This window comes from Vigna angularis, chromosome 8, assembly GCF_016808095.1.
Source record: "Vigna angularis cultivar LongXiaoDou No.4 chromosome 8, ASM1680809v1, whole genome shotgun sequence".
Classification (NCBI taxonomy): domain Eukaryota; kingdom Viridiplantae; phylum Streptophyta; class Magnoliopsida; order Fabales; family Fabaceae; genus Vigna; species Vigna angularis.
In genome coordinates, this window is record NC_068977.1 from 33,486,616 (window position 1) to 33,546,158 (window position 59,543).

At 29.4% G+C, this 59,543-nt stretch overlaps 6 protein-coding genes, 1 long non-coding RNA gene and 2 other non-coding genes across 15 annotated transcripts in view; 5 read left to right on the plus strand and 4 right to left on the minus strand.

Moving 5' to 3' along the window:
• The first annotated feature begins 13,145 nt into the window (after nt 1–13,145).
• LOC128193500 (uncharacterized) lies at nt 13,146–14,701 on the plus strand. Of its 2 annotated transcripts, none has more exons than XR_008244781.1 (2): nt 13,146–13,812; nt 13,916–14,701. It is a non-coding gene; the product is annotated as an uncharacterized LOC128193500 (long non-coding RNA). The 2 variants fall into 2 exon arrangements; XR_008244782.1 differs by having other exon boundaries at nt 13,928–14,701.
• A 2,471-nt stretch (nt 14,702–17,172) lies between these two features.
• On the minus strand, nt 17,173–18,117 carry LOC108344010 (receptor for activated C kinase 1C). Its single transcript, XM_017582472.1, has one exon. It carries the CDS (start codon nt 18,115–18,117, stop codon nt 17,173–17,175), a length of 945 nt encoding a protein of 314 aa, XP_017437961.1.
• A 1,640-nt stretch (nt 18,118–19,757) lies between these two features.
• Nucleotides 19,758–27,805, minus strand: LOC108345707 (uncharacterized). 2 transcript variants are annotated; one of them, XM_017584405.2, is made up of 9 exons: nt 27,378–27,805; nt 26,324–26,823; nt 23,952–24,154; nt 23,664–23,831; nt 22,810–23,124; nt 21,910–22,059; nt 21,668–21,817; nt 21,383–21,583; nt 19,758–20,899 (listed from the first exon to the last, which is right to left on the minus strand). In XM_017584405.2, exons 1-9 carry the CDS (start codon nt 27,766–27,768, stop codon nt 20,053–20,055), a joined length of 2,925 nt encoding a protein of 974 aa, XP_017439894.2. In that variant the 5' UTR covers nt 27,769–27,805; the 3' UTR covers nt 19,758–20,052. The 2 variants fall into 2 exon arrangements, with proteins under 2 accessions (XP_017439894.2, XP_017439895.2); XM_017584406.2 differs by having other exon boundaries at nt 26,324–26,811; nt 27,378–27,799.
• Nucleotides 27,806–28,404: 599 nt separating this feature from the next.
• On the plus strand, nt 28,405–33,301 carry LOC108344945 (exonuclease 1). 4 transcript variants are annotated; one of them, XM_017583484.2, is made up of 13 exons: nt 28,884–28,914; nt 29,007–29,043; nt 29,133–29,173; nt 29,286–29,307; nt 29,436–29,514; nt 29,982–30,063; nt 30,162–30,311; nt 30,443–30,557; nt 30,926–31,026; nt 31,815–31,912; nt 32,002–32,094; nt 32,222–32,439; nt 32,564–33,301. In XM_017583484.2, exons 5-13 carry the CDS (start codon nt 29,486–29,488, stop codon nt 33,106–33,108), a joined length of 1,431 nt encoding a protein of 476 aa, XP_017438973.1. In that variant the 5' UTR covers nt 28,884–28,914; nt 29,007–29,043; nt 29,133–29,173; nt 29,286–29,307; nt 29,436–29,485; the 3' UTR covers nt 33,109–33,301. The 4 variants fall into 4 exon arrangements, with proteins under 4 accessions (XP_017438972.1, XP_017438973.1, XP_017438974.1 ...); XM_017583485.2 differs by having other exon boundaries at nt 28,885–28,914; nt 30,019–30,063; XM_017583483.2 differs by having other exon boundaries at nt 28,405–28,914; nt 29,133–29,307; nt 30,019–30,063.
• A 375-nt stretch (nt 33,302–33,676) lies between these two features.
• On the minus strand, nt 33,677–37,628 carry LOC108346114 (beta-glucosidase 44). Its single transcript, XM_017585098.2, has 11 exons — nt 37,302–37,628; nt 36,778–36,836; nt 36,159–36,234; nt 35,987–36,058; nt 35,805–35,892; nt 35,380–35,632; nt 35,002–35,117; nt 34,653–34,870; nt 34,533–34,564; nt 34,336–34,438; nt 33,677–34,100 (listed from the first exon to the last, which is right to left on the minus strand). The coding sequence occupies exons 1-11, from the start codon at nt 37,561–37,563 to the stop codon at nt 33,823–33,825; spliced, it is 1,557 nt and encodes a 518-aa protein (XP_017440587.1). The 5' UTR covers nt 37,564–37,628; the 3' UTR covers nt 33,677–33,822.
• An 11,299-nt stretch (nt 37,629–48,927) lies between these two features.
• TRNAK-CUU (transfer RNA lysine (anticodon CUU)) lies at nt 48,928–49,000 on the plus strand. The gene has a single exon. It is a non-coding gene; the product is annotated as a tRNA-Lys (tRNA).
• Nucleotides 49,001–49,433: 433 nt separating this feature from the next.
• Nucleotides 49,434–52,524, minus strand: LOC108343892 (uncharacterized GPI-anchored protein At4g28100). The gene is made up of 2 exons (XM_017582322.2): nt 51,515–52,524; nt 49,434–50,258 (listed from the first exon to the last, which is right to left on the minus strand). The coding sequence occupies exons 1-2, from the start codon at nt 52,181–52,183 to the stop codon at nt 49,920–49,922; spliced, it is 1,008 nt and encodes a 335-aa protein (XP_017437811.1). The 5' UTR covers nt 52,184–52,524; the 3' UTR covers nt 49,434–49,919.
• Nucleotides 52,525–54,493: 1,969 nt separating this feature from the next.
• On the plus strand, nt 54,494–54,566 carry TRNAK-CUU (transfer RNA lysine (anticodon CUU)). Its single transcript has one exon. It is a non-coding gene; the product is annotated as a tRNA-Lys (tRNA).
• Nucleotides 54,567–57,963: 3,397 nt separating this feature from the next.
• The window catches only part of LOC108346090 (cyclin-dependent kinase D-3), a 4,608-nt gene continuing 3,028 nt past the window's right edge, over nt 57,964–59,543 (plus strand). For both annotated transcript variants that reach the window (XM_017585061.2, XM_052867526.1), the window contains exons 1-4: nt 57,964–58,167; nt 58,266–58,408; nt 58,945–59,243; nt 59,327–59,435. In XM_017585061.2, the coding sequence (XP_017440550.1) occupies nt 58,304–58,408; nt 58,945–59,243; nt 59,327–59,435 (513 nt within the window). In that variant the 5' untranslated portion in view covers nt 57,964–58,167; nt 58,266–58,303. The remainder of the gene's footprint in view (nt 58,168–58,265; nt 58,409–58,944; nt 59,244–59,326; nt 59,436–59,543) is intronic.

Here is a 59,543-nt window from a genome sequence, read left to right on the forward strand (position 1 = left end):
AAAATTCTTTAGTATTTCAAGAATCTATTTTTTAATATTATTTAGTCTAATAAAGAAAAAAATATATAAACTTTTCGGAACTACCTCATGCCTTTTATTCTTCAAAAGCATAAGATTCATCTAAATTGCTCATCATATATAAAAAATTACTATTCCAAATCTTTGCAAAGTGAAAAAAAAAGAGTGGTAAAAGAAAAAAAAAAATAGAAGAATGAAGCGACACCAACACGTGATTCTGTAGTACCAACATGTGATTCTGGAGTGATTGAATGAAACAACATACAAATATAAAAACACCTAGAATGATGTCTTTGGCAAGTGAAAATATTTACAATTGTACCCAAATGAAAATTATATAATAGATTTGTTTCAATCTTACTTTTTGAAAAGATTGTGAACTTCCTTGAAAACCAGACAACCTAATTCATTGAAAACCTACATATAATTCCAGGAACCTAATTTTCATGGTCCAGACCTATAAGGGCTTGTTGGTGTCCTGATTGTGCAGCTGGGTTTGCATATCCCTATTTCCTTGCTTCTGCTTCTGTCTCTGTACATGATCTCTCTCACACAATGGTCCTTCTGTCATTAAAGAAACTGTATTCAATTATTCATACAGAAATTTTACTCAAAAAAAAGTTATACTACAGAGAGATAGACAGATAGAAAACAGAAGAAAGAAAGATATAACTTTTTCTCATCAGAGACATTGAATTGATACAAAAATTTGTGTAATTAAAAAATATTACTATAAGAAATATTGTATGAATAAGTGGCTTCTCTTGTCGTCATCATCATCGTTATGAAAAGACTCAGTTGTGTTGTTAAGGTGGAATATTTGGAAAAGGAAAAAGGAGTTATACAGTGCAATTATTGGTTAATTATTTGGTAGGTTTTCTGATGTGCTGAGGGCCTACCATACTGCAAAATTCAGCAGGTTCTGCGATTTTGTGTGTTATTTGCGAGATGTGAGTGCAGAAATTTTGAAGTGGTTTTTCATGCAAAACAAAAGAGAATGCCTCCACCAAGAATCTGTTATCTAGTAGTACTGTGATCATCATAGCTGTAGTAGTGAGATTTTCCTCCTTCTTCTGCAGCTGCAGTACCAATAAAAGCTCTAATCAGTTGCCATTTCTGACTAGAAGAAAACAATTACTTGATGGAAGGCTTATTCTTTAGTAACACCTTTATTATCATTGTCAAAATTTTGGAGATTTTCCTGCTATATTCAAAGACAGAACTGAACTGTTGGATAACTGAGTTTAAGTTTTACTTTCAGTTAAAATAAACCTTCTTTTTTATGAACTTAACAAGTGAATATTATTTTACATTAAACCTTCAAAATTTAGCTTATACTATCCAAAACAAACAAGAGCAAACATCACTGGCATACCAAAATGGCACATATCACCAATTTTTTTTCTATCTAACATTTGAACTGTATACATTATTGACTTAATACTGGTATTTATTAAGACGATGAAGATGTCTTGGATAAAAAATAAAATGTGTTATACTTTGCAACTGACCGGCTGACAGATAAACTAATCAGGAAAGGTAAATATCATCAAATGATCAATTAATACGTTTAATAGTCATATTAAAAATGAATATATGGTATTTATGAGTGATTGGCCCGTTATATTGTCCAAAAATATACTGTAATAATGGTTAATCAATAGACTTGGTTGCCACAAGTCCTATAAATATACAATTGGTATCCAGGTAAACAAATACAGACCTCTTTATGAAACATGTGTGACTTGAGCGTCAGAGTGTCTTCTGCATGTGAATAACCCATTGGAGTGGATCGTGTTTTCGAAGAGGATGAAAGATCAAAAAGAGTAGAACAAGAAAAAACGATTGACCCTCATACTAATCCAACCAAAACTTAAAATTAATTTAAAATATATAAATGGACGTGAATTTTATTGTTTAAATTGATTTTAAAAGATTGAATTATATAGTAAAGAAATTTTGTAACCTTAATTAAATTCATTTATATATTATTGTTTGGTTCTTGTTCAATTAAAAGTTGTCACTAGTGTGATTCATCTATTAAGGTTGTCTTATAAGGTGGATGAAAGTTAGTTAACGAACTTAATTTTTTTGGTGTCATATTAAATGATAACTCATCTTTTATATAAATTCCTAAGTAGATGTTAGTTCATAACAGAGCAATATAAAGGGTTAATTCTTTAAGGTATATATATATATATATATATATATATATATATATATATATATATTGTTTCATGTTATTTCCTCTTCTGTTTCTTTTTCATATTCTGTTTCTTTTTTATTCATCCTCCATTATGTTAATTTTATTGGAGAAAAGTGAACTTTTTTTTTGTTAATTTGAGTTTAGTTTTCATGTGTACTCATTGTAATGCAACTTAATTCTTCAAGTTTCTCCATACTTTTAATCGAAGTAATAAATGTAATGAAGAAGAAAATGGAAAGAAAGTGAAAGAAGAATAAGGAAGAATAGAGAAGAACTGGAAGAAAAAGATATGGGGTATCAAGAAGAAGATGAAAAAAAAAACACAAAAATAGAAAAAAAAAATGGAAAAGAAAAATAAATTATACAAAACAGTTTGCATTTTTCCATTTGCAAAGTAACAACTTAGAATGAATGGCTAGAACAGAACATGTGGTCGGCTATTACTCCACACAATACTACCAGGGGTAGAACAGTCATTTTGTTTTTATTTTATTTTATTATATGTATATATTATCATTTGTTGCCCTATAAATTTTTCTACTTATTTTTTATATTTAATATTTCTCTCATTTAGCAATTTTGTTATTACTTATTAACTATTTTATCATGATTTTGCAACACGATTTTGCAGGGAATTATATCTTATTATCGTATATTTACAATTTAAATTTAAAAAGTTTCATAATTATGACGATTTCCGTACTAATCAACGACAATAGATCATTCAACAAACCCAGTAATTACAACGGGATAGCATTGGCTAGAAGCAGTATTCACGAGTACAAAAACAAATAAATAACTACATAAAATTTACTGTAGCTTTTTTCTTTATAAAAAAGTTTTGACTTAAATCTAAAAAATTTCACGTTATTGCACTCTATTTTTATTGTTTATATCTCACTTTTTGACATTCTTTAGTTGACGTACTCTTCACCAAATAATTATGATTTGACAGTTAATCACAAATTTGATATAGTTTGTCATATTCTACAATGAGTTTGATGTCACATTACTTTGATTAAGAATGATGGAATATTGTTATTAGTATTGATATGGTGTTGTTGTTGGAAGTCTAATGAAAAATATACTTGTGAATTGGTTTAATGGTTAGTCTAATAAAAATAAATTATATCTAAATCTTTGTATTTAAATTTAAATCTTTGTATTTAAATTTAAAATTTATTTCATAATTTGCACGATGAAATGAATCTCATTCAAATACAACTTATTAATGTCAATATAGAAAGGTTCAATATATACATATCTTTACGCTAATAAAATATTGTCCCTTTTGGATCAAACTTTTCTGAATTTATTTTTGATATCATTTCAAAAGGTCTTTTATCAATAAAGGAATTTATGTGTATATAAATTCATATTCAACTTTTCTTTTATCCGATATCAAATTTTGTTTGTACCCAACAAATAAGTCAATAATCATGATCATAAGTGTCAATTCTGTTGTTGTTGATTCTAACATAACTTTGCAAGGATATGTGCTTTTTTTCTTACTTGCCCAATTCTGTCTGCCAGATTTGTACTGCAAAATCAATTTGGTTTTTTGAAAGCCCAGAATCATGATTTGAGAAAGTTATAAAACAAGTTTAAAAAACACTTTGGTAGTTCACTTATCTGAAAGTGTTTTTTTTTTTCACTTCTTGTATTTTTTTTACATTTATTTGTAAATATATATCCAGTTAAAACAAGTCATCAGTATTATTAACTGATAATGATCAATAATATAAACAATTTAATTTATAAAAACGAAAAAAGGCTTTTGTTGATATGATTTTTCAGAAAATTTGTACATTCACTCGTTTAATAATGAAAACATTTATTATCAAATATATTATCCTGAAAATTTTCAACCAATTTTTTATAAAATATTAGTTTAGTACTAATTTAATAAAATAAAAAAAACCTACGTTCGATATTTTAAAAGTTGAAAAATAAATTTAATTTATAAAATAATGTTTGAATAATAGTTTAAAAATGTATTATTATTATATAAAAGAAAAATGATATATTTTTTTAACTAAATTTACATTTAAATTTAGAGTTTTAAATAATCGATTTGTATCAAATTTTGGGTTTTACAAAATATGTTATAAGTATAGAAATTGAATTTGTATAAAAAAAATATAATATTACCAGTGATTTTTCTTTCTCGCATATCAAGTAGTTTTGTTTTAAAAAAAAAATTAAATAATAAACGTTAAATTTTAATTTTTAACTTATTTTTTTATGACGAAAATAGTTTTATATGCCTAAACGAAATGAAAATGTTAACCATTGATTTGTTGGAAATAGCAACATGTGAATACTAACATTATTGATGAAAGGATACCTTTGGAATCATTGCAGCAAAATCTACCTATCAAACCCTTAAGTAGAGTAAATTTCCCTTCATCCCCGATCTAAAGAAATCCAATCTTTTAGGATGTGTTTGTTTGAATATAATTTACTATTTAAAAGAAACGAAGGAGACAGATTACAGATTAAAACCATGTTTGTTTGTGTGAGATGAAAAGAGTGGAAAGTGTTGAATTACGGAATTCATTGTTTTAAACAATATTATTACTATAAAAAAATTTCTCATATATTTATTTTAAACACAATAATTTGACTTTATTTAAATAAAATTTTGTTTTTATTTTTTAATTAATTTTATTTTTATTTTATTATTTAACAATTTTTTACTAATAAACATGTTACAAATAAATATAATTTTATATTACATTTATTACTAAGAGTATTTTGGTAATCTTTAATTTTTATTATTTAAAATATTTTTTTATTTATTATATCGATCAAATTTTACACAAACTTTTACAAATTTTATTTTCAAATTCATTCTCAATCACCATCAAATCTTTAAAAAATAACATATAATTTACTCTTAAATTCATCATTTCAAATTTATTCAATCTCTCTCGAATCTTTTCCCTTAAGTGAACATTGTGAATACTGTCATGTCTTTAGATTTTATGTGATGGGTGGAGGGTTGTAGAATTGTTGAGAATATATATATATATATATATCGTTTGAAATAAGGGAAACTAGTCTATTTTTTTAAAATTATATTGATTTTATTCTATTTGATTTGAACAATGTGTGTTAATAGTATGATAATTTTTGGATGTTATAATATGTTGATAAATTAGTGTTCACAAATAACAAAAGTCATATAATCATAGTTAAAAATCACAATCACAAACATACAAAGAAAAGATATATGTAGAGTCCTCGTAGTCAACCCATAACCCCTCAAATTCAATTTCCAGAATCCTCTCACCTTTTGTAACATATTTCTCACCTCATCATCAAAAATAATAAAAAACGAAAAACAAACAGAATTACCAAACCAAAGCAAAGTGTTCTAACTTTTACATGTATTATTTTATTTTTAAATAAAACACTATTCACCAACATGTATTATTATTCCATACGCATAAAAAATGTTCGGTTATCATACTTAATATATATAACATACATACTATAATATATATTATATACAGATCCATATTAACATTGTACTTTGTATTATATTAATAATTATGTACCATAAGTCGTATAATATTATGATATTATAATAAAATATTATTATCTACCATGTTTATAATATTTTAACAAGATATTTTTGTGTCATTTCATATAATTGTTGGAAATCCAAGTGTGAGTCTAAGTCTCACATTAGATAGAAATGAAAAAGTAGAACATTATATAAAGATGAAAGATTCATTAATCTATTGCTTTAAGATTTTAGATAGATGTCAATCTTTTATATGGTTGGATTTATATCTCATTGGTATTGTCTCTTAGGTGAACCTCCTCCTTAGTAGACCCAACAATAATAACAAAAATCAAAACATAAATTTCAAAATCACCCCTAATTTGTTAATAAAAATCTAAAGTCACTAAATTACTAAAACATAATACCTTTAAAACTAACCATACAAAATAAAATATTACAATTTTGTTTTACTACATAAAAATACCAAACTCGGAAATTTTGTTTCTATTGTAAAAAAATACTAAATAATCAAATTTCATTCTTGTCAACTTTTTTTAAACGAAGCTTAAGCTTTATACTTCATCACTTTAACAAAAAGGTTAAATTTATACCTAAATCAACAATCTAAACATACCATCTATTATGAACTAACAATTATTCATTTAAAAAAAAAATACATGCAAAGCCCTGTCACTGAGTATACAACCATTTTCATCCAATCAACCTAAGAAAAAGAGACACATAAAAATTTACTAAGAATGATTTCTTATCATTTAGAAATATTCTAATCTAAGGTGAACTTGGATCTAAAAAATAACAACTAATTCAAAATTTTGAAAAAAATAAATAAAGAACAGATGTTTGGTCCCAAGAGTCATGAGGATTGAACTTATGAAATTGTGTTTATATGTGGTGTCACGAAAATATGTTTTGTTTATATATTTGATTCTTGTTAAATATGAGTTGATAAATTGTTTTAATGAATGTGATTGAATCATACATGTTGATAAATTATTTGAGTTGTGTATTGTTAAGTCAAGTTATTAACTTGTTATTAATGTACTAAATGAGTTATGATGATATATGAATAAGAGAAGTTGAATAAATAAATTAGAAGAAAAAGTTATGTTGAGTTTAACATTTTTATATATCTAACTTATTATAAAGGCACTAGCTTTATTAATCTATAAAATAAAATTTAGATAATCATCCTTTATTATTTATAATTTTATTAGTTTAAATAATAAAATAATCCTACTTTGTCTCGTTTAACTTACTTATACTCTTAAACAAATTAATTAAACCCTTACATGAATTTTCAATCAAATATCATATTATTCATAATAATTTAATTAATATGTGTAAATGATGAAAGGAGTTGTTTGGAAGTGGAGACTATTTACTAGTTTAATCATAAAATCGACGAGCCGATTTTTTAAATATAATTTAGCGATATCGAAAGGTGAAGATGTCTTTAATTTTCCTTTTGGTATTTCTTTTACTTTAAATTTTTTTTTCCAGCTTTTGATATTATAAAGAGTCTTATGTTTTCCATTATTTTTTCTTAAAAGCCTTTGGATATTTTTAATTTATCAAATTAAAAAAATTTTAAAAATTATGAATACGGATAAGTGGTGATAAGGTATACGATTTCATTACGAAAAATATTTAATTTAGAGTGTTTTTTAAATTAAAGTTATCTTATTTTAACACGATTTTGGTTTAAAATTATTTTGTATTAAAGTTTCGTTACTTTAACATAATTTTTAACAATATATTTGTGTAACACAGTGACACAAGTTTTTTGTAATTTTTTTTAAATTACTTATTTTAGTAAATAAAAAAACATTATTTTGATTAAGAATAAAAGACTGATTAAGAAAAAGCAACAAAAAGTGAAGTTCAATTAATAAAAGTGATGACACAAAAAGCATAGTTAGATAGATTTAATTAATTTTATAAGCTAGTCAAATTTCTTATTCAATCCAAATTCGTTTTTATCTTTTTTAAGACCGAAAGTCAGAGTTGGTTCTTTTATTATTTCTTTAACTACTACAAAGGGAAAAATTATCTGTGAATCACATTGCATCATGTTTTATATACTGTTTCTAACAATCCATTCTCAAGTATTTCACGCATCAAGCTTAATAATTTTACCAATACTTCTTGAATAAAATATTTTATATTAAACTATTTATTATTTTTATTTATTTCTAAAAATTTATATGTTTTTTTATTTAAACATGTAATTTTATTTAAATTAATGAATACTATTTAAATTTAAGTATTTTTATTTACTTTATGAAATTTAAATCAGTTGTCTTTGAAAAGTTAAAAATAAATACTTTTAGTAGTTATTAGCTTATAAATTAAAAATTATTTGAGCTGATTTTTCACTTGTAACCTACTAAATTTTTTTACTAATAATATGTATATTTAATAAATTTTCTTATTACCTTTAAATTTTCTTTCTTTATTTTTATCAGTTTTCAATTTTCTATAGATAAAAGATATAATGAAATAAATAAATAAATAAATAAATAAAAGACTTATCCAAATAAAATAATATAAAAATTTAAAAACTAAATATAAACATTATACGTAAAACCTAATATTTTAGAAGTGATAATAATTTAAAAAATACTGAGATTTGGTTATTTTAATATTAAATGGTTTATTTATAAATAATTTTGTTATAAACGAATTTCATTATTTTAAAACGTATAATCTCTCTATAAACCACTTTTCTAAAGTTTCCTATCTTTTCTCTAAGAGTTCTGATTCCTGATTCATCTCTTTGATGATTGGGAGGTACCTAATCGACCACGATAATGAAATCTATGTTTCTACCCAATCAATTTTTTCAATAGAGCAAGTAAATTTCAAACCTTTTTTCTCTTATCGTTCTTAATTGTGATCATGCTTAATGATCTCTTGTTGCATGTGCGTTGTAATGTCCTTTCCTAGTTTGATGAGAGGTCTTAAGGACTTTCGATGATCTTTATTTGGTGTTTTTAGGTGTTTATAGAGTTCCTTGAGCTCTAAGCAAGAGTTAAGTGTTTATAGAGTTCTGTTGCTTCGGTGTAAGGTAAGGAAAGTTAGTGTTTTTCTTTTAATTTGAGTTACAAAGTATGTTTTGGTATTTAATAGTATGGAAGCCCAATGTATGTTAATTTTGATGTTTGACTCATGTGTTTTGTTTTAATGTGCATGTGTGATTGAATGAAAATGGTTGTATGAATTGGATTAAATGTGATTATTGTCTTGTGTTTGGTTGGTGTTGTGAAGGTTGATGGTATGAAATTAATATAGCATGGAGGAAACAACATATATGTTGAGATGTTAGTCATTTTGACCTTAAAAAGGGGGTTTCGGTGTGTGAGTTTTTGAGCTAAGGGTTACATAGAGTAAACTCAGTTTTAGAGTTTGTTTATATGTGAATTATGATTGGCTAAAGTTGTTAATTAGTTGAAATTTATTTTGGAAAGAAGTATTAGTTTTTTGGTGATGTTTTTTTTATGGTTTTTAGGTGTAAATTGGGGGTCTTGAGTAGTGAGATTTTGATATGCATGTTTTAAGACAATTTGGAGTAGTTTGGGTTTGTCTTTGAGTCGTTTGTGACTTGTTCAAATCCCGAAGTTGCTCAAATATGAGCTAGAACTTGTGGAATTAAAGTTTAGTCTCTAAAGTGAGGTTTTGATAATTTTTGGATTGGAATATTATGGTAAAATAGTTTAAAATGAGTTTAGGTTAGTTTATATACTTTTGGTTAGGTCAATTTTAGTTTAAAAGACAATATAGGAGTGTTAGAAGTTTGGAAAGATGCATAAGATAGGTCATGAATGGTTGAAGGGTGCAAATTCTACAATTTTAGTGTTGTAGAATTATACAATCTAGCTGAGTGAGTAGAACACTTCTAGTTGAGCGGGTGTAGTTGCTCAACGAGCAAAACTCACTTTTTTTGTATCGCAAAGTGAGTCATGGTGGCTGAGTGAGTGGGCTGACATACACCTTTGACTAAGCAAGCAAACTTGGTGGATGAGCGAAAATATCAGATTTTCAAAGTTTTTATATACTTCTTAAGGTGTATTCAATGTATGTGATTGTTTGAATGATTGATTTGTAATATGAATTAGAAACAATAATGTATGTGTGTGTGATTTAAAAGTTGTGAAAGTGAGTTTCAAGGTTGAACTTCTTGGTATAGGTTTCAAGTATTATTAGTGTGAATGTAAGAAGCTCAATTCTGATAGGTTATCTTAACACTCTAATGACCATTCATGTTCAAGCAGAGAATGATGAGTCATGTGGTGAGAGTAACATGAGGTTTTAGTCTAGGTGCTTTCAATATGACCTAAGACGTGATACAAACTAAGCTTGTGTGGTAGCTTTGATGGTTATGAGTTGTTTCACCACACAAATGCATAACCTAATATGGTCCTAGCTTGGAGGCCTTTCTCCATCTATCAAATGGCATGTTAAAGGATTAACCTTGTGTGGTTGCTTTGATGGTTGTTAGTTGTTCCACCACACAAAAAGCATAACATGTTATAACTCAACATTCATTGTGTATCCAGATGGTCAAGTTTAAGTCCGTTGCATGTTTATGATGAATGTTTATACTATTTGAAGTGTCAAACATGTTGTAAACTATTTTATTATGATACATTGTTTTACCAATAACTTATCCTTGCTTTTTGTGTTGTTTTATCTTTTGCGATGATCACTTAAATGGTATGAGCTTAGAAAAACATTATTTTCAACCACTTCAACAAAAGATGGGGTGAAGCAAACAAATTATTATATGGATCTATAAAGATAAATTTATTGTATTTTTGTAAGTTTATTCCAAATGACTCTATTATATATATATATATATATATTTAACATAATATTTTAGTAATTTTATATTATTAAAAATGAAATGTTACTATTCTCACCTAAGTTAAAATTGAAGTTGTATAATAATGTATTTATATTTAAAATACGAATTGTATGTATATAATAACTATATATATATATATATTATGTTTATGAACTAAGTTATCAAATTATTATATTACATATTTATAATTTAATAAATTTATTTATAAGCTCACAATTTATAACCTAAAAAATAATCAACCAGCAATTTATAAATTAAAAAAACTATGTTATCGAATAATTTTTATTCAGCAATATTTTTTTAAAATAATGAGAAGTGGGAGACCACTAACACAGACAAAAAGTCACGGCAAAGTACACAGGTAGAGCACGCGCTAGCGACTAAGGCTTATGATATCATCACCTGCGGTATCGCCACCAACACACAAAAGGCTCTCAGCATTTCAAAATTAACTCTTTGCCCATGGGGTAATTCTATCACTCTCTCCCGCTGTTTCAGATCTAGCGTTAGATTTTGGGAGACGTTATTATGACCAGCGAAAAGACGGAGAGCTTGTTTTTTCAGATTTCTTAATTTTTTATATTTTAAAAACTATTTATTTAAAATAAATATGTGAAAGTTTAAGTATAAGCATATATGAGAAAAAGAAGAATGTGAAAGTATAATCAAATTAATTATTTTCTATGAATCACGATTTATAATATATATATATATAATATACGGTATTAAAAAGCATTTATATGGAGATTTAGATTGTGAGTTTTAATTTGTGCTCATTTTCAACCCATGTTTAAGCTAACTTTTATTCTCTTTGATATTAATTTTTAGTTTTCTTTGTGAAGTAATTATGTCAATAAGAGAAAAGAAATGGTTCCATTAATAGTGATACTTATAAAATGATGATGATTGTCATCAGAAATATAAGAATGAAGTTAATCGCAATGGTAGTAATTATTTTATTTGTTGTTTTCTAATGAAATATTTTTCTCAAAATGCATAAAAGGATGGTTTAGTGGACATATCATTATAAAGATATAGCTTTTGATCATCTTACTAATTTGAATATTTTTAATTATTTTTTATTAAAATAAAAGGTTTTGTTAAGTATTCAAATTCTTTATACTTTTAGCCGATGGAATTTCTTTATATTCAAACCCTTTACATAGAAATAAAAAAAATACTTTAATTAAAATTTGACTTTCTTATAAATTTAGATGCTTTCATATAAATTTTTATTTTATTGAGTAATTTATCTTTTTTACATTTTTTTAATTAAGTTTTTATTATATAATTATATTTTAAATTTGATCAATTTGATGTGACTTAATTTTGTAATCTAAAACATAAGAATACAAATTTGGATAATTATATAAATGAAGCTTTACAATCCTAATTATTTAAAAAGAACATTATTTTGTGTCTTTACATAATTAATTTAATTCATTAAAAAAACTTAATTACAAAATATTAAGATTTAAAACATTTGAAATCAAATATTTTTTAATAAAAAATTAATTAAAATACTTATATGTATTAAAGACTACAATTTTACGTAAGTTATTGTTTTATGTAAATATAAGGTAAAAACCATTTAATTAAGAAAATAAAGATTTTAAATACTCTATAAAATGTTTTGTAATAAGATTAATTAAAAAGTTTAAATTAATGACAAATTTAGCATTTAAATATATCAAAATAAAGTACAATATCATTAATATTCATTATATATAACATAAGAAATTAAATGAAAATAAATAATTTGTATAATGTTTTATTGTTAAATAATTTTTTCTTGTAAATAATTATTTAAATTTAAGAAAAAATAGTTATTAAAAAGATAAAACGACAAATTTCAACCTATAAAATAATTAAATTTAGATTAACAGTCATTTAAAGAATAAAATTGAAAATATAATTAATTTAGTTAAAAATAACTGTTACTTAAATGGTAAATTTGAATTTATATAATAATAATAATAGTAATAATAATAATTCTTTTTATATATAGCTATAGATTACATATAATCTAATACAAGATTAGATGAAAAATCAGAATGTAAAAAAACAAAATTGCAACTTTATTTTTATAAAACTTAAAACTACACAAAGAAAGTAAGTCGCATTCTCTTAATATGACAAATAATTAATCATGACAAAAGATAGCTATTTCATCTAAATAATAAAAAGAATGTTTGAAAAACAAATGCAAAAGAAAAGGAATATCATTTGACAAAATTAATAATATATTAATTATCTTCTTGAATTGCCCTTTACCAACACTGTAAACATTAATAATAAATAAATTAATAATAAACTAAAACCTACAGGAATAATAAGTGAATAATTGATTAAAACACACATCGGTAATAAGTGAATAATTAATTAAAAGGATCATTGAAATTTCTTGAAAACGTTATCTTCATGAACACATTAATTACATATATGAACATTTCACGAAAACATTGAGTATATATATATATATATATATATATATGATGCTAGAAAGAAAGCAATATGAGAAAGAGTGAGAGAGGAAAAGCAGGAAGAGTGAAAAAGTGTAATAAATTAGGGTAGAAATCGAGGGTTTTGCAGAAGGGCACGTGATGAGTTTGCAGAGGGAATCTAAGGAAGGTGATTCCCGAGACATATGGCGTTAAAGCATCCAACAAAAGCAAAAGAAAGAAAACAGCTAGCACCTCTGCATCTGGTCCACCACGTTACCATCATATCTTCATTTACCACACATTTTTTTATGATTTTCAAGATAAAAAAGCTGAGCTGTGGTGGTGAAATTTGCATGCGTTCCCTTTCATCTGCCTTATTTATGGAAGTGAATGAGAGTAGCTTCCAGTAGGGTTCAGTAGGTAGGGTTTTCATTATGGTCAAGGGTTCTCTATTGACCCTTTACCCTTAACCTTTTTCAATACCATTAGGGTTGTTGAGCCTAGATTTATCACTGCCTTTTCCATTTCGAGTACCTCTCCCATGCCCACTCACTTCATCTATATAAATATTGAGTCTTTTCTCACAAACAATCTTGTGGAGATCCTAGATCTCAGATCTAAGCCTATTGTTTTGCTGTTCTTTCTCAGAAATCTTGAAAGAAAGAAAGGGTCCTGCTGTGTTTTTCCTTCAGGTCTCAGGTCTCTGGTCTTGAAAGAAAGATAGGGTTCTGCCTTCAGGTCTCAGGTCTTTATCCATCTGAGTTTCAGATCCGGTTTATGTTTATGTTTATGGTTCTTTGCGCATCTTGTTGTTCTTGATCTTGGTTTTTGGTGGTTTAATGAAGCAGGAAAGTTTTCAGGTTATGGTTGAAGGACGAACAGAAAAGGGGTTATGGAGTGGAGCTCCTTGAAGTCCAATCGAGGATGTTACTGGGTGGGTTGAGCTGCTTAGCTATGGATCCCACAGTTCTACCCATCAACGGCTTTTGTGGTAGTCTTGTGGCTTCCATATCTGGGGAGCTTAATCTGCCTCTGTCGTTTTATCCTTCTTTGGATTGAAGGGAGCTCTACACCTTTCTCTCCTTCCATCTGTCATAGTGTCTTTTTGCTGTTGAACAACCTTGCTCCAGTGATGAACAGGTGTTTGGAATAGTTCTGGTTAATTTTCAATTCATTGAGATTCTGCTATGATTTACTGATATTTTTTAACTGGTTTTTTTGGATCTGGTTTTGTGTGCTTCGAAAAGCATGGTTAGACATTTGATTTATACATGTTTTTGGATTTTTTTTTCTGCCTAACTCTTTCTGCAGATTCGTGTACTCGACCTTCATTTAGGGTCGAGTTTTCTGGATCATCGTTGTCTACTGAATGATGATACGTATCACAAGATTTTGGATAAGTAGAGATCTGGATCTGTGTTGAAGATAATTGGACGGTGATGTGACATAAGCAGCATGAAACACTTCCATTGGTGTTCGATTCCTTCTTTGTTCAAGATTGTTTTATTTTCGAATGTAACACTGAAATGCTTTAGGGTAAGAAACTAATGTGTACTAAATAATCAAGTATATAAATTAACATCAAAGGTTTATGTTATATATAAAAAAAATGAAAAAAAATATTGTTTCTGAAACCTGTTTCTCCTCTCTAAACTCTACTTTTTTTCAATCTTTAAATTATGTTCTTTCATATTTGTTTATTTTTCTCATCGTTTTACATTGAATTAAACCTTCTTGAAAGTAAAATAAGAATGAGATACTTTCTTTGAATATCTTAAATTTGTTTATTCCTAATTGCCCGAAATCTTGGTTTTGATATTTGAGATAAATTATTATTATTCGAAGTATATGAGATTTTTAAAAAACCGGAGTTCACCTTTCTGTGAGTTTCTTAAATAAAGTTTTCACTTACAAGAAATTTATTTTTAATGAATTCTGTTAGTGAAATTAAATTAGAGATTTGGTTTAGTTAGACCGATTTAGGGAGGATAATATGAATTTTAAGTAAATTTGTATATATAAGAAATTTTAGTATTGAGAGGATAATTGAAATTTTAGTAAGAGGATTATAAACCCGTTTTTAACTCTACGATGTTTTTTTTATTTTTAGACAAAAACAGAGTGAAAGAAATAAAAAGAGGTGAAGTGACAACTTTTTAATTTAATTTGTGAGGAAGGAAGTATAAATGTTTTGTTTAATTGTATATAAGGTAAAGGAAAAAACCTACAATTTGATAAATATATAGTTGATCATGTAGGCTTGTTAATAACGTGTTAAATGAACTATTATGATAATATATGAATAAGAGAAGTTGAATGAACAAAGTAGAAGAAAAGGCTTGGTTGAGGTTGAAATTTTTATATTTGATTTATTTTAGATGTACATTATGCAAAATGAGGATACAACATTATATTAGATCATTTGTATAGAAAATGATGTGATTAAAAATATAGTAATAGTTTTATAAATATTGCAAAGTTTATATATTAGATTGTTTATCGAAAGAACCAGTCTAAAATCCACATATTAAATCAATTATAAAAGAAACCAATATAATATCTTAATTTAAAAAATGAAAATAAAAATTAAGAACCCGTATATAGATCGATTATGAATCGATCTAATAGTTATCAAATTTTTTAATGCCACATGATTAGTGAAGAATTTTTTTTTACTTGAATGTCATTAGAATAATTATTTTACCATCCATCTAACTTATTATATTATAATTTCTAAATCGAGCCTAAAACCGATGTAATATGTTCTAAACAACTAATATAAAAAAAAAGTAATTTTTGTACTACAGACACTAACTTTCCTTTTGTTTATTATTATTGTTTGTTTATATATTATGATTATATGTTATATGTAAACGTATGATAATATAAGTAGAAATGATGTACAATAGTAAAACTGTTGATGGTCTTTTTAGGAATAGTAGGCTTTAATAAATAATTTTTTGTATTGCATAAATCCTTCTAGTTGATAAAGTTTGATACGTGTTTTTTAAATTTAACTGAGTTTTTTAATGTAAAATTGTAAATACATCTTATATATGCATATGTTTATTATTGATTATTAATGATGTAATTAATAGTATGATTATACTAATAGGATAATTACATACCAAACATAAATTTAGTGGTGCTTTCTTGCAAAAAAGTAAATAAATAAATGAGTAAAAAATAAAGCTTCTATACATAAATTAAAAACTAATTTATGCGAAAGTTAAGATAATAATTTTGAATAATTTTATAGAAGAATTTCTAAAAATTTATTTATACATTACTAATTTTAATTTTTGAAAAAAGGTATTTACCTTTTCTCTCTAATTTTTTATTCTAGGAATGAAAAAAATTAACTAAAAAATTAATACTGTTTAATAAATTAATATAGAATTAGAAATAGATTATTTAAATGAAATGATTTAAAATATTTTCCTAAAGTATGGGTACCTGTCACGTTAAATAAGTGTGATTTGGTTATTTTTAGAATATATTCAAATGTATTCAAATAATTGCACATATTGTAAACTTAAGTTAATTATATATTCGTACTAATTAATAAATAAAAGTTGATCAAAATTTAAGATCTAATAAATCGAATACTTAATTACTCTTTAATTTAATGAACTTGTGAGTGCACCATAATTTAATATCAAAACTCTTGATTGATTTCTGATACGTATTGAATTAATCTAGTCTGCACCATAATTTATTTTAATTTTACTTTTCGTTTTTAATTTATACAACAACAATAAATACATACATACATGTTTCAAATAAATTTTAATAAATTATAACCTAAAATAACTTTAATTTATCTATCAAAATTCATTACATCAAAACAATCAACTTAAGTCTAAATTTAAAACACTTATTTAAAATGTATCACCTAATACATTACTGAATACATCCAAATGAAAACTCAATTTAGATGAATCCAAAATCTTCTTTACAAAAGTTGAAAAATGCTAAAAAAAATAAAAAAATGACACTTTAAAATACATGAATTTTTAGACACTATCTTTTTTTTTCTTCTTTATACTATAAATAAAATAAATGTAAAATTGTATATCGCTATCATCATTCTATAAAAAAAATCCTAAATTTTTTCCGGAAAATCGAGAGTGAAGAATTCCCATACCCTGATTCCACCATCTGTGCAACCACAGAACAATGTTCTTCCATCGCCACTCCAATTCAAGCTCGAGCAGTAAGTATTATGGAAGCTAAATTCTTCAACAATCTTCTTCAGCTCCAAACTCCAAACAATCACAACTTTTTCTGTGGCAATGCTCAACAAGAACTTCGAAGGACAAAAGCTCAAGCTATGAACGAAGGAACCAACGTCAATCTCATGAAGCATAACGCCTTGTTCCAGGTCCCACAGTTTCACCAATCCATCCGTTCCGCCACTCGCCATCACCGTGCCGTCCGGTGAAACCGCCACCGTCTTCACAAAACCATCGTGTCCGGAGGTGGCAAAGCTCTCAACCAACGCGCCTCGATTATTCATGTCCAAGTCCCAAACCTTTATGCTGCCGTCCCACGCCCCCGTCACCAGCCTCGGAGACGCCGTCGCCGGGACGAAGCGTACGCACGAGAGCCAATCGGAGTGGCTGTCCGAGTTCGACTTGCACATCCCTAACACGTTCCACACCTTGACGGTATTGTCGTGACCGCCGGAGGCGATGACGGAGTCGTTGAAGAGCGCGACGGACACGGCACGATTGGTGTGACCGACGAAACGGTGCGTGCTGATGCCTGTGGCGATGTTCCAATAGCAGAGGTCGCCGTCCCATGAGGCGGAGATGGCGTGTTTGCTGTTGGAGGACAAAACGACGTCGCTGACGATGTGAGTGCCGGTTAGGCAGCGTTGCGGAACAGCGTAAGAATTAGAGTCGTTGATGATGCGCCACACGATGATGCATTTGTCGAAGGAGGAACTAATCATGATGGTTGGATCGTTGTTGGTGCTTATTGAGGTCACTCTGCCCACGTGGCCATTTAGTCTTGCAAGGTACACAAAAACCTCTTCCTTTTTCATATTTCTTCCCTTTCTAACTTTGCTTTCTGAATTCTTTCTCAGTTTTTCCAATCACTTCTATAATGTATATATATAAATAACTTATTTATTTATCTATTCTATCTACTTATCATTCTATATTTTCTAAACAGATATTTTATCTTTTAGATTTTGAAGATTATACGTGGATGTTATGCAATAATTATCTCATACAATAATGATTATAATTAAATCAATCTATTTATCTATAGATATATATTTTTAAATATATAAATGTTTGATAGAAATGTATTAAATATCACTTATTCTTTTAAACTATATCATCATGTAATTTTTTATTTTATAAATAGATCACGTTTTTAAATTTTTGGTTTTTTCTATTCATGTGTGTGGATTTTGAATATCGATGAATTATTACCAAATCATAACTATTAGACCGACAGTTGATATCCCATTTACCTGCATTAGTATTATTATTAATATAAATTATTGTAATTCTGTATTATTATATCGTTTTCTATAACCAATACTAAATTGTTGTTGTAATCGCAACAACTAAAATAATATGATTTTTTTTCTCATACAAATAAAAAAATCTTAAAATAAGCTCAAGTTGGTTGAGTTTCATTGAACTTTTTGAAGGGGGCTTAAATATATACGTGAATAAAGTGGTATTAGCAAGCTCATTGATATGACAATATTGATTTGGCAATGTGTAGAAAAATTAAGTAAAGAAAATATTAAATAAGATATAACTTATTTTAGTTATTATATTATTTATAAGATCTATTTTACTGTTTAAGAATTATAGTTCAGTTCATTAATATTAATAGATTGTACAATATATCTAATAATATATCTAATGATATGGATAAAATAAAATAAAACATAAAGATCAAATAAAACATACAGATAAAATAAAGATAAAGATAATATATTAAGCTATAAAAATAAAAAATATAGATAAAACTAATATATCAAGTGATAAAAATAAAAGATAAAAGTAATATATTAAATAACAAAGATAAAAATAATATATATAGGATGGAAATTTTCGATAATCATTTTAGAAGATAAATAAGGACAAACTAAACTAGTTTCTTTTTTAGTTAAAATTAACTATGAATAAGTTAGAAATAAAAATTTTGATGAATTAATTTATACAGATATATTTTAATCTTATAAATAAACTACTTTTTTTTTCTTATTTTAATTTTATAGAAGTGTTTACAAACATGCATAAGTTGTTAAGCAGATTATAGATAATAAACCTAATACATTTTGTTTAATCCACAATACGCAGACTGAAAATTAGAGATGCAAAATGATGATAATAATGTTACCGTATTAAAGAAAGGTTAAATTCGTTTGGACCCTAACTATTTATTAGAATTTTATTACTTCGTCAACTAAACTAAATTAGTCTGAAATGAAATCTTGATAATTTCAATGACAAGACAATGAAGAGAAGATTGTTAATTATCCCGTTTGTTATGTACGTGAGGTGTTTTCTCATTCCTGATTATGAATAGATGACAATTGATAAAGAACATCTGTAAAACTAACGAAGGTCTTTTAAATAATAAAGTTAGCCACATAAATTTTAAAATTAGAATAAAATTTCATAGCCATATCAGTTTTTAAACAAACTACACAGAAAATCAATAATAAATTCACCGGTTTTTCCATACTTTTGACTTTTACAACAGATCAAAACGTATCCAAAATCGAATCATGTTACAGTTGAATCTAGGGAGAATAAAAAAAATATGAAATGGAAAAAGAGTCTGGCATTCAGACAATTTACAAAATATGCCAGGACGAAAATATGTATACACGCCCAAATTCGTGATTATGAAAGTGGGTTCCAAGTAATCAAACTTTTGTATGTAGATTAGCCACTGCCTAATGTCTTCTATTCATAACTAGTAATGGGAAACAAAAAAGTTTACCTGCCTACAAATATCTACAGGGACGTTTTCGCTCCCTCCGTGGCCTGTATTGCGTTAGGGGAGGAAAAAGCTCGTCATCCTTTTCTTCCACAATGATATGGGTTGGTTTAGCAACAGAACCATGTACAACAGTCTCCATATCTTCAACATGCTTTGACATTGACGGTCCACTGTCATCAGATATGATGGTTGGCTTGCTTGCACTATGTTCTTCATTTAATAATACAGATCCTGTTTTTAATTTGGCAGGGTGACCCTTTCTTGGGATTTTTTTCAGAATGCATGCAAGGGTCATCTGGTCGTCATCATCATCATCATCACTTGTCCAAGTATTTGTATCCTCCTGGTTTCTCACTCTATCAGAAGCAATATTCGGCTGCACGAACAAATTTTTAGTTCCAACTGTCTCGCGTGAATGAGACAAACCGCCTTGATCATCAGATGGGTTTTGACTTTCCGCCTGCTCAGGAACATCAGTAATCCTAGCGAAGGAAGTCTGACTTAAATTTTTGGTAAATCTAGATAATGTCTCATTTGATTTGTTGCGTAAAAAACATGAAAGGGTTATGCTGTCTGAATCTTGATTTTCAAAATTGGTAACACAGGTAGACTGGTTTTCTGAACCCTCAATGCAAGTCACCTTGTCACTACAAGAGACATCCACTAATTCATGGGGAGAATTTCGACTACTTTTTGTGCGTCTTTTGGACTTCATCTTTTTCTGGGGATGATTGCTGCGTGCAGAGATAGAGTAGAACTCATCATCGTGATATACCTCTGTATCTCGTACTTCTTTAGTGCGTTTAGTTCTTTTTGCACCTTTCTTAGAGCTCTTTTTCTTGGGAACATTACTGCAAGCAAGGTACGAGAATTAGAAGGTACGAGAATTAGAATACAAAGGTATACCGGAACCAATTTTCAATTTCAAACATTATATGGCCAGCATATATTTACTGAAAACAAATATATAAATTGGATCAGAAACTTAAGAAACATAAGGTTTACAGGGATTATAAAGACAAACCAAGTACAGTTCCTTACAGAAACAATAACTCTGTCCCAACATATATTTTTTACCTCCTTTTCTCTAAACCCAAAATGTATCTAAATACAAACATCTCTTATTCTTAACTAACTCTTTGGACATGGTAACTAGCTCCTAACTACTTGTATCTACATCAATTAGCTTATTCACATTTCCCTTGTTTCTTCTCGGATAAACCTCTGTAACAGGGGTCGTATCCTATCAAACAATAATCCTAACAATCCTGGCATCACATGTGTAAGATGTTGAGAAACAAAGGCAAAATGAAAGGGAGATTAAAGGGCAGTACCATGACTTGTGCTTCTTCCTGATGTTTGAAGAACCAACATCAGATTTTGGAGCTAACGCAAGTAAAGGTAGAAAGTCATTAAGTGTAATGGTTGGGCGTTCAGATTCTCGATCAACGAAGTTACTACCAATAATAGACCTTTGCTTCTTTCTTGCTTCTTGAAGCAAAGGAACTTGTTCAGGACATAACACCTTCCATCTCCTGTTCAATGAGAAGAATACACGTAAGATTACAGAGATTGAAGGATTTGAGATTTTCATCATTGAAGTTAATTTGAGCTCATACTTTCGGCATTGAGAATCAGTACGGGGAGGCACTTCTTCAGCAATCTTAGACCAGCAATATCCATGCTTGGCAATTGCATCTTCCAATTTTAAATCCTCTTCCTCAGTCCATCCACCCCATTTCAAAGAAGGATCCAGACTATTGAGGTATCTGTCATAAGAATTTTCAAGAATTTTAACAAGAACCTAAGACCGTAAGGAAATTATGTCACCAAAAATTTTAAACAAAACACAGTAAAGTACCTGTCCCTACACTGAGATTGGATCCGGCCAGGAACATAATTAGCTATTTGATTCCATTTCCGCCCAAAAAGCATGACTGCTACTGTTAAGCGTATATCTTCCTCTCGTGTAAAGCTCCCTTTCTTCTCCGGACAGAGGGATTTTTTCCATCTGCATCAGCAGACAAAATGAAGCTACAAATAAACTTCACTTCTCCAATAAACTTTAACTCTGTTAATTTATTGAACATTGCATTGCAGATATTTAACCTTTTAATATCAGCGATCATATAGTCATTTCATTTTCAATAATGTTTCTTTTTGTTTTTAACATAAAGCAACCTCGTAAGTGTAACAAAGGAGATAAAGAAAGAGCCTTGGACCATTCTGAATGGATACTTCTTTTCATGTCATGAAGATATCAAAGCAAATCACTTTTCAAATTTGGCCAGGTTCATGATGCATTGAGAGAAACAAGGTATGGAAGTAATGCATCTCTTCAAAAGGTTATACATAGAAGGACACGATCATTTGCATTTCTATATAGTTCAACCTCCAGAAATACATAAAATACCACCATCCTAAAGAAGTAACCAGATATTCTCTTCCAGTTGAAACTGGGTTATACAAACTTCCTTTCCCAACCTGCCACTTTTCAACAATACTGTATAAACAAATAAACAAGCAATAATAGTTCAAACAATACTGAGCTGAAATCAAATTATTGAATTGGACAATCACCACAAATCATCAAAGCCACATAATAACAGCCTAAAAGAAGATTATTCCAAGGCATCCGTATCATCAAACTGTGAACTACACATAAATATACCTTGTTATCTTAAGTAAGATGAAAGGCTGCTGTCAAATATTATTTGATTTCAAATAATGGGCTACAAACATGAAAAATTAAATTACCAACCTATTTGAGCACTGGGTTCCTGTCCGCCGTTCTAGAACAGAAGCCACACACTGCCAGTTGCTATCACCAAAATATGTCACCGCAGAACATAGTTGAGCATCTTCTTCCTCAGTCCATTCACTATTTAGCATGGAAGGATTTAAGCTCCTTTGGAATCGTGACAAGCATTGAAATGGAGTCCTGCTTGTGCCCAATGCTGAAGCAATACTGAACCAGTTCCTGATGCCCATATCTTGGACAATAAGTAAAAGGGACTTGTCCTCTTCCTTAGTCCATGCACCTTGGTTGACCAAAGGATCTTCATAATTCAACCACCTACGGTAGCAAACATTTAAAATATAGTGCGTCAAAGGTATGGAATCCAACCATTCATACATAGACACTATTCTATGGTCTACATAACAGACATCTATGATGATGACAACCACCACAGACTTATTAAGCACGACTATATTAAAAATCATGTCATGTACAACCCCACCTGCATGATGTGTTGATCTTGAACTCTTACTGAAACCCAAATTTGGTAAACTGTATGTGATGGTGATCGTCATAGATGTCTGCAATGTAGGGGAAAAATAATCTTCATAGAAAGGCAATAAACACGAAACAATAGTCAAAGAACTGTATGGACAGGACTAAGAACCAATAATAGCAACATAAACATTTTATCATAACCAAGAACCATATTCATGCATACAAACACGCAAAAGAAAACTTCACCAATTAGTATATACATACCCTCATTAAATTCAGCACGTGTTCCAATATCAGAAACATAAAATACTTTATCATAGCAAAGATCAATTTTTTCACGCACAAAAAGAAAAGATCACAGATTAAAAAACATATACCTTGATTCACATTCAGAACCAGTATGGCAACCAACATACATAGAAGCTATGAGATCCCAATTAACTTTAGGCAAAAAAATTCTAATCCTCTCTGGTGTGACTTCGAGATCCTCAACAGATGCAATTATATTATCCATGTCATCAGCATTTCCAAGCAAGCCCTCTGAACTGTAAAAGGAGGTACGGTACGTCAAGGGTAAAATTTAAAAACACAACAGGGGAATGATGACATTGGTCAAGCAGCAGTTAGTAATTTAGTAACATAGGACAAAACAGAATTGATATTACCTTGTTCTATCAAGTGAAAGTGAGAGTTCAAGCACCATTTCTTGGAATTGTTGCTTAATTCCCTTAAAAAGATTTCCCCTGTCTGCCTTAGACCATTTTTTCCTTTCCAAGGAAAGTGGAAATCTTTCCAATACCATCCTATAATTAGCAACACGAGAATTTTCTTCTGGGCCATAACATATTGAAGTTACCTTTCTACGTTTCTGCCAGGAAAAAGTTGGATCAAGGATTTCCAATATAATCAGTGACAATTGACACTTCGACAAAACTAAGAAGGTGACAAATGCCATGTTGCCAGCCAGTAACTAGATAACGACAAAATTACCTAAATATTTGCACTCAGTAACTGTGCAAGACTGCTAAGCAATAGATTCAAACCCCTTAATCATACCCCCAAATCAGGCATAATACCCAAATCCAATAACAAAGACTGTAAATTTAACCTTCTAATCAAAGGCTGTAAAGAGAAAAGTTACAAATCTCAAACAAAAATGGTAAAGTATCAATGCCGTACTCATCTCCAATAAATGTATATAAGAAGTATCCTTCAAATCTTTTATATTTTTTAAAATTTATTAACTGACATATTTGAGATATGGCTCCAATAACTTGAAAAGTTCCACATCAACTCCATGAATCACATGTCTAGGAAAGTGACTTTAAGTTTAACTCAAACTTATAAAATTGACTTGTAAGATCAAATTTCCAGCTACTTATATACAATAAATTAGTCAATGCAAGATTTCTAACACATCCTTCACACAAAAACTAAATATCTCAAGCGTGGGAATAGATCTTATAGATGGTCCGAAAGGCTCAACAAACCTTATTGGAATACACTCTAATATCATCTAAGAAAATGGACTTTAAACCTAACTCGACTTTACAAGAAATTAACTTGTAAAATGAGATTTGCATCTATTTATATATATTGTAATTTAGTAATATCTACAGTTGACGTAAGATCTCTAACATCATAACATCATAGTTCAAGAGCCATTAATGGAGATGCATTGAAAAAGCTCTGCATTGTGCATGTAATTGCTAGATGATCCATATACTTGCAGGGAGACTTCAGTTAATGCCAATTAGCTTTAACTTGAAGAGCTATTGTAAATAATGTCAAAATTACGTATGAGTAGGACCAATGATGCTTTTCATGCATGACATACTAACCTAAGTGGGGGCAAATATGTAAATTTATAACATGTTTACGAGGATTTATATATTTTGATGCAGTCAATGGGAGGATATGTAGCCATGTTTTAGCTATGATCACAAGTAACTTTTTTTTTGTATAACAATCATCATCCACTGTTACAGTAAAATAATAATGTTACTTTACAAACAGTACATTTATGAAAAGCATGGTAGACAAAAGTGCACGCCAGCAGAGAAGTAGAACAGAATATCACTGGGCCTTTATAATCAAAAAGTGGAGCGGTTGCCAATAGCTTTTTTTGGTTGCTGTAATATTATTATCAGGGAAACCAAGTTTTACACTGAAACTTTTGTTTAGGGTTTTGGGGGTAAAATTGTGATTTCTCCCTAATTTTCTAAAGCCTTTTTCTTCAGAAACGCTAGGATTTTAAACCATTCATCTCAACCATTCCATTGAAAAAAAAAAACTACCTCTGTTTAACCTACATTTCCTTCATATGCTACAGCCTACAGGACTATATTTTTCCTGCACTCCATTCTTCCGTTGGACTTCCCAGTTCACATTTCGTTAACTTTTATTAAATTTTTAGTGCTCTTTTCTATAAATTTCACTACCCGCTTTCACTTTTTGAAGGACCCCATGTATTTCGTGACTGCAATTTGGCTTATTGTTTATCATGAATTTCTTTTCTTTTTGTATTTTTCATAGTACTTAAGTGTACTATAGATATTTAGTCTGTGTTATAACATTTACAATAACAGTCACCCTGTTTCCCACTATAGCATCTTCAAACAGGACTGTCACATGCCACTATTTGAGATCGGTAACTATGATGTAAAGTTTTTTTTTTTTTTTAATTCATGCCAGTATTAATAGGCCGTAACATATCTTGAACTTTTAAGAACCTTTCCTCGCCATTCCAGTTTTATATTAAGCATGTTTCCTGTATCCAGGCTTTCATAGGAGAGAACCCTTTCTCTCCATAACTTTCATATTACCACTCAAACCCACTAAGCTGTATTAAACGGATAGCATCTATAGTTTTCATAATTAAAAGATTAAGTTTCAACTGAATGAGAATCTTAAATATTATCCACTAATCTACCCAGAGATAAATATATCTATATATGACCAGTACCATCGTTCATGATGAAATAGTACAAACGATAACTCAGACTTCAGTAAACAATAAAAGCATCACACAACTAACCTTAGACTTCTTTGGAGACCGTTTTGCTGATATTAATTGAACACGTGGATCTTTTTTCAGTGATAACACGTTCCCTGTTCTTCTAGTGCATGAAGCCTGGAAGTCCTTAAGAATTTTAATTTTATTCCTTATCTTTTTGTTTTCCTCAATTTTAGCCTCAAGCTCAATCAACTTACCTCTAAGAAATCTCTGTAAATCCCTATTTTTCTTAATGGCGTCAATAAAACACTGAACAACAGGAGGACAGCTCAATCTTTTCTGTTGTAATCTAGATGACTCCCAGGCATCAGGTTCAGAACTCTCAACAAAATCGCTAAGCTGCATTTCAATGTTTTCAATCAACTCCTCTGTGGCAGCCTCCATAGGATTTTGAGAAAAAGGACATAATGCACCACCATCTGGTTCGTAATGGGTTGAGCCATTAGCGATGTCACCCTCACAGCCCATGCTGGAGATCTGATCCTCCGCAACCAACTTTTTTATCCCACCTTCATGCAAACCTAATATTGTCATCATTCCAAGTTTTTGTTACAAAATAAATAAATAAATAACAAAGTCCTAAAACAGAACTGCCAACAAGACAACTTGGGGAATATATAAACATAGGTAAAAACCAAGTCCCACCACTTTGACTTTGACAAGAGATAATTAGGGAAGACTGAGATCCTGCATTGACTAGAAACTACAAAAAGCACCTGATAAGAGCTTATAAAGCTTAATACAATAGTTTTGTACGATGAATTCAGTTAGGTGCCCATAATCAAACAAACATACATCCAAATTCAGCTACACAAGAGACATCTAAAACTCATTTCAAGGCATCGTTTCAAAAGTCAAATACAGTTCAGTTAAGACATGCATATATCCAATGTTAATTTTAGATACATGAACATGCAGTCTTTCCTTCTCTTTTAGTTACCGCCAACCAATATCTATATTTTATTCTCTACTTATAGCTCACCTAGCATTATTATTTCCCTTGGATTCACATCCCAAATTCAAAAATTAGAAGTGAAAATTCAACAGCGAGAACGCACATAGGAAACCCAAATACCTTCGCTGTAGTCGCCAAACCTTTTCATGATGGCGCGCACGGTCTCGAGGTCATCCACGCCATCGTCGTCGTCAGACACGACCACCGCCGGCTCAAGTGGGGGAAGAACGGACAGAGGCTGGTATAGACTCTGCACTCTCTTAAGACATTCGAGGTCATCCTGGTCGTCGGAGTCCGAGTCGGTGGCGACGGGAACAATGGCAGTGCCGGCGTCAGTGAGAGGTTCCAAAGATGGAACATCGTCTTCAGCTGCGAAATTATCATCGGCGCCAGGGACGACGATCATGCAGGCTCGGGAGAGCGCGGCCATATCATCCTTGAAGCCGTCGTCATCATCGTCGTCGGTGGAGGAGAGATTGTCGTTTTCGAAATCGTCGACGCGAGGAGTCATCGCATTGAGAGTGTTAGGGCTTCTTAGGAGTGAAAGAGTGAGTGTAAAGGTTTGGTGCATTGAAAGGGTTTAAGCGGCGGCTTGTTTATGTTGGAACACGAATGCTTCAATTATAATATTATTTTATATATATATATTATATATCAAAGTATCTAAAATTAAAATTACTTATTATTCAGAATTTGAAAATATATATTTTATTTTAATATAAGGGTGCTAAAAGTATGACTTTTTTTTCACAACATATATTTCTTACATTTATTAAAACACGAAAAGCAGGTCTTTTGTAAAAAGTTAAAAGTAAGATTTCACGCTCTACAAAGAATAATTAATTTTATGAATTTTACCTATAAATTTAATGATTTTAAAATCAATCGTATTAAAATTTTCAATAAATAAAAAATTATACCCATAGAGCACTTATCATAACAATCAAATTATGTAAATTCAAATATTATATTATAATTCCAGACAAAAAATAGCTTTTAAAATTTAAGATAGAAACTTTATTATGGATTAGGTTGAATGGGCTCCATATATTTCAAACCTAATATTTAACTACTATCAAATATTAAAACAATCATTTTAGTATATATATATATAAGCTACAAAAATAATATATAGTTATCGAAAATAAAAAAATAGAATTACTAAATTATATTAATATATTTTAGTTTCAATTACAAAAATACTACATTTTTTTTCAACTAGCAAAAAACAAAAAGAGCGGGAAGCAAGTCTTTCGCGTTTCAAACTGGCGGTAAATGTTTTAACTGAAATACGAGTCCTCTCTCAACAACCAATCAGAATCGAACACGTTTTTACCTTACTAAGTGAACACTTTTCATTGGACTGTACACAAATTTCTGTCACCTACATATAAGAATAACACAATTTTTGCCGTCCCTCGTTTTCTCTTTCGCCACTCCCGTTCTTCCCGCCATTTTCTGTGTTCCTATTTATATGCACGAGAATTAAAATTTTCTGACCAATAAAACGTAAACGAAGAAAATTCGAATAAGCCCAAAAGAAAACCCAGAAAGCAACAGAAGACCTAGGACATTGCAAATGGGCATCAAGGATCTCCTGAGGTTCATGAAACCTTACATCGAAACTTTCCACATCCATAAGTATGCCGGAAAACGCGTAAGAATCAACTTCATTGTTCTAAGTTTCAATTTTTCCGCATGATTTTATCTGGGGCGTGTACATGTTCACTCACTTTGCAAAATCTGTAGGTGGGTATTGATGCGTATTCGTGGCTTCATAAAGGGGGTGAGTGTTGGGAATTGAACTGTGTGAATGGTTTTCAATTTTGGGGTAATTAGTGGTGAGAAGTTGAAGTTGACGTTTTCATTTTTCAGCTTATTCGTGTAGTATGGATCTTTGTCTTGATTCCGACAGTGTAAGGAAGTTGCGATACATTGAATACTTTATGCATAGAGTGAACTTGCTTCGCTTCTATAAAATAACTCCGGTTGTTGTTTTTGATGGTGGCAATGCTCCTTGCAAGGCAGCAACTGAGGAAGAAAGGAACAGGCATGTTTTTTTTTTTTTCCTTTTCTGAAGTCTTAGGTTTTGGATGAACATTTTACTCTTTTGGTTTTCTTTCTCCCATCAATTTTATCCTTTCACTGAGGTGAATCTTGGCGTTTGATTACTTGTAGAAAAAGAAGGGCTAATCGAGAATTGGCAATGACGAAGCTCAAAGAAGGGAATGTTGCTGCAGCTTCAGAGCTCTTCCAGGTAGAAGGATATGAAAAAACAAGTAAAAAACATTGGTTGTTTTTTTTTTGAGGAAATTGCTGATACTACATAGATTTGTCTTTAGCATGTAATAGCATGCTGTCTTAATATGATGAATGTAGAGTTCTATTAAAGTAGTCATGGGTAGTTTGAAGTGGGAAAAAATGAAAATTGAGCAATGTACAATGTAGCAATTAATATAAGGACAAAACTAAGTTGTAATTCTCATGTGTTTTTGGAGCTGTTATCTAATCAAAGTTAACGTTTTATATCAGGATGATATACCGACCTTTATTGTAAACATTTATTATGCATATTATTTAGGCAAAACTTTCATTTTAACTGTAGAACAATACCAAAAACCCTTAAGGAACTGCATCTACATTTTGTTCTGTATCTAATGGTTATCGTCATGGTAATTAATGATTTTGCCTCTCATTTTCCTTTATGTACTGTTTGTGCCAAAGAGTCAACACAATACAAGGATCTTTGTTTTGTGTGCAGAGAGCAGTGAATATTACTCCGGTTATGGCACATAAGCTAATTCAGGTATGCTGCAAACATTTTTCTGTTGCACAGACTTCGGACTGGTTCATCATTAATTAATCTACATTCTAGGGTAATTTCATTATATAATTACCTTGCAGACCCTGAAATCAGAGAAAATTGAGTTCGTTGTTGCTCCATATGAAGCAGATGCTCAGTTAGCGTACATGTCTCACCTTGGGATAGAAAATGGTGGGGTTGCAGCAGTGATCACTGAAGATAGTGATCTTATAGCTTATGGCTGTCCAGATGTAAGAATTTCAATAACATGAACTTGTGCGTGGAGGTTTACAGCTTTATTATATCTTGAGTTATTACCACTATTTCTCTATCCAGTTTCATATAACTGTATTTTGGATTGTGCTCCGGTGGTTTTGAACAGATTATTTTTAAGATGGACCGAAATGGGAATGGTGAAAGAATAGAGTTAGAGAAGGTATTTTCGGCTGAGTTTGGTAGACCTTCGTTTCGGAGTTTCAACATGGAACTGTTCACAGGTAAATTTTGTTGTTCAACATGGATTCCGATAATGTGTTCATGCATGAAATCATCAAGGCTTCTCTCTAACCTACGATGAACATATGTAGATGCTTGATATAACAGATCTAGGGCTTGATGCATAAATGTCTTATCATCAGTCAGTAAAAAAGAGAAAATAAACTTGGAACTAGCGTAAAAGTCCTTGTTCTGGATCTGTGTGCTTTGAAATGTTGGATACATTAACTTGAGGTGACTGGAAATTGAGGATTTTGTCAAGAGATTTTATTATTTCTGAAGAGTTCTTTGTTGTTTGGGTCATAGAAAAGAAGTCTCATGCTTTCAGGTTTATGACAATCTACCAAGTGCTTTTTTTTCACCTCTCCAGGTATGTGTGTCTTAGCTGGCTGTGATTTTCTTCCATCTGTTCCTGGAATTGGTATTGCTCGAGCTCATGCTTTGGTTTCCAAGTATCGGAACCTAGATCGTGTAAGTATGTTCTCATCTCCTAAAAAACATCAGGGTTGATTGCTTGTCGAAGGGAATGTTAACAGAAATCTAGATAGGGTTAGAATTAAGAAGCTCTCATGTCCCCTATTATCATTGGCGTGACGTGACCATGAGGACTTTAAAATGGACTGCTCGTATGAAGTGTTGACATTATTCCTTATACTTTTGTCATGTTTCATAGAAGGATATATCCTTTCTCTTTATGCTAAATAACCAATCCAATTTCACTTATCTATCATGAATTCATCACTAAACCAAAGAGATTATAGGACTGCAGAAAAAATATAGTGCCTATTTCCATAGGTTTTCAACCTGATTTACACAGATACAAGTAAGAAGTAGGCGACACATGGAAAAAAGCTGAACTTTCAAACTATTTTTGCTATACAATTAATTGGTTCTATTGTTTTATGCTTTGCTGCCGAATGTAGTTTATGGTAGAGAGCTCAGTGGTCATTTTTAAGCTTAGAATTTTGCACTTAGTTTTGCAATAGTACAATTCTCATTGGCATCACTTGTCTGTCTGGATTTCCAGTTTGTAGTTAATGAGTTCACATATCTAGTAAGAAAGGGAAATTTGAAATATATAGAATTTATATTCCACACGAGTCACAACCACATCCATATATATCAGAAACCAATACGTTTGTCTTTTTGCTTCTACTGTTACAAGTATAGATAACGTGGTAGCTGATACACCCTCGGAGATATCATACTTAAGGTTCATATTCAGTTTCGTTATGACTAATATATCAATTCTTTAACAGATATTGTCTGTTCTTAAGCTCGAGAAAGGCGACCAAATGCCTGAAGATTATGCCAAAACCTTTCGAGAGTCTGTTGCAGTTTTTCAGTATGCTCGAATGTACGACTACTAAAACACTTTCCTAATTCTAGAATGATCATTTGTTAATTTTATCAATGACTGCATTTGCTTCTGGAATATCGATGTAGATATGATACCAATGCCAAAGAACTGAAACACATGAAGCCTCTTCCACAAAATTTTATTGAGTCACATGATGGGAATCTCGATTTCTTGGGGCCGTATCCTTTATTGTTTCTTCTAAATAGTTTTTTATTTTATTTTAGCATTTCCAAGAGAATATATGGTCAATTTTAACATTTATGCTTGTTCAAAGTATATCATTGTTTCTTTGACAAATGCAATTAGAGAAATTCCCCCATCTATAGTCAAAGCAATTGCTGAAGGAAACTTGAATCCATCAACTAAGAAAGCCTTTGATAAGTCTGAATCTTCTAGATTTCCTCTGCACCCCAATGATCTCCAAAGCCTTGATCAAGTTCAGAAAGCTGAAGTTCCTACACCATCTAGGCCAAAGAATAGCTTTTCAATCATTGCTTCCCAGTACACCAGAGAAAATAGTACAGGCAAGCGAAAACTTTGGATATGTTCACAACTTCTGTAACTACATTGCTTAAGTTTATGCATGTTTTTGCTAGCATGTCGTATATGTTTAACTATGGCATGTCATAACACTTTCTCTCTCTACAGTGACAAGGCTCTTAGATGAAGAGAAGTATTCCAATGAATTCTTGGACCTTAGAAAACTAATCATGCCTTTGGGAACAATTAGAACAGAAGAAAAGACAACTGTATCTGATAACACTCCTTTGAAGGTTCCTGATAACAATCCATTTAGGGTAAGAAGAAATGAGGAAAGATATCAGACAAAGGACAATGTTGAAAACATTTCTGTTGCAAGCAGCTTGGAATATACTGACTTGTGCATGTCTCCAGATAACTTTCAAGAAGAGGGGTCTGACGGGAATCTCTTAAAGAAAAGAAAAATTCAGAACACTTTATCAGATAAAGCTGAAGCCACCTGTGAACCGGTTTCAGTAGTGACTGAAGCTGAAAAATCTGATGTTGTATGTTTGACAGTGGAATCCCCAGAAAGTGTAACTTCTGAGACTAAGATAATTGCTGATTTGAAAGGGAGAAGTGAAAGTAAAAAGAAATCCAATAGAAGAAGCAACAGCAAGAAAACGGGGAGTAATAACAACAGAACGCTTTTGCATTTCTTTTCTAGAGTGTAATCATTCTAAATGTGTCCATGTCCATGTTTTTAGCTGCGGCAAGTTTGACTTTATTTCTCAGAGCTTAATAGTGAGAACTATCAATTAATTATAACTTAATAGAAATTATTCTTAGATTAACTATTGCAATCAGAAAACATCAAAACGGACGCTTGCATTGAGATTAATGGCATTGTCATTGGGGTTTGTATCATATATGCTTTGTGAAGTAGTATTTACAGCAATAGAATTTTCCACCCGAGATTAGTAAAATATTTAAAAGCGCTTACATATATGCTTCAAAGTACTTTACGTTCAGCTTTAAAATATCATTTATGTAAACTTGACCGTAAAGTCTGAAATGAAACTGACCATTCATCAATTGTGTCGGCCACTAAGGTGATGCGGTTTATCGACTGAATATTTCCAAGTATGGATAGGCACCCAATGAATAGAGTTGCAAAATATAAAAATCTATTGTTTTCATCATGTTATTTAAATTTTCTAATCGGCACGTGAAGGCATATTTTAAAGAATTTATATAAACAAACAAAACATTGAACAATATGATGCCTAGACAAAAAGCAAGTTATAAAAGATAATTTTATTCTAAGACTTGTATTAATCAAGTCGCATGATTACAGTTACAGAGGCACTTTTTAACTCGGCCAAAACCATTAAAACATGATTCATGAAGCAACTAGAAGCTTAGAAAGTAGGTACAGAGCTCAGCTATTAATGCTTCTTTCTGGCATTGAGCTGCTTGAACCAGTATGCTGACATCTTGGGGTATCTCTTGAGGGTTTTGAAATCAACATAAACAATTCCAAACCTTGATGTGTAACCTAACCTCCATTCAAAGTTATCTAGCAAAGACCATGCAAAATAGCCGACCACATTTGCTCCATCATCAACAGCCTTCTTTAGGTTAGTCAAATAGCCTTTGTAATAGTTTATTCTTGTGGTGTCATGCAAACCCTTGGGAAGAGTCACATTACCCGGATCATCCATGCCTACATACATGACAATGAAAAAGCAGAATACTATGTCACACCAGGCCAAAAATAGAAAGAAAGACAAAGCGTAAATTAGAAGTTCATTTACTTAGAGGAAACTATTTTTGTTTTTAATTTAAATACAAAATGGACAAACTCCAGTCAGTGGTTCCTTTATACTTTTTTGTAAACAGTTCAAAACAAAAGTCATTTCATAAATAAAAGTGAAAACAGAAATATTATATAATTTTACCATTTTCAGATAAGATCACTGTTGGGTTTCCATAACGTTGCTTTACGTACATCAATGATTTGTACATGCCCCATGGTACGTTGTAAAGCCAATAAGAATTAGCCTGTTAAATTGAACTTATAAAATTAGTCAATGCATAGTCGGGGCACTTTTTTCTCTTGAAAGTAATGAATATAATTCACTAAGTTCTAACTTACTCTTGGACCAATTGGCACTCCATTCTTTGCATCTTCAATGTTCAACAAAACAAAAAAACTGGTCATATGCAAATGCACAGAAAATATTGTAATCTATGGCTAAAGGAAGCATTGACTTACAAGCAAACCCTGCATTCCAATCCATTTGATAGCCTGGGACTTTAGGTTTTGCTTGATGAGGATCGTACATGTAGTAGGTAGTATATTGGTTGATTCCGACAAAATCAATCGAACCCTTCACCATTTTAACTTCTTCACTAGTGAATTTGGGGAGTCTTTCCCCAACAATTTCTTGAACTGTCCTTGGATACTCTCCATAAACAAGGGGGTGAAGGAACCTGGTGAATTTAAGCACTATAATTGGTATCGAGTGTGTGAAAGTTTCCACAGGAGATAGAGTTGCATTCAAAAGAAAATACTTGAACATGTAACGTAGGATCGACAATAAACAGATGCTAAATAATTTTACCATCCCAAATGAAAGTCTCTGGCTCTTTGAGCAGCATAATTGTCGGCCTTTGATCTTGTAAGAGGCTCATACCAAACAAAATCCAAGAGGATTCCAATTCTTCCCTTTTGCTTTTCCTAAAACAAGCACATCATAAGAACATTTTAGCGTCCTCATTAAGATTTTATTTGGATAAACTTAACTACAAACACAGTAAGAAAAGAACGAATTGAATTTTTCCTCAAGTTAAAATCAACTTATGCCCTTCTGTTTAAATGCATAAGTTTATTTTAATTCATGGAAGAGAAGCAATTCATTTTAATTTCCTACTCTTTTTTCTTTAATATATCATTATGGAGAACTTTACTTAAACCAAAGGATTAGATATATTAAGATTACTTGATACTTCTCTCGGTATCTTTGAGCAGCAGCTGCATGTGACAATATCAAGTTGTGCGCAACAATATAAGGCTCAGTGCCTGAGTTACCAGCTGTACAATTCCCATATTCTTTTGAGCACCTTCCAGGGGCAAAGAAACCATTATCATAGCCAAGAGCAGCCACCACACGAGGTTCATTAAACGTCATCCAATTCTTAACTCTGTCTCCAAAAGTCTTGAAACAAAATTCTGCATAGTCTGCGAAATCTTTGCTGTGTAATTTGAGCATTCTTGTTAGTTATACTTCTTTGTATTTATTAACATGTCACCATATACTTTTTAATCAGACTTACTACAAGTATTACGCTACGAGAAATTTGCAAAAGCTACATTTAAAAGATCAATTATTCAATTTTATTCTTGTGTGTATATATTGGTACTTACACAACTTGGTGACCCAATAATCCGTTGTACCTCTCCTCAAGTGCCAAAGGAAGATCATAGTGGTAGAGGTTTGCATATGGGGTAATACCTGGATTGTTGCAGACAATCAATGAGGAAACAAATGATCAATAACAATAAGTTGAACACTACATTTCAAATACTAAGTATGCTATAAAAGTTACCTTTTTTTAGTAAGTAATTGATCAACCTATTGTAGTATGCCACACCTTTCCAATTTACTTTGCCGGTTCCATCTGCAGTAGTGGTGAAATTGAAACTCAGTTAATGATTGAGGGAGTTTAACAATTTAATTCAGCTATGGCCAAATAAGTAAAACAAATATGGCTAAATTACTTGGAAAAATTCTGGACCACGAGATTGAGAACCGATAAGCATCAAAATTCAGTCTGGACATGAGATTTATATCATCCTGTGAAATTAAACATACTTTTTAGCTCACATTGTTCCTTATAGCAGAGAAAAACAAAACTAAATGTTAAACTTTAAAGAAAGCCCAAGCATGTCAACTTGGGCCGGCAGAGTTTGAGGTAAGGGTCCAACTGGAAAACAAATTTTATTTTTTGGAATATTGAAAAAGGAAAGAAGGGTAAATTAACCACTTAGTTTATAAAAAAGTCCTGATATTAAATTCTGTGGGATCATTTTATTCTAAAACTGTAATTTTGAAGATCAGTTCATTATTAAACTTATCAACAATTCATATTTTTTACAAAATTAAATCAGAATTTCCATTCTTTCAAATATTAAATTGACATTATCTCACATATTTTATACCTAATTGGCCATTTTTCCAACAAAAAAGCTAAACATTCATAGATACATTTTACTGCTAGGTTTTAAGTTGTAATATACTATATAAGTCCATGCAGTTATAGTAAAGAAATCAGCACATTAAAATCAACAAATAACAAATAGTAAACCTTCATAGTTAAAAAAATAAAAAGCCGCTTACTTTGTAGCGATGGTACTGATCAACAGAAACTTCTCCCGTCCCATTATTTGCGACAATACCTGTTTTGTATTTCATGTAAGAAAAAAATATTTATTAGTTTAAATTTGTTTATGAAGATGTGTTGTTTGTTATTATTATTATTTTTAAATCTCTGTTTTTATTATTAAGAATTTTATTTTGAATATTAATTACCATTATCATATTTTAAGCTACCATCTCAACCAAACCAATTTTCACACGTTGTTCTTGTTCGTAACATTCGCATCTTGCTTTTCACCAGAAAATGCAACGCATAACACACCGTGACAGTGAAATTAACAGTCATTTTTCTGACCGCAAAAGAAAAACAGTATTTTGTACTGTGTGTCGCATTGTGCAGTAGATTATTAAAATAAGAAAAAATCGAAAAAGCAAGTGAAGAGATTTGACATTAGGATTCAGTATATATAATTGAGAGGTAAAAAATATATAATTAAAATTTTAAAAAAATAATTAATTAATTAAAATAGAGAATATTGACGAACCGGGCTTTTTGATAAAAACGTCCCAAATGCTTGGGCCGCGACCGTCTTTGTGGGCCATACCCTCCACCTGATACGCAGACGTCGCCGTTCCGAATATGAAGCCCTTGGGAAAAACCTCTCTGCTCAAACCTCCGGTGTCGAAATGCACCGTTTCGGGTTCCACGGTGGCATCTTCAGCCGCGACGCAGCGTATAACCGCTGCCGCAGCGATGAAGAGCGACAAGAGGAACCACGAACGGTGAAATGGAGCGAGAGAGAGCATATCTCGGAGCCCTCACAGCACAGCAGAAAAGAGTGTTTGAGTGAAGAAGATAATGGCAGTGATGAGATGAGTGAGATCGATTTATAGGCCACATTTGTAGTGGTTTTGATGGCATGACACATGAAAAGTAAATTTGAAAATTAATTCTTCTTGTTTTTTTTGCATTGTGTCAAAATCTGTGGACCAATGGTGGGGCATGTTCTTCCTTCTTTGCATTTTCAACCATGCCAACAAGAACTAAATTATTATTTATCTACATCATTCATTTTACTTTCTATTTTAATATTTTTCAAATAAAATTAATTTGATATTTTTCCATTTCAAAGGGATTACATTTAAAGTTATAAATTTAATAACTAAATTATTAATTATACTTAACATTTAAATATCTTTTTATCCCTATTTTGTTTAGTGTATTGATTTCAAATTTGTTAAAATATTTTGAAAACCCTTGATTATCAATGATAGGATTTCATGATATGACTAACTATCCTGAGTTATCCATGTTTTATCCACTGAATCTGTAATAATAAATAAAGATTATTTTTAGGTAACTTCTATTACAATTATTTCAACTTAAATTATTCAATTAAGAAGAAGAGAGAGAGTGTCTTTTAATAATATATTTTCGTGATAGGACAGATCTGCTGTCCATGTTTAACCACTTAATTTTAAAAAAAAAATGTTTAATGTTGATTATAATTAGTTTTTTTATATAAAGTTTTAAAGAATAATAACACTAATACTATAATAAAAAATGAAATTGTTAATGAATTTATTGCCAAAAGTTATATTAAAGATATAATGTGTTTATAAAAAAAAATACTTTTATTAGTTTTTATAATTTGATTGTGAGTAGTTTGATTATGAGTACAGATCATTGTACAAAAACAGTTACAACATATAAAGAATAAAATTGTAATAATTTATGTATAGAAAAATAATTATAAAGAGAATTAATATCCATTAATAAAGTAGACATGATAACTAATATGTGAACAGATTTTGCCACCATTAATATTACACCAACCTTGTAAGTAAGCTTTTTAAGCAATATACTACCACCTCTTTTAAATAATACATGAAAAAGACTGTGAGCCAAATTGCATATATTTGATATTTTCCTATAAAAGGTCATTTAGTCATATGCTTATTAGTTAAATCATATGTATGCAAAATTAGTCATCAATAAAGTTAGTGTTGATCATGATTCTTGAAAATTTATATTGTTTTTAGAATGTAGTTTATTTATATTATTTACTTTAGAAAAAAGTGTGTGTATGTTTTTGTTTTTATATATGAAAATATGTGAATCGTATATTGAATATAAGTTTTTTTTAGTTTGTACATATCATGTTTAGAACCTTAATTCTTTTCAAAAACTCATTATGCTATGTTAATAGATAATTCAATATTTTGTGAAGTGAAACATTATTTAAATATTATTTATTACTTAATATCATATTTAATTATCGCATGTAAAATAATAAATTAATAAATTATCTTAAATAATGACTGATTATCTAAATTTTGATTAAATACAAGTTTCCATAACAATAAATTACATACATTGTTTTAGGAAAGAGATAAATAATACTATATATAGATTTTAGAATATGATTTTCTATTATTTTAATATAAATAATATTAAATTATAAATAATTTTTTAATAATCGAATTTCAATTTATAAAAAGAATTCATCTTTTAAAAAAATTCTTTTAAAACCTTCTTTATCTTATTTTTATATTTTTTACTCAACCATTCATTCGTTTTACAATCATTCATTTTTTTTACAACTAACTACAAATAACTCTTCATATTTGAAGGATAAATTCCCTTTTCTATTTTTAGAGGTATTTTAGTTTTTTGAGTACAACTCTATAATGACCATGCATGCATGTTTCTCAAGTATGCTTAAAACGAATCTTCATTGAATTTTGATCGTAATGGTATGTTTAGTTCTTTTATATGATGTTTGTATAGATAACTAGACGATTTTGTGTGATATAGAGTTCTACTAGCATTCCTAATAGAGGAAAATGTGTTCTAACAAGGGAAATTAGTTTTAATTTAGTTCATAATGATGATTGGTGAATCGTATGATGATGATTGGTGATGTTGATTGGACAAATCTATTTAAGAACTATATTCTTACATGTTTGAAGTGATTGCATGAAGTGATAATTTAGTTGTTTACAGTTATTATATATTTGAATTGATATAAATTTATTTAAAATTGCTTCATAAGTAAAGTTGTGTGTGTCTTCATATGATAATATATGATTCAAAGAGAAACAATATTAATATTGTCATGTGAATGATAAATGTGGATAATGTAGTATGATTATAAACTCTAATGTGATGTATTGATCTATTTATTATTTTATCTTTTGAAATATTTCTTGATATATTTTATGATATCATAAATTCTGTTATATTTATGCATTTGGTATATTTATGTAATTACCTCTTTGTTGTTATAATATATTGCTACACATGAATAATATAATTATTATTTTTTTAGAAAAAGCAATTAGATGAATGTGTAATTATGTTATCTAAAAGTTTTTTATTATAATTTTGAATCTCAAGTTTTAATAATTTATAATTAAGTTCTGTATTTTCCAAGAATCTTTCCAAAACAGTTATGGAATTCGCTTAAAATTTCTTCAAGAAGTTTCCATTTGAAGATATTACTGAGTAATATAATATTTCAGTCTTATATTTTTTGAATATTTATGAAGATAGAAGATGTCTTTCTATATATTTTTGGAATATTTATGAAGATAGGATATGACTTTCTATATATTTTTAGTATTTGAATTTATTGTTTCAATTTATTTAGGATTGGTGTCCATAGCATATTCCTACATTTTTTTAATGTAGGTTTTTTATATAGTTTTTCAAAATAATGATTGTATTGATTTTCCAATTCGGATTTTATATTCTTATTTTACTTTTGATAAAATTTAATAATAATTTATGAATCAGTCAAAAAGTCATGTGCATAATAATGAATATAAAGCTATTATAATACATAAACACTAGTACAAAACAACGTATATAGTCACACGGTTAGTGTCTAACCACTGAATAGCCAATGTTAAAAATGATCGGTGACATTTTTGTAAATAAATACAATTATTAAACATCGTTTAGAATTGTAATTCGACGTAAAATGATATAAAACATCAAATGTTCCAGCGTCAAAAGGTTTGTGAATTCAATAATTTGAGCAGAAGATTGAAAATTCATTCATTTTATCTTAGCGTGCGAGACTCTCTTTTCTTCTCAAACATTTTCCAAATGAAGTTTGACGACCATCACATGTAATATTTTTTTCATTTGATACAAATGCATTTTATTTTTGATTTTCATTTGTTTTGACCGATTATTTTCGTGCTTTTGTTCTTCATAAGCGCATTCTGTTTTCTCTGTCACCAATGACGACACTTTATTCCGACAAATCCACATTTTGAAGGTTAGTTTTCATTTTCGTTTTGAAGAACTTATTGTTGAACTTGTTTTTGTTTTTTTTTTTGAACTTGTTTGTTGTTGTTTGGTTGATTGTTGTTGTTGTTTGATTGAACTTGTTTGTTATTAGTTATTATTGTTTGTTATTGATACTATGTTCATAGTTGTTGCTTTATAAAATATCAGAAACTGAATTTTATTGTTTTTCTGCTTTTCAAGCTTCCTAGAGTGGTAAGAAAGGATCACAATTAATTTAAAAAAAAATAAAAATTGATTAACGTCGTATATTAACAAAATTAGAGATCATATATTTACAAAATTCAAACTTAATTTGACGTCGAATTTAAAAATTCGACGTGAATTTAACGTCTCCCATCGTTCGCGAATTAGTAGTTAAAAACTCAAAATATTTTACGTAATGAAACCTACTATAATATATATATATATATATATATATATATATATATATATTGAGAAAATAAAATAAAAACTGACAGTAAAACAGGATCAATAAGAAAAATATACCTAAAAGACAGAATCATGATAAATTTGATACCTGAAAAGCACATGAAAGAATTTTTAAGAATATCTTTTGTCCCCCATTGCATCAAAAAACTAAAATTATCAATATTTATTTATCTAAGTTGTGGAGTTCTTCGAAATTCTCACAGCAACACAATGAGTATTTTTGTCGACAGTATAAATATAATATCACGTTACTCAAACATCATCATCACTAAGTCAAGATAATATTAATATTAATATTAACACATAATTATTTAAAAAAATTATATATTTTTTAGTAGGGTTGGTTTTTTTTTAAATATAACCTACATTTTCATATCAAAACGCCATAGATTAAATATCTAAAATTTGATTTCTTGAAAATTTACTTAAACGTGAAAAAATTAATGAGAGTGCCATATTGTGTCAACCCTACAATCCAATCACATAACCCATAAAATAATGGTTTGCAAATAGATTATTGATATATCATAAATAAATATTGAAATAATAGAAGAAGTAAAGTGAAAGAAACATTATAAGATATAAGGTTGGAATTAATGTACATGTATTGATTGAGATTCGAATCACTGAAAATTCTTTTACACGAAGTTCATTATCATACCTACCACATGCTCGTGTTATAAAACGCATTCATTGATTTTGCTGTAGTTTAATGATTGTATATTATCAGTATAAAAGGTTTTATACTTTTATTTAATAAAAATTATTTTAGCATAATTTTAATATAATAATTTAAGATTTCAATAAAATTAAAGCATATTTTTGTCTGTGATTAGAAAATACGGTAAAACTCTTTTTCATGTTTGTAAATTTTACTATTTATCGTTGTATTAAATATTATTAATAACGATCAGATCGCAAATTTAAAATGCGGATTTTATAGAAAATAACGTTTTATAATTATCAAAAATATAAATCTTTATAAAATAATTGTATTAAAAAAATACTTGTACGAGATTGTGAAATATTTTTGAACGGATTAAAAAGTGAATCAGTAAGATTGTGAGATATTTTAGAATGGATTAAAAAGTGAGTCAGCTATTAAGAGCTGAGTAAATACTAAAATTATTAAGTAGTCTTCCATTTATTTTAGAGATTCAAATCATTGATTAATTTTGATACTATTTTAATATGTATTATCTTTTATTATTTTTAAAATAAATGTATAAAATACATGCATCGTGTTCATGCATCATAGTTGACACTTAATATTAGTAATCAATTAGATTGCAATTCACAAATAAATTATAATTATTTCTAATTTAGATATCTAAAATTTTTATTTTATAAAGTTGGCATATATAATAGTTAGTATAATGACTAATTGATTTTTGTCTCTAAAACGAGTTGTTATTTATGTTTTGTTACAGATATAAAAATGGAATCATGCGTGTTCGTTTCCACTAATCAATGTGTATATGAGAGTGATCATTTGTGGGACACAAGTGTAGAGATATCCTTAGTGTAAAAAACATATTTGTGAAGAATTATTAATTATAAACATTAAATATTAAGTAGTTCTTACTTCAATGTTCTATAACTTTTCTTCAATTGTACATTGTATTTCCTTTTTTTACTATGCATGAATGTCTAAACATATATTTGGGCTTGTGGGCAAGTAAACAAGTAAAGATTCAATTTTTTTTAATTACAAATATTTAACTTTTTTATACCAAATAAATTGTACTTTTTTCTATTAGAATAATTTTTTTTCAAAACTATTCATTAACATTTTTTAAAATTCCAACTAATCCAAAAATAATTTTATATTACTTATAATATCAAGGACAATTTGGTAATCGTTTCTTTTATCTATTAAAATATTATTTTAATCTATCACATTAGTCAAATCTTTCACAAATTTTCACAAACTTTACTTTTAAATTTACTCTCTATCACCTTCAAACCTATTTAAAAAAATAACACATTTTATTCTCAATTTCATTTAAATTCATTCACTCACTCTTCCTCAAATCCATCTTCACAAGTGAACACACCCTTGGTGATTTTCTTATAGTGTAAAAATGAATAAACTTAATTTGATTACAAGAGGATAGTTGGTTTTACTCATCACATATTAATGGATTAAGAGGGTTAAACAACTTGTTTTATATATGTGTTGAAATACAAATCAAATTAAATTAACTAAACCTATTTATACATTATGTGAATTTGAGGGATAATGATTGATGGATTTGAGGAGATAGAAAGAGGAAAGTGAGGTTGTTTATTTTATAAGATTGAGAGATGAAAGTAAAGAGGTTTGAAAGTAAAGTTTATCAAACTTTGTAAACGATTTAATGGATGCGATAAATAAAAATTGTTTCAATAGATAAAATTGTCAAATTACAATTTTATCCATATAATTAGCATTAAGATAAAAGAAAACGTAGTTATTATTACTATTATAATAATAATAGTTATTATTATTATTATTATTATTATTATTATTATTATTGATAAAATAAATTCAAATAAAAGTGAAGGACATTTGTGTAAAATATCAATGTTGAACTGTTTTTATCCTCTAATCTCTTCATCCATGTAAGGATGGAATTCAACATTTCTCCTTCAAATTTATATGTTCACAAATCTACCCAACATTGGAAGTAAACAACCAAATAACTTGCTCTGAGTCTCTTGCAAATTGTAAATCCCTTGAAATAACACATCCTTAACATTGTTGGGTTAAAAAAGATATATGTATTTCTTTTTAGTGTTTGACTAAAGCGTTGAAGACTTTTTGTGTCGGTTAGAAAAGAATATTTATGTTACTTATGGAACCGGCATAGATACAACCGATATAACAAGTTTTCATTTTTCTATGTCAGTTATGCTACAACTGGCACATGTTCACTTTAATTCTATTATCAAATTCTTCAATGAAACCCTAATTCCACTATAGACAACACACTTTGCCTTTGCCTCATGCTTACCGTCATTGTCATTCACTCCTTGCTTTGCTTCCTCTGCTTCTTTATTCACATTCGTGAGGTCTGTGTTCTCATCGACCATGTCTTCTCCCAAATACTAGTATCGTTGCATGAGCACTCTATCACTAAAGAGGTTCGAGACTTCGACACCGACATAACAAACATAATAAACACATTGTGATATTGTCTCGATAAACACCAATAACAAACTCAATAACAAAATAGTGTTCAAGATTGACCAAAGCGAGAGTAACACTAGGTAAATCGACCTTTACAAGAACAAAAGTGGCCACCGATAAATGATAACAACCAAGTGCAATGAAAGGGAGAATATGGGAGCGACCAATAGGAGGGAGAAAACGAGAGTTAGTGTGAGAGAAAAAAAGGAGTACAAGGAGGAAAAGATGCTAACATCACATTGAAGTGAAATGTGATTAGGATAAGGAAGACGAAGAAAATAAAAAATTCTATGTCGGTTATAATAAACTGATATAGTATGTTTTCTAAATTTTAAATAATATACACACTTGCTTTCTATATAAGTTTTTTCTGTTACAAAATATAATTGACATACAAATTTTTTTTATTTTATTATGAAATTTTTATCGTTATTTTTTATGTCAATTTTATGTATAACTGACATAATTTTTATTTTATTTTATTATAAAATTGTTATTATATCAATTTTTTATGCTGAATTTAGTAGTGACGACACATGTTTTTATTATATTTACAATTATATGTCACTTATTATAAAGTGGTTATAATTTTTTTGTTTAATTAAAATGTATCAAAACTAATTACAATAAGCTTAATAACTTAAAACACATTTATTTCTTTAAAGAGTAATTTTTTTTAACTCAATTTAAATTCATTTTAAGAAAAAGAAAAGTGAATTAAAAAAAAAGAGAATTGAAATATATTATCTTTGCAAGGGGAGGAGTACAATGCATGGACCATATATATATATTTTGGGATAAAGAAACAGTCACAGAGGTTTGTCACTTTGTAATAATTGATGGGCAAATTCGTCACATACAGCTATTATAGCCGTTAAATGTCGGTGAACGGCTTCTCCCTCCACTCACCCCGTGCAAAAACTTTTACAGTTTTCTATCATTTCAAATTTACTAAAAATAATAAGAAAACATAGGACTTATAATTACTGAATAATTTCAACCAAAACTCATTATTATGTTAAAAATAATACTCCTATCACTTGTTCAAATGTTAGAAAAGTCCCTATAAAAGAAAGAGATTGTCTAAAAATAACTTTATATTACTTTAATTCCTCTTTATTTTTAATCTTCAAATAGTGAATAATTTTTAAATAGCTTTTCATAATGTGTCACGAAAAAAGGAAACCAATAAAAGTATATGGAACCCACGTTTTTAATTGTTTGCCCCTCTTTGAACGGAAAAGAAGAGAAAGTAGCTTTTGTTAAATTAAAATATCAAATTATTTTTATACTTGTTAATAGTCTTAAATTTAATTAAGAATTAATTTTAAACATAATTTAAATATCTTTTCCTTTATTATCAATCTAGACATTTTTCAATTATAAAACTGGAAAAAATTCAACACTTTAAAATAGATAATATTTCAAATATATAATAATTAATCTTAACAATATTATCTCACGAACTTTAAATTATAAAACTGATACTCATAATGACTTTGACTAAGTGAATTACTAATAATAATTCACTGTAATAATATTATTTGACAGATTTAAAATCGAAATAATAATATAAATATTTATTTTATACGCATTTGTTCATTCATTCTGTTTATTATATACAATCAAATGCTATACTTAATTAACCATGTTTAATAATATAAAAGAATGCTTACACATCTTGATATAAGTAAGCATAGACAGTTTTAAAAGATGTGTTGAGTTGGTATGTGCTAGTGCATGATTTTATCTTTTAATATAATATTTTATATACTTATAAATCATGTTTCGTCAGTGTAATGAGTTAATCATTGGAAGGAAATAAAGAATAAGGAGAGAATTAATTTGTTACATGACATAATAATGTGACGTTTTTTCTTTCAATACTCAATTAAGATAGAATTTGGTTTACGAAAATAGAAAAAAGGAAATGGATTTGCTCCATAAAAAAAACAAAACACATAAATACGAAAATATTTCAACATGTTTCACAATTTGGGTTATAAAACAAAACAAATAGAAAATCACAATCAAAAGTTAATAGACTATTTTTCAGTTATTTTATTTTATTTTATTTTAATTCAAGCAATTAATAGAATAAAATACAAAACAACGAGTCGTTTAAATTCACATGTTTCAATTTGTTTAAATTTATGTGAAAACTATTATCTTAAATAACATTTCACAAGGTAAACTATTTTTTAAAACTGTAAATGAAGTAAAACTTACTATTATATTTAATTAAGACTTACTATAAATGTCAATAATTAGCATACATAAGACAACACAATTAATTTATTTTTATATTGATAGTGTTTAGTTAATATTTTTCGTATATTAAAAAATACTTATTTTAAATAATTAAATCAATTGTAAGATAATAATAAGTAGATAGGATATAGAAAGTATCTATTCTATACAATAAAAAATTTCACTTATTACCTGTTATTTATTGAATAATCTTTAAAAATATGTGAATATTCATAAATATCCACAAATATTTAAAAAATAAATTATAAATTTTCATAATAAAATATAAATAAATTTATATAAAATATATAAAATATAATATAAATTAAATTTTAATTAAATTTAACTTAATAAAATATAAATTAAATTTTAATTTTAATTAAATTAAATTTAATAAAATATAAATTAAATTTTAATTTTAATTTGTTTATAATACTAGTAGATATAGATAATATGATAGTCATAGTCAATCTATTTATAAACAATATTAAAATACATTCTACTTGTTAATCATAAATAATAAATATTCATAAATATTAATTATTCACCGTAAATTTTATCTACAAATACTTGTGAATGCATATATTTTTGTCATTTCATTCTTTATAATAAAATTTTAAATACCTCCATATATATATATATATATATATATATATATATATATATATAATGTACATTTCTATAAGATGGTACATGTACATACTTTTGTACAAGAATTCTATCATTCCAAATATTGAACTATAATATTAATACAGTTTTTTCTCATATATAGAAAAAGTCACCTGCAACAATAAGAAAACCCATACTATTTCTTATCCTTTTTATTTTTAATATATTTTTCATCTCATTGGCACTTGTCGTGTAATGTGAATATGTAACCCTAATTCCAACTTGATGATGTAGATGTGACTCATAGAGCCCACATTCCCACAAGGTTTTGGAAAATAGAGCAAAAGAAAATCCATCTTAATGTCTCTTTTTGTGACTATCATTTTCAACACAGCTTATTTACTATGGTCAACAACTTCAATAAGATCCACTCTTTCTCATCATCAAACTATAACTTTTCTTCAACTTAGATACTTCAATCCTTGTTGATATTAATCAAAAAGAAGAAGTGTTAAATATACTTTTCAAAAGATTATTTCATGTTCTATTTTACTTAAAATTCCAAACAATGTTATTTTAGTCATTTACAAAAAAATATAATTTTAAAATTAACGATTCTCTTAAATCATGATTATTCAATATGATTTATTTTTCTTGTAGCCCCAAAGGATTTTTATTATTTACTTTCAAAAATACTTTTTAATTTACTTTTAGTATTTAGTATATCTATAAAGAAAAGTGAGATAAATGTTCAATAAAATTATTACTAAAAAGAAAAATACATATTTTTAAAATTTGACGTGCACGATAGTTTGCCTATAGTAATGATTTGTTGACCATCAACAGTTTTTAGTTCATTTATTTGTTTAGTTTGATCAATTAGACAATATATATTTTAACTCCAGTCATCTCGATTTAAATGAAATTATGTTAAATATACGTAAAAGAGATTTATTATTTTTATAATATTCTTATTAGATTTTGATAAAAAATCATTTATACCTAAAATAAAAGTCCAGTGGAAATGAATTTTTAAGTAAAAATTCAAGACGTAAAACAACAGGTTATAATTAAAAAAATATGAATTATTATGTTAAATATATGCAAAAATATCTCATTATGAAGACTCGAAAAGCTCCAAAAAGAAAATGAATGACTTCAACTTTGTACTCTGATTAATATAGTCAAAGACTTGAGTCAAAAGTGACTGCCAAACTGATCCTTACAAAAAGTTTCTGCTTTTATTGGGGTCACCCTTATCCTCAAGGGTGAGGTCCCCAACCTGTAGGTAACGTTCACAATGGAAGAAAAAAGTGAAAAAAAAGAAGAAAAAAAAAGATAAATACATATTAAATAGTTTAATATAAAATTCTCGAAAAATTTACAGAAAGCCCGTCTAGCTCAGTTGGTAGAGCGCAAGGCTCTTAACCTTGTGGTCGTGGGTTCGAGCCCCACGGTGGGCGTTTTTGGTATTTTTCTGTGTTTACGTTTTTGGCCCAATGGGCTGTCGCTTGGTTTTGTCTAATGGCCCAATTACTATATGTTTGGTCCAACTGTACATCAATTTAAGCAATTTTTTCCTTCATCTCATTAATATAAAATTTCCCAGTTTTTCTTGGTTTGTGTAATTTGGAACTTTTTATTTTCTTAAAATTAAAAGGAACTTTTGAATTGTACAATTGAAATAAAAAATTACTTTTCAAAGTTTCATAGAGTTAAGAGAAAAAAAAAACACTCCAGGCATAATTAAAAAGTTATTTTTTATTTTTGGATTACATAGTTCGTAAGTCATTTTTGGCTTCTCCGTTATATAATTCGAAAGTCAATTTCCACTTTTTGGAACAATTTCGGTAGCAAAACCTCACTACATAGTGCAGACAACAGAGAATATGAGTGTGTTCTGGTGTTGAAGTTGACTTTCCATAACCATAAATTGCCCGTGAAACATATAACTGAACACTACTTCCGAATGTTGTCCCTTGAAAACAACTTCACAAGTTCCTATTATGGTGGTCCACCAAAACAAAACAAAACCGTGGCAAACATCAAAATACCTCAGCCTATTGCAATCAAGGGATACTTATCAAGTGAGAGGAGTGTCTGTTCAAAAGAGTAAAAGAAAGAAATCTAGATTATGCAACCACACATGGATGATTATGATGAAAAGTTGTTTAGTTATCATATGATCAATGAACAAAGTCAAAGACACATGAGTTTGTCTTTTTATCATCCATGCATGGTTAACTTCTCTTGTCCTCTCTTATAAACACTCATCTCGCTTGATACACACCCTGCAATCCATGACAGAGAAAAACTGTATTTCTAAGCAACAACATAAAGATCCAAATCTACAAAATGTCATGTTTGAGACCCCTTTTTGGCTCATGTCAGAGCTAAGATCATAGCATGGTAAAATGCATAGGTTGTAGTAAACAAAGAAAGAGAGATGAGTGGTTGGAGGTTGGTTGATGAAGAGTGATCAGAGATTTGAGATGAGTCCACAGCAAGAGGCATTCCATCACTGTTTAGAGAGCAAGATTGAGGGTAAGAGCCATCGGTGTTCAACATCAAAGCTCTGAGAACCCCTGAAACTGTGTGCATGTAAGCTGTTCTATTTTTTTCCAGAAGCCATGTCAAGCCCATAAGCTCACAGTCTTTGTTGTGGATCTTGGTGGTCCTGTCTTCTTCTGCTTTGCTTGAATTTGAAGACTTCTTGTTAAGCTGCGTAGAAGTAATACTTCAATGAGAATATCAAAAGGGGTTGCATATAATATACTTAGGAGTGATTACACCAAAGGGGTTTGGTGCATCAAAGCTTCTCAAATAGCATCTTGGTTGGTGTAACATAACATCCACTCATAGCAGAAAGGGTCTCTCAGATGTGCATATCAAGGCTAGTACACTACCTAATGCAGGGTTTTTATGTGTGGCAATGTGGAATGATTAATTTTGTTAGCAGCCCTGAATAGTTTTTTTGAATGCAGCAAAAAATGTGACACCTAGTATGAGTCTTCAGATGACAGTTTTTAAGATTCTGAAACGATTGCAAGGATTCAAGCAACATTTCTGCAAAAATCAGAAACAAGAAAGACAAATCCAAACACAGACCACAAGTGATGTTGGTGTTATCTAATTCTAGAAACTGTGTGGTGCTTTCTCAAAAATGTGAACATGACAGACAATAGAATGAATGACTCAGAAGAATCAGAGAAGTAAAAGATCTATTGGTGTATATGAGAGGAAGAAAAAGCACACAACTAAAATTCTATATTAAGAAACCATCATTTATGACCAGGACAGGCTAATAATAAGAACAGTCAAATTGACAAAATTTATGGGGTCTCAAGCATTTAACAAATGACACTATCTGTCATAAATCATAACAAAAAGAAAGCTAGTTTCAAACAAGACCATTTTATTTGAATCATTTTCTTACTTGATCCAAAAGAGAATTATCTAAAATGACTGATGTTGTTAGCTAAACGGTCCTCTTGATACCAATAATTCAAAACTACAACTTTATTTCAAGTACCAAGATAGTGACATTGCACTTATAATTGCTTAATATATCCCAGCTATACTAGTTTATTTAAGAACTTGATTTTTGAGACATTAGAGTTGCTGCTGGTTTCTCTAAACTCTCATGTGACAAAAAAAGAAATAGTTGCTGAATCAACCATTGGTTCCATCTATGTTCGTGAACCACACAAAATCCAAAGGCGCGTGAAGACTATGAAAAAGCTTAGAAAGCAACCAACATCACAAATAAGCAAAAGCATGTCAAAACTTTACTGAGTACCAAACATGAGTGAAGAAGATGAAAATGAAACCAAAACACCATCCTGATCTTCAATTTTCAACAAGATCCATCAACTTTCAAGTCACAATGAACTAAGCAAATGACACCAAAACATGAAGATAATACCCAAGAGAAAAAGAGTAAGCTTTGTTTATGCACATATATAGGGAAAACTAACCAAATAGAGGGTATTTAAGCACTTAGAGCACCCTCCAAGACCTGGTAAGCCATTGACATCGGTGCTACTACTCAAGCAATTCTTCTCCAGCCTTCTCACACTTGCATCCCCCAAAAGCTCCCCACTTTGGCTAACAGAAAATGCATCTGGGCATGTCAAATGGTGCAGCCTAATGCCACAAAAGCAATAAACCACATCACAAGTCTCATTAGGCTTGGTGAGTTCAATTCCCCTCACTTCCAATGCCTTTCCTAGCTCATTCACACAGGTTTCTGAGTCATCTGGCAGTAAAGGCATCATATCATATACTGATGTAGCGTGGCCATGAACACTGCTATGCCTATGGCCCACCATGCCCAGTGCAGTAGAAGAATATGCAGAATACAACCATGCTGCAAGCACTGGGCAGCACCTGCTGCGGTGGAGCTCCATGTCACCACCACTTTTGGCACCACCACATGCACTGTTGATCCCATCAAAGAGCTCATCTGAGAGGGTAAGAGGGCACCCTGCAACATCAGACTGTTCCGGGAATGCAGGGATTGTTGTTGAAGGCTTGGATGGGGTTAGCAAAATGGGTTTAAGGGTGTTTGTTCCAGCTGAGTCAGGGTGGCACAGGTAGCAAGGGAAGAAGAAAAGGATGCACAAGAGGAAAAGTGTCAATGACATGGTGTTAATTCAAGACTGAAAGAGTATATGCTTAAGCTGAATGGAATGGAAGAAAGTTGTTTTCTTTTTCTCTAACCAAAGAGAAGAAAATGTGGTGATGTTAGTATAGGTTTTATGGGTAGGAGCAACCAAAGGGAAAGGCAGAGAAAGATAAAGGGTAAAATATGGTGGGGTTCTTGTATAATATATATAGAGATAATAAAAAAAGGAAAGAGAAAGTGGTGAGGTTGTGGAAAAAGTTTGGCAGTATGCTGCCTCGTTTAGATCTAAAGTACTCGACCTGAGTAAAGTTAAGAGAAGAGATTGGAATGCTGAATCATGAACAAATCAAACATGTAATTGAGGTTTTGGATTTGGTTTGATGTGGTCTCATACCATGTTAGTTAACACACGTTAATCTCAATTTATAGTGTACAAAATCAATGCAAATTTCTTCTTATAATGTGAATAATGTGAAGTTGAATTACACTTCAAATTTATTTTTAAGTGCACTTCTTTTAAGGTGATCTAAAATAAATTGCAAACTTTAACCTTAACTTCATATTCAAAACACTTTTTAATCTAAAGTCTCAAATAGGATCATGAATTTTTTTTAGAATAATAATACTTTGACAACATTTTTTGACAATATTTTAACATCATCTACGTGTTATTACGTGATTGGTCCAAAATTATTTCACAATCAATAATAATAATCATAAACACCATCATGAATCAATCACAGAATGACACGTAGATGGTGTTAAAATATTGTCAAAAAGATGTTATCAAAGTATCATTATCATTTTCTTTAATTAAATGTTTCATTTTGTTATTTTTTACAAAACAAAAGTTAGACTTAAAAATTATAGTACTTGTATTATTCTCATCATTAACTCTGGACTTATCCGCTAAAGTCACCGTTATTCTTGTTAAAGTTTTGGTTTTTGTGGATGTTTTTTTCCCTAAATTAATGATTATTTTTCTTAGTTGTGTGATGTTTGGATTAGTGTGTCGGAAGACGAGTAGGTAAAGTGTATTTAATTCATGGCATTGTGAGTGCAGAGAAATGGTTAGAGTTTTCACATGATTTGAAGGTTCTTATTGAATATGAGTAATTCAGAAGTGCCCATATCTTAATGGTTTCCAACAGCAGTTGTTGCAACCTTTATTCTGGTCTTACTTACTCCTCCCTCGTAAACCCTAATCATGCTAATCATTTATGTGCTATTTACGTTTTCATTTTCTAGTCAGGATTGTCTGTGTGTGTAAGTGTAGTTCTTAATATTATATAACTTTAACTTATGTATTGTATAGTGTAATTATCTCGTTAGTTCTTAATATTGATATTGTTGGATTTTTACTGACTTTAATGTCGAAAGTAAGAAAAAAAATTTGGCCGTACTTAAATAAAAAAATGATGTCAGAGAAAAAATTTGATTTCGATTTAATAAACCGAAACATGTATGTTAATGTAAAATTATTCTAATCTAATATGTAGTTTTTTATTTTTTTTTATTTTATGTTAGTTTAAAACTATAATGCTAGACATGTTTAATTATTAAAACTAATTTTATTAATATTGATTCGATCTCATTCATTATTCAATAACACTTCATCTATATTTCAGTGTATTTCTATTTAGTTGATTGCATCAATGTTGCATGGTCGTAGTAGATATAAATATTTTTCAAAATTTATCAAAGTTTAAAACTGATTAAAAAATTTGTAAGACCAGCAAAAATATTGTAGAATTATAAATCCATTTAAATGCATTCTCTTTGTATGGATGTCTGTGTTCATTGAGTTGGCAAGTAACATTAATTCGTATTATATTTTAAATTGTACATATTTTATAATTTTATTTTACCCTTAATTATATTTTTAAACATTTAAAAAATATTATAAATGCTAATTAGATACATATCAACAACACAAATTAAAAATAACTAATTTATTTAACAAAGTAAAACATTACAAATCACCCACTACTATTTTTTCATAAAAAGTATAAAGACATATAATATCTCTTTTCCCACTAGTAATAATAATAAATTTTTAATTTAATGTGAAACTAAGATAAGTAGTATCAAATAATAAATTTTTATAACATATTAGTGATTGTAAACAAAATCCTTACTATGTAAAAGATACATAAATAGAATTTCTATTTTTATTTATCAAGGGTATTTTAATTTTAATTATTATTTTTAGATTAAAAAATATATTAATCAATGAAAAAAATCATATTATAATCTATTTGATTTCCCATGTAAAAGATAATTAACTATAAAATTATAAAATTGCTTTTGTTTTTAAATAAAGTAAAATGCCCGTCTAGCTCAGTTGGTAGAGCGCAAGGCTCTTAACCTTGTGGTCGTGGGTTCGAGCCCCACGGTGGGTGTTTTTTCATATTGTTTTCCCAATATTCAGAGGCTTGGCCCAACGGGCTTGGTTTCTACTCTAATGGCCCAACTACTCACTATTTTGACCCAATTAATAACTTTGTAGTTTAGTAAAATGCCCATCTAGTTCAGTTTGTAGAGCCCCACGGCGGGCGTATATTTTTTGTTTATTTTAACATGAGGAGGCTTTTCTTTTTGAAGTTAAAATCTGGCCAAATGGGCTTACTTTTTACTCTAATGGCCCAACTTATAACTTTTTAGTACAACGGAAAAGATTATTTTTGAACTTTTATACTTTATAAAAAATATAATTTAAAATATATTTCAAAATTTCTGTATTATTCGAAATTTATTTATTTTTATTATGACGCGATGTTTATGAATTAATTTAAATTATTTCTGAAATATTTGTTTTGAAAAATATAAAATTTATGATCCTCCCAAATACTTTATCTTTTTAAGTAGAATATTGGTTAAATGATTCTTTTCCTCGTTTTTTTTAATTTCGTTTCATTATGTTTTATTGATATTAATTTTTATTTTTATTTTAAAAATTAAGTTAATATAATTTTTTTCCTTTATTAATTTCATAGTGACCACGTTATTACAATTATATTTATTGTGCCATCATTGTGTTATTATTATATTAATTATTTTTTCAATAAATAAATTAAATTAAAAACATTCAATGTAATGTGAGGAAATATAAAAAGTAACCACAGTGAAAACTAATTTGAATGAGAGGATAAAGTAATTTTTGACTTATAAGAGGTTAGATGTTATATTATAAAGATAAAGTCAAATAATACAATCAAAATGACTATTAAAGTTGAATATTTAGCCCCAATTCTTTATTCTTGATTAATAAGGACATGTAACCATCCTATAAAAAGATAATGAGACTTAGAATTGAGAAGAATAAATTCGATCATACCATTATCATTAACAATGAGCTAATAAGAAAATAAACAAATATTAAAACAAGAAAAAAATATTGAAAATATTTTGTTAATATATATTTTTTGTTTAAACTATATTTTTAGGAAAACTTTCCATGTTTTACAATATATTTGATATACGAATAAAAATATTTATTTACTATTTATATTTAAAACATTATGACTGAGATATCACAAATATTTGATATTCTATTATATTTTCAAAACTCAAAATCCTATTAATTCAATACTATGTGATTTGTTATAGTAACCAAATGTCATGATAAATGTGCACACAATCCAATTTTGTTTTAAAAAATCCACTTACACTTATTTAAATTGTCTTTAAAACAACTTACTAAAAATTCGATAGAAGAAAGGCAACACAAGCATAAGCTTTAAGTAATTATTAGAGTAGACTCAAGATTCAAAAAGTAAAATCCTTCTTTCATATATTCAAGAAAAAAAAAAGTATAAAATATTTTTTTTAACACTTTACCTCTTCAAGAAAAAAAATCTCAAACTTTATTAGTGTTAATTGTTTTAAGCCTTAAAAAAAGTCCCAAAAAAGTTAAAAAAATAAATTTTAAATAAAATTATGATAAAAAAAACATCATTTTTAATTTTGCTTTAAGTGTTTCAAACTCTTAAGTTGTCATGTAATCTATTATGTACTAAATTTTCAACCAACGCAAGTTATGAAAATTATACCAACTCTACGATTTCACAACCAAAATGATATGAAATTGCCCTCAAAATAAGTTTGGAGAGAATCTGATTTTGAAATGCATTCTCTCTTTATTCCAAATGCTTTTACACGTAATGGAATGAATCCCTAACTTTCAAATTATGACTCAAATCCCATCTTTGACATTTCTTTATACAATATCATAACTTTTGCATAATATAAAAAAAAAGGATTTATATTACTCGACAAACATAGTTTTTAATAACAACATTTATCCTTCTAGCAACTCTTCTAAATACTAATAAAACAACAACTACAAACAAAATACACCATCATCTTTAACATTTCTAACTCTTTCAATAAATAAATCTCAAATATTCATGTTTCTTTTTGTTCACTTTCTTGCTTTTTGTTAACCATTGTTAACCAAAACCAAATTTAACAAATACTCTCGATAAAAGACACATGTGAAACAAATTTCAAAGATTTTTTAATGTTATTGAGACCTTGTCTCAAACATATTTTAATTGTAGCACGTACCATTATTAGAGTTAAGATCTTCCCTTCTTAACATAAAAACTTGAAGAATCATTAAACTAATGAGAGCTACTCACAATGATATTAGTTTCTCATCTTAAAAAAAAATTCCATTTTTGTTATAAAAATCAAATTAAGCTAAATACTTAAATATTATTATTGAATAGGAAGACACAACCCTCTACATTAGAAATACCTTATTGTAGCACTTGGAGTTAAGATCTTCTCTTCTTAATATAAAAACTTTAAAAATTGTTTCTGCTAAATGGGACCGGGGGAAACTCCTGCTACCTCCGTCCGGAAACACTCCTCCTCCTCCTTCGCTCGGTCTTCCTCCTCTCGCCTCTTCTGCGCTCGGTATCAGTATGAATGAGTTGACCTGCAGCAAACACTCCGACGATCAAGTCAGAATGGGCTCTCGCAAGTCTATAATTATCAAAAAGAACAGAGAGTTTACCTTCTCCTTTGACTACTATTTATACAATTTCAGAGAATATTCCCCATTAATTTACCTCTTAATGGCTTTCAATGCATATTTTAAATACTCGACAAGGACCGTTACCTCATTAACCACACATTTATGAGCATTCAACGACTGTCTCCAGCCCGCAATTTTACACAACTGCCCGATCGGCTATGTTGTGCTTACAAGCTCCGCTCGGTCATACCAGGTACGGAACACCCGATCGGGTGCGTCTAAATCTTCCCGAGGGTGTAACACCCGATCGGTTGTGTCTACATCTTTCCGGTCGGTTGTCCATCCTCGGTAGTAACAAAAATCATTAAACCAATGAGAACTACTCACAATTATAGTAATATCTAGCATTGCTAATCTTTGAAAAATTCTATTTTTCTTCTAAAAATCAAATTAAGCTAAATATTTAAATATTATTGTTGAATTGGAAGAAACAACCCTCTATATTAGAAACACCTTAGAAATCATTATAAACTATCATAATGTATTATAATAGCAAAATTCCAAACAAGCCATTAATTTTCGAAAATCTATAATGTAAACATGTGGGTCCTAACTTAGGGAGAGAAGAGTTAAATGTTAAAGAAAAATTTATTCATGAATCCGAATGAAAAAAGAAATAAATATTAGAGACCTATCAATTATTGTCCATAAATTTGAGGAACTAGAAAGGTATTTATTGTGAATAATAAATAAATAAAACAACTAAAAGCGCGTTTATTATATTATTTATTTTATTCAGTAAAATGGGTGTAGGAGTGTAGCCGTTGCACTTGTCTAACGCTCCCTCTCTCTTTTTTTCTTTCTCTATAGCTGTTCTTCACTATTTCTCTCTCTCTCTCTACCCTCACACACACCACTGAGTAAAACGCTGTCAACACAACACTCTTCTTTCAGTATAGCCTTTTCCAGTGACCCATTTGTTTATTCTCAATTTTCCGGTTGAATTTCAACTGCAATAGGTAAATTGCGATTTCCCCCACCAGAAACCCTAGCCATTTCTAGATGACCCAGTTGTAAATTCGCAATATTGTTACTGAATTTCAGCTGTGTTTGATAGTTTCTTTGCATCTTCTCCGCCAATTTTGGGGACAAAAAATGTCAGAACTCGATCTGTCCAAGAAAGTAGCCGATAGGTATCTCAAGCGTGAGATTCTGGGTGAAGGTACATACGGGGTTGTGTACAAAGCCATCGATACGCAGGTAGCTTTTTTCGAATGTTTCCCTTTGTTCTTTTCGAAAAACAAAGTAAAAGAACACTTATGAACAAAATTACGACGGTATTTTTAGGGAAATATGTTTTTCTATGGATTGTGAGAATTGGGTATGAATAAAATTTGGAACTTGGAAAGGAGTTGAAATCGCCTGTATTGAAGGTTGGTTGAGAAAATCTTTGGATAAGAGGAAAATAAGTCTTCATCCAGAACCTTAATGTGGAAAGTGAATGTATGCATTTTAAAGTTGTTTAAAAATGGATTTGGTAAAACTATGCATTTTTGTGGTAACTTGCAATTGGGTATTCCAGTTTCCGTTTATTGTTCGTTTTTGTGTTGGTGGTGGCTACTATTTGATTTTATTGCACTGGGTATTATTTGATTGTATTGTGGAATTATGGCTGCACACGTCTTCATGAACTGGCCTTTTATTTAATAATGATGATGATATTACAATGGTACGGTTATTATTATTGTTGTTATCTTGTGGGCCTTCTAATTATAATGTATTCATTGCATGGACAGACAGGGCAGACTGTGGCTATTAAGAAGATCCGGCTTGGCAAGCAGAAAGAAGGGGTCAATTTTACAGCTCTCAGAGAAATTAAACTGCTTAAGGAGCTCAAAGATCCAAACATTATTGAGTTGATTGATGCCTTTCCACATAAAGGAAATTTACATCTTGTGTTTGCCTTCATGGAGACAGACCTTGAAGCTGTTATACGGGACCGGAATATTGTTCTTTCACCTGGTGATATAAAATCTTACCTTCAGATGACACTTAAAGGCCTTGCTGTTTGCCACAAGAAATGGGTGTTACATAGGTAGATTATGTTACTTACATGTTCATTCTAAGTCGTTACTTGCGTTTAGTTCTGAGCTCAGAGCTTTTGTTATGTATTTTCAGGGATATGAAGCCAAATAATTTGTTGATAGGATCTAACGGACAACTGAAACTTGCGGATTTTGGTTTAGCTAGGGTATTTGGAAGCCCAGACCGCAGATTCACTCATCAGGTTTGCTTCTTTGTGCACAATATATTGTGAATCCTTTAAGTATGCAAGATTAATCCCTACAACTAGAGGAAGGACTTTGGAACCGGTTTCTTTAATTAATATCAGCAT

Bases quoted from the DNA above. Each gene is read 5' to 3' on its own strand.
- LOC108344010 (XM_017582472.1), bottom strand. From the start codon at position 18,117: ATGAAAAAGGAAGAGGTTTTTGTGTACCTTGCAAGACTAAATGGCCAC.
- LOC108345707 (XM_017584405.2), bottom strand. From the start codon at position 27,768: ATGACTCCTCGCGTCGACGATTTCGAAAACGACAATCTCTCCTCCACC. The intron at 26,824-27,377 runs GTATTTGGGTTT...TGACAATATTAG, and splicing joins GTTTGGCGACTACAGCGAAG to GTTTGCATGAAGGTGGGATA. The intron at 20,900-21,382 runs GTACTGCCCTTT...CCTTGCTTGCAG, and splicing joins AGGAAGAAGCACAAGTCATG to TAATGTTCCCAAGAAAAAGA.
- LOC108344945 (XM_017583483.2), top strand. From the start codon at position 28,837: ATGGGCATCAAGGATCTCCTGAGGTTCATGAAACCTTACATCGAAACT. The intron at 29,044-29,132 runs GTGAGTGTTGGG...TTCATTTTTCAG, and splicing joins TTCGTGGCTTCATAAAGGGG to CTTATTCGTGTAGTATGGAT. The intron at 30,064-30,161 runs GTATGCTGCAAA...ATTACCTTGCAG, and splicing joins TGGCACATAAGCTAATTCAG to ACCCTGAAATCAGAGAAAAT.
- LOC108346114 (XM_017585098.2), bottom strand. From the start codon at position 37,563: ATGCTCTCTCTCGCTCCATTTCACCGTTCGTGGTTCCTCTTGTCGCTC. The intron at 35,118-35,379 runs GTAATCTTAATA...TGCTTGTTTTAG, and splicing joins GATACCGAGAGAAGTATCAA to GAAAAGCAAAAGGGAAGAAT. The intron at 34,439-34,532 runs GTAAGTTAGAAC...TCAATTTAACAG, and splicing joins GAGTGCCAATTGGTCCAAGA to GCTAATTCTTATTGGCTTTA.
- LOC108343892 (XM_017582322.2), bottom strand. From the start codon at position 52,183: ATGTCATTGACACTTTTCCTCTTGTGCATCCTTTTCTTCTTCCCTTGC. The intron at 50,259-51,514 runs GTTAGTTTTCCC...ACTTCTACGCAG, and splicing joins GCTTAAATACCCTCTATTTG to CTTAACAAGAAGTCTTCAAA.